This window comes from Ipomoea nil, unplaced genomic scaffold (assembly GCF_001879475.1).
Source record: "Ipomoea nil cultivar Tokyo-kokei standard unplaced genomic scaffold, Asagao_1.1 scaffold2269, whole genome shotgun sequence".
In the NCBI taxonomy this organism is placed as follows: Eukaryota; Viridiplantae; Streptophyta; class Magnoliopsida; order Solanales; family Convolvulaceae; genus Ipomoea; species Ipomoea nil.
In genome coordinates this window covers 52,907-124,995 of record NW_017618697.1, presented here as the reverse complement: position 1 = coordinate 124,995, position 72,089 = coordinate 52,907, and the positions used below count along the sequence as shown (strand labels likewise).

Below are 72,089 nucleotides of genomic sequence, written 5' to 3'. Positions count from 1 at the left end.
TTCCTTATTTGCAATGTTCCCTGATAAGGCCCCTGGCTCGAATGAGATGAATCCAGACTTCTATTAGCAGTTTTGGGACATTGTGGGGAAAGATGTAACCGAATTTGTTTTAGAGTGTTTGAATACGGAAACTTTTCCACCTGGACATAATGATTCAAATGTTGTGTTGATCCCTAAAAAACAATCCCCTGAATCGGTAGCTAACCTGCGCCCCATTGCCTTGAGGAATGTGGTATATAAAATCATTGCTAAGGTAATTGCTAATCGTGTGAAGCGTTTGTTGGGAGATATAATCTCAGAGTCGCAGAGCGCTTTTATTCCAGGGAGACTTATCACTGATAGTATCTTGGTTGCTACTGAGGTGGGTAATTTTCTAAACAAGAAGCAGATTGGCCAGGTAGGGTGGGGTGCTTTGAAGCTAGATATGGCAAAGGCTTATGACATAATGGAATGGTCTTTTTTAAAGAAGATGCTTTTGGCCCTGGGTTTTCAGGAGAGTTGGGTGAATTTAATCATGGAATGCATGTGTAACAACTGTGACCTATAATATTCTGATTAATGGAGCGTCTGGAGGTCAGATAATCCCTACGCGGGGGCTCAGGCAAGGAGATCCTTTATCCCCATACTTGTTCATTATTTGTGCGGAGGGTTTGTCTATGTTGTTGCAGCAGGCCCAAGATAGGGGCGATTGTCATGGTTTAAGGGTGGCGCGGGGGGTTCCTGCTCTTTCACATCTTCTTTTTTTTTTTTTTTTTTTTTTTTTTTTTTTTTGCAGATAATAGTCTTCTCTTTTTTAAGGCGAATGTACAAGAGGCAGAGGTGGTTAAAAGGTGTCTTACATTTTATGAGGAACTCTCTAGTTAGGCTATTAATTATCATAAGTCTAATGTTTGCTTTAGCAGGAATACCCAGCTTGTAGATAGGGGTTTGGTGGTAGGTGTATTTGGGGTGCAGCAGGCTAGAAATTTTGGAAAATATTTGGGTCTTCCTGCTTTTGTGAGGGAGGTCAGGTAGAGGATTGGCTCGTGAAATAAGAAGTTTTTATCACGTGCAGGGAAGGAAGTTTTGTTGAAATCAGTGGCTCAGGCCATGCCTACCTTTACCATGAGTGTATTTTTATTACCTGATTCTTTGTGTAAGAACTTGGAACGGGTTATAAACAGATAATGGTGGGGAAATGGGAGAAATGGTGGAGGAATTCATTAGCTGGCGTGGGATAAGTTGAGTGTACCAAAAAAGTTTGGTGGTTTGGGGTTTAAGGATTTAAGGGCTTTCAATGTGGCTATGCTGGGTAAGCAGGGTTGGAGGTTCCTCACTAATCCCCACTCTCTGGTTACCAATATTTATAAGCCAGGTATTTCCCTAGGATTGATTTTCTGAATGCTACTGTGGGTAATAACCCAAGTTTCTGCTGGAGGAGTATTATGGCTTCTCATGATTTACTCTGTCGTAAAATCAGGTGCAGGATAGGAAATGGTAATACTACTTCGGTTTTCGGTCATCCTTGGTTGTTAGGTGATTCTATTCCTATGATACAATCAGATAAACCACAACATTTAGGGGAAGTCTCGGTTTCGGGACTGATAGACCCGGAGTCCTCAACTTGGGATATACCATTGCTAAATGAGCTTTTTTTGTCAGGTGATGTTGAACGAATAATTTGTATTCCTACAAGCCCTGTCTATGAGGATTTGTGGTATTGGCATGGGGACCCGAAAGGGGTTTATTCAGTCAAGGGTGCTTACCGTAATATTATGGGACCCATGACTTCTCGCCTTAATGGCTTTTCTTCTTGGAATAAAATATGGGACTTAAAGGCACCCCCTAAGTGGAAAGTTTTCTTATGGAGAGCTGTGAGTAATGTGCTACCCACCACTACTAATTTATATAACAAGAGGGTAGAGCTCCCCTTAGCATGCCCTTTGTGTGGTCTACATTATGAAAATATTTTGCATACTCTAATATTATGTGCTTATTTTAAGTGTATGTGGAATATTTCTGGATTAATGGTGCAGTGTGTGGTGGGAGATGATTTTGGTGTATGGCTTGATGAGGAGTTGCTGTATAAAGTTGATAAAGATCATTTTACTAGTATGGTGGCCATCATGTATCACATTTGGATTCAATGCAACTCAGCTGTATGGGATTTTAAATTGAGGCTGCCAGGTAGAGTGCATGCGATGGCTTTGGCTTCGCTTGAGGCATGGCGTATGGCTGCGGCTCCAGCAGCAACTCGGCATGCACAGGAGGGGACTCGGCAGGCTCGGTCGATGTACCACTTCGACGCCGGATAGCATCCTACCACCGGAAAGGGTACGTTCGGTCTTGTGTTGCAGAATGCAGATGGTTCATTCGCGGCGGCTAAGAATGGCTTTCTTCCACCTTGCCAGGGGCCGTTTATGGCGGAATCCTTGGCATGCAATTCAAGGAGGCCATGTCCTGGCTTAGGGAGCGAGGTGTTACAGATGTTGCTCTTCGGTCAGATTGTTCAAATCTTTGCCAGATCCTTTCTTCATCTTCGGTTGAGCTTCGCTCGTACGATGGGATAGCTGTTTTAGCATGTAGAGAACTGATGAGTTCATTTACTTTTTGCTCTATTTCTTACGTTCCTCGTACATCTAATGTTTTTGCACACTTGTTAGCTTCGACAGCCTTTACACAGGCAGACTATATGGCATTATGGTGTGGGAGGATGATCCTCCTACTTTTGCTTCGGCTTTGTTTAATTAATAAACGCATCAGTTTATTTTCAAAAAAAAAATATCAAAGTTATAATACAAAATATGTTATATATATATATATATATATATATATATATATATATATATATATATATATATATATATATATATATATATATATATATATTTATTTATTTATTTATTTATTTATTTACCAAGTATTTTATACAAATATAATAAATATTAATATTTTTTTTCAATACTTTCACATGATAACCTACAATACACATTTCACAATATGAAACATGTAGGTGAAAAACTACAACTACTAAATATCAATAGGTGTTTGTAAGATAAAGCGTTCATATTACAACTAAAATCTCAGTCATATACACATCAAGACAAATCTAAAGCTTCCTACACCTTAATCTCATTGCATGATGAATTCCTCTATGCTGCCACCAGTAATCTAATTGCACATGACACACTACCAATAAAAAAAAAGATGACATGTACTGAAGATGAAAACAATGACAATGCTACCCAAAAGAAAATTAAGAAGAATTAGAGAAATTTAAACCAAAAGTAGTATTTATTTACACCAAAATTTAAAGCAGAAGTATTTAGACTAGCGTTATTACAAAGTTGTAAACATTTATTTTAGTGACAATTATAATCAATCTCTCATATATTGTCTTGAATTTATATACTTTAAATTACCGATTTAAATAAACAAATTCAACATTTATTTAGCTATGCATAAAGAATCTCCTATATAATATTGCATTGATATACTTTGAAATACTTATTTAAAAATAATCATTGGACATTATCCCATTCGCGCAAAGCGCGTAAAAAAACTAGTCATTCTAATATAAACAGAATGTTTAAAGGGAACATAATAATTAAACCATTACAATTTTAAAAATAAAAATATTACACTATATGGTTTCATTTACATTTTAAATTAAACTATATCTATTTAGAACCATAACATCAAAATAACACTTATTAAATTGTAGGTGTGCACTGCACGGGGAAAATACTAATAGTTGAAAAAGATCAAGCGATTCAAAAGGCATTAGAAAGATAATTGAAAAAGATCAGCTTCTATTCAAACCACAAAGTCTAATTTGGACATCGACAAGGTGAAAAATGACTTTGAAACTAGAACTGTTGCACAATGTAAACGGTCACGACCAACCTAATAGGCGTGAGGTCCACCGTAACCTTTGGAACCTACAAGCTATGGTTAAAAATCATAGTGGAACCCTGCACGTTTTACATTGCCACGTGTTGAGCTTTGAAAGTTGGGTTTTAGTGGTAATATTTAGTGAGTGTCGTCCTCTAGGAATGACTATAAGGGAATTGAGTAGAGAGGGGTTAAACACGAGATCATTGAGTGTTTGAAAGTTAACCAAAAGGAAATGATTATTTGCATTGAGAACAATTTAAGATAAAGCAATAGATTAAATAAAACACAATACTGAAGAGAAGGATTTAGATAAAACCACTTTGAATAAAAGCTTCTTAATGTTCTAGTTTCTTAGGCAAACAAAGATCAATAATGAAAGTGAGGGAGTTTAGCAAGTGCCAACGATGGTCACATAGTGACCTTCATCGTGACAAGCTAGGCCACTTTCAGATGGTGGGCTGTCATGCTGGTGGTCACGGTGTGACCTTTAGCGTGACACCCTTCGGGGGAACCTTTGGACGTGATCTTCGCTCTGTTACTCCGTTGATCCGTGCTATGCTTTTGACCTTCAAATTTTAGACCATTTTGCCTCAGTATCATTTCGATTTGTCCTCATTTTAAGCTCGTGCGTGCCAAAGTCCAAATTTCCTTTCTTCGATCTATAAACACATGAACAAAGCCTCATTTTAGTGCAATTACCTAGCATTCAATCAACAATTTAGTACAAATGAAGCACAATTATGAACTATTTCATGGCTTATCAAGTCTTCTAGTTCGAACATTCTTGATTTAGTTTATACAGATATTTGGGGTCTAGCTCCTATGTTGTCTAATGATGGTTATCGTTACTTTGTTATTTTCGTGTATGACTATTCTCGATACACTTGATATTTTTCCATGAAATTAAAATCTGATCTTTATGTTATCTTTGATAAGTTTCATACTATGGTTGAACGATCCTTTAATGGAAAGACTAAATCCATACAGTTTGATCTAGGAGCTAAATATAAAAAGTTACATTCTTCCTTTGTTTAATTATGCATCATTCATATACAATCATGTGCATACACCATTAGCAAAATGGTTTTGTTGAAAGAAAGCATAGACATATTGTTGAAACAAGTTTAACTCTCTTGAGTCGTGCTTCTGTTCTATTTAAGTTTTAGGATTTTGCATTCGAGACTGCTATTTGTTTAATTAACAGAGTGTCATCTACTGTGTTAAATAACTTCAGTCCTTAACTTATGCTGCATAAATCCCCTCCTTCATATTCCTTTCTTTGTGTCTTCGATTGTTTGTGTTATTCATACTTACGACCATACAACTGTCACAAAATATCTTATAGATCATCTCCTTGTGTTTTCCTAGGTTATCCTGAGTCTTTTAGGGGTATAAGTGCATGGACTTACAGACTAACAAGATTTATGTATGTATGCATGTACGGTTTGATGAGGGAGTGTTTCCTTTTGCTACTAAAAATATTTTGCAGGCACCATTAGCTCCACAGAACCAGCCGTGGGCTGAATCCATCCTTCACCCACTTCAGCCGTGGCCATCGTCCCGGTTCAAACTGCTCTACCCGAACTGGTTCATACACACCAGCCCGAGCCAGTCCAGGCAGATCAGTCTGAACCAACTCTACCGACGGCAACCACTGCCTTGTAACACCCCACTTTTCTAACTCTTAATTATAACTCTAAACAGTCGTTAACATAAACTAAGCAGCGGAAATACTAACCAAAAGATAAATAGTCGGAGCATCACCGCCACAACCACCACTCCGGGTGATTGCACAGGCTAAAGGGTAATACTAGAAATAAGATAAAAATCTGGTATCTAAATAAAATACTGGAAACATAAGGGGGAAACATGTCACCCCAAAAGTCTACAACATCCTCAAAAGAACATAGAGTTAATAAGTCTAATCATCAAAACATGATCGTCAATAAATCTAGAGTTTAGACATCTCTAACTACGAGACTAATCTAACTCGACTTCTTCACACTGCTGGGTCCACCTGAAAGGGGTTTTGCAAGCAACACATAGACAAATAGGAAAACACCCGTTAGCACGAAGCTAAGTATAACCACACTCAACCCTGCAAAGTACTATAGAGTATACTTTGAAAACATTTGCTTTCTTTATAAACAATAAACTCAGTCTCAAATCATTTTTAAAACTATCACATACTTTCTAGATGCTTGCACCCTATTATATCAGCTGGCATGCTCATATATACATAAGACTGTTCACTTAGATCATCAACATATAACTTCTCAACTAACTTATCAAACAATTCATACTTACAGATCGGATCATGCTATAAACCATATAACAGGTATACTCATGCTTTCATATTCTCATCTCATAATTCGATAAACAAGACTTCTAATACAACAAACGATTATAAATCAACATTCACATTATGTACTCTCATGCGATACTTTACTCAAATGCTATCTTGTGCAATGCTATAATCATACTCATGTACAACCTCGTGCAACAATATACTCATACTTATATGCAATCTCGTGCAACAATATACTCATACTCATATGCAATCTCATGCAACAGTATACTCATACTTATATGCAATCTCATGCAATAATATACTCATACTCATATGCAATCTCGTGCAACAATATACTCATACTTATATGCAATCTCGTGCAATAATATATATATATATATATATATATATATATATATATATATATATATATATATATATATATATATATATATATACTCATGTACACTCGTTGTAAAAATAAAGTATTTTCTGTATAGGCCTCTTTCTTTCTTTCTTGCTATTGAGTCTCTCTTGACTCGCTTTCTTTCTCTTGAGTCTCTCTTGACTCGCTTTCTTTCTCTTGAGTCTCTATTGACTCGATTTCTTTCTCTTTTCGCTCATAGACGGCTCAGGGTTTCACCGTAGCGTGAATTGCCCCATCGGGAACGGCGTAAGTCCGACCGAATATCTCCTACCATCTACGGAACCAATCTCGTGGGGTTCACACACTGTGGAATCAAGTACTGAATTTTCAGTGTGCACACCCCCTGACCAGGATTCCAAGCCTGGCGGGCAGTTTCCAACCTTGTAATGTGGAAAACACCGCGTTACATGTACTGAGACCGCAATGTCCATAACAATCATCCGAGAGGACATAGTCCAAACGGGTCCTCCAAAACCTCACCGATATAGATAATACGTAAATATATCTCTCATGCATCAATATTATGCATGCAAAAACTTTATTACTTCTCAAATGCATACAAAAAAAATGCTATACCACATGCACATGGTTTTTGAAAGTATTCTTGGGCTCACATTGGCCCCTTATGCATTTTTGAAATATGACATATGTGAGATGCCAAAATGCTCTACAACATGCTTCTAAACCATGTATGAAATAACATGAAATACTTAAGAATATAATGTCATGCTCGGTTTGCAACATAGCAAATTCTATTCATTCTATCAACAAAATGTGCTTCATTTCACATTGATCAAATATCACAATCTTGTCATTCTTTCATATTAAATCATATTATCAAATGATCATGCTTCTTTACTCAATAAAAATTATCATCAGATCACATAGTCAAATAATCTCCAAACACAGTGAACTAGCAAATATATACTCTGTGTAGCAAATCTTCAATAAAACCTTCATAACATACTCATTTTTAATCCAAATTCAACAAAATCAAAGCCAAAACGTGTGTTGAGACGATCCCGAAGAGCCGAGCCACAAGGGACCGTAACACTCAGCCCGAAATGACACGTAGCTGAGCCACAAGGGCCCGGCCACTGCACAGATTCTCCTCAGAATCAAAGTCAGGGACCTAGGGCGGGACTCCTTATGGTCTACCCCTTATACCCCGCTGCTCCACCGGGACTAGGCGGCGGCCCTCCTCTAGGGCCGTGCCCTAGTCCCGTGCCACCACGGCTCTAGCCGGCGGCCCTCCTGATGGGCCGCGGCTAGGGCCGTGAGTCTGATCTGGTGCACTCTGTGTGTGCACCAGAGGGCTTTCTCATCTGCAAACTCAGTCCAAACAAGTCCAAAACAATCTCAACAACTCACAAACAAATACTAAATCACTTCCAAGCATAAACACAACAAAATCTCATAGATTCTACTAATTTCTTCTCAACATAAAGGCTTCACAGAGCCAAATTTTAAAGAGCGAGTCCATGGGGTTATACCTCTTGTAGCTTTTTCTTCTTGTGTGGTTCCCTATCCTTTCCTTGCTCAGATGCTAACACCTTCACCACCTACTCCCTCACAAAACATAGGTATATGCTAAGCTTAATACAACCTCAGAGATGGGAGGCAAGGGTGGATGATCAAAGAGCAAATGGAAATTGATGGATGAGAATGAAAGTTAGAAACTTACTGCTTTGCTTCTTCTTTGTTTACAGAAAGCTTAGGGAGAGGAGAGGCAAAGAGATGGATCAGATGAAGGCAAGGTGAAATGGTTCTATTTATATTGGGTGCAAAACCCTAGGTAGATCACCAATGATTGGTGGAGGGCAAGATGGTCTTTTGGCTTACATCTTTAAAATATCAGACATGACCTTGTGGTTCACCTTGTATCATGGACCGCTAGAAATGCTAACTTTGAATACTTTGGGGTTGAAAATCAATTTTCTCAAAAAGTTATTTAGATGAACCCTTGTTTAAAGTCTTTTTGAATTCTCTCGGTCTCACTCAGATAAATTTCTCTATTTAAAACTTGGTACTCGAAGTACCAAAAAATTTAGGAATTTCGAATAAGATAAATTTGGTGTCGAATTAATTTAAAATGTAACTAAAATAATTTATTCAAACACCAATTGATCGCAAAAAATTTTAATGGAGCGAAAATGGCTATTTTGGAATTTCTTAAAATTGGATTTATAAAATAAAATTTCGGGTTGTTACATGCCTGGCCCGAGGCCGGCCACGTGGGCGCTCAACGAGGCCCACCGTCCGTTCCCTTGCTATGGCCATTCGGAGTCAGTCTCAGGCTCCACCTAGGGTTTAGACTGCTCAGGTTTGCCCCACTGAACCCATTTGTTACACATATGCAGTTAAATATCCTGAGTGGCGTAAGACAATGGATCAAGAAATCAATGCTCTTATTCAGAATGAGACATGGTGCATTGTTCCATCACAATCAGATTTGAATATCATTGAATGTAAGTGGGTTTTTCGAACAAAAAGGAAAGTAGATGGTTCGATTGAAAGGCGCAAAATAAGGTTAGTAGCTAAAGGATTCAATCAAGTACCTGGACAAGATTTTTTGACACATTCAGCCCAGTGGTAAAACCCACTATTGTCAGGTTACTTCTATCTTTGGCTATATCTTCTGGTTGGATTATTAGATAACTTGATGTTCACAATGCCTTTTTGAATGAGAAATTATCTGAAACTGTTTATATGAGACAACCTCCTGATTATATTGATACTCAGTTTCCTAATCATGCCTGTCTTTTAAAATGTTCTTTATATGGATTATATTAAAACAGGCTCCTAGTCTAGTATTCAAAATTTATTAATTTTTTTTAAAAACTCTATCATATTAGAATTTTTGTAAACTTTTTCCTCATAAATATAAATGGTTAAAATTCAATCCTCCAACCCCAAAATTTTCAAACTTTCTCTATAGACTTTTTTTCGCAGCTATCTGAATCAGACAAACTTTTCATCTATTCTTATCAAATTTTACTGTATGTTCTGTAACTTTCATAAATTTTTGCTATGATGTTTTTATAGGTACTATTGTTGACTATGAAGATTTAGCATTTGTATTTGAGAGTACTACTGTCATATGTAAAAACTCTATCGAATGAGTGATGAGAAACTGATGCAAAAACCTATGGTGTTGAAGAATATAATTAGTATAGAATTAATCAACTGCAATTTGATTTGGTTAATAATGGATTTACACAAAATGATATAGATGTGGATTCCCAGGACCTACCATTCTTAGAATATACTTCATTAACACATCAAAAGATAGATGTGGAAGCACCTTCAACAAAGTATTATAAGAAAAAAAAAAAGGAAATATGACTAAATATGAATAGAATAGTAATTCTGTTGAGGGCTATTTGACAATTGAGTTTAAGTGTTTAATTGTTACATTTTAAATTTCAAAGTCCTAATTTATTTTTGGTATAAATTTTAGCAATATTTGACAATTTTCCTTTTTATATTTTGTTTAAAAATGTTGTAAATTTTCAAATTTTGGTATATATATCTTTAGAAATACTTTCATTAAACTATAATAAAGTAATGATAATCTATGCTGAGTGGTTTAATTATGTCTCTGGTATACATCTATGCTGAGTGGTTTAATTCTATCTTTGGTATATTGTTGATGACATTATATGTTTCATTTTCTCTAAGTGGTCTACAAATTGTGCTGCCAATGCTATATCACAAGAAATCAAAGGAAACTACGTTTAGCTAGTTGTATAATTTCTGTTTAGATAGACAAAGTGAAAAGATAATTTTTTTTTTTTGGGATAAAATTGAAGCAAACGAAACAACAAGAAACTATCTAACACGGAGACTGGGCAAGCTTTGAGCTTCCGTGTTGAGGAGTCTAACAAGATCAGGAGGGGCGTGATCAATCATACCCTAATCGATGTTTTGGCTCAAGTTAGCAAGCCAATCTGCACATCTGTTCCCTTCCCTATTCACGTGGGAGACCCGAGATGTAGTGAACGGTTTGATAAGGTCTAGGCAGTCTTTAATCCCGAGGTGATCTTTCTTGGCAAAGAAATTAATGCATATAATTTTAACCGTATTTCCGTCTTTTACTTTTAAATTTACAGTGTATTTATTATGCAAAAAATAATATATCATCACATAATCAATACATTAAATGTACAATTTTAAAAATCGGTGTGTCATGTTAAGGGACAATATTTTCTAAAGAGGAGAGTACTAATCATTGAATGCTAAAAAACTATGAATATTAAATGTTGCAGAGGATTTTAAATTTAAATAAAAGTAGAATAGAGTTGAGGAAATCCCAAGTTGATAGGCATTGATGTTCCATACCTTGAAAGGAAAGATTTCTTCATAATTTTCACCCATCTCTTTACCATTTCCTTTAGGAATCTCTACGGTCTTTTCTTTAGACTTTTCACCCTTCTCTCCATCAATCTCTTCTTCAAAGTTTACATCCTTTGCGAATTTGTCATTGGAAAAGAGTTCAAAAACAAAACCAAGAAAAGAAAATAAGAGGGAAATGAGGAATTTTAAAATAAAAGAAATTAGAATTAGAGATATACCTCACTTGAAAAATATTCAACAATTACACCATCCAAAATTCCATTAACCATTTGCTTCCTTTTAATCCTCTGTGCAGACTCCACAAGACGAGGATAACAGTTGATTAACTAAATCAATTGAAGTGTGTGAATATATGAAATATTAATTGGAAGTTTTTTCAAGTACCAGCAATATCTTAGGACTAAGCACTCCAAAACTGGAAAACAATTTGCACTTGTATTCCAATGTTTAAGATCCAAGCCGTGGGACGAGAAGTAATCTCAATTGTTGGAATCGTTGGCGTAGGGAAATCCAATTTAGCTCAAAAAGTTTATGACGATCTAGTAGTTGCCAATAAATTTGGCATTCGGGCATGGATCACCGTGTCTCAAGAATTCAGCATAAGAAAAGTACTAATTGGCATTATAGGTTGTATTGTTTCATTGACCAGCGAAATCTCCGAAGCAGACACTCAATGTGCCTAGAAGATCGACTAGGCAATAAAGGCATTTCATCCTCATCAATGAAATTCGGACCACAGAGGTTTGGGATTGCCTTCAAAAGTATCTTCCAGATGATTCAAAGGGAAACAGAATCCTAATAACTACTCCAATATTGGATGTGGCCCGGCATGCTAGCAGGTTGTATAAATATATTTTTTAATCTACTGTCACACACCTGCAAATTTGCCCAGCTAATAGAACAGAAATAGGGGTAAAGGGGAAGAAGAAATAGATTAGGGTTCAAGAGAAGAAGGGATTTAAGGTTTTTGATTGCTCAGCAATTCTGTAAAAACAAGCATAAAAAGAGAAAACAATATTCCCGCAATAAATAAGAATAATCTATGCTAAAAAACAAGAGAATCTGCAACAACTTCCACCATTCTCGCTTGTCTTCTACGGCTGGTCCCAAAACGGTGTCGTCTGATGAGGTTCTGCAACCGCTTCTAATGACTAGCCGCAATGACGTTGTCTGGACTCCTAATTTCAACGGCTCCAACGGCTGACTACAAACGCTGTCGTTTCGATTAATGAATGGTTTGCTTATTTCCGGCTCCAAACGACAAAACTTTGGTCCCTCGACTTTTCCCTCCACACTTAGTTTATAAATCTGAGGCTTCTCCTGATCTTTTATCCTTAGTCTCTCCTTCCATTTTGCCTCCTTACCATGCAAAATCATGACATTACCCTCTCCTCCACCAGATCCTTGACCCCAAGGATCAAAATTGGGAAACTGGTTGGTGATATGGTGATAGTTTTCCCATGTGGCAGCCTCTTGAGGTAAGTTTGCCCACTGCACAAGGATTTCTACCTCAGCTGCATTGTTCTTCTTAACCAACCTTTTCTGCAAGGCTGCTATTGGTTGGGTGAGAATCATGCCCTCTAAGTTAGTAGAAGGTAACTCTGGCTGTGCCTCAATCCCATCTCCCACCCTTTTCTTCAGCAAGGACACATGGAATACAGGGTGGATTGCAGCCTCTCCTGGAAGTTTCAACTTGTATGCTACTGGTCCAATCTTTTCAATTACTTCAAAGGGTCCATAGAACCTAGCTGTTAGCTTGATGTTAGACCTCACAGCCACAGAAGACTGCTTATAAGGCTGTATTTTGAGATATGCCCAATCTCCCACCTCAAAACTTCTTTCAATTCTATGCTTGTCTGCTTGTTCTTTCATCCTGGCTTGGGCTTTTGAGAGATTTTCCCTGAGAATGGCAACCATCACAGCTCTTTCTCTGAACCAGTCCTGGCCTTCACCTTCTGAGATCACTTTAAAGGTTAGATAAGGTGGAGTATATCCATATAGGGCTTGGAAGGGAGAACATTTAAGGGATGTGTGGAAATTGGTGTTATACCAATATTCTGCTAGGTGTAGCCATTTAAGCCAAGTCTTGGGCCTATGGAAGACCATGCACCTTAGATATGTTTCCACACACCTGTTCACTCTCTCAGTTTGACCATCTGACTGAGGGTGATAGGAAGAAGTCATGCTCAACTTAACCTGCATAAGCTTGAATATCTCCTTCCAAAATTTACTCACAAATATCTTGTCTCTGTCACTGACTATATCCTGAGGTAGACCATGGAGCTTGTAGATGTTCTCCATGAATAGGTCAGCCACCATTTCAGCTGTGAATGGGTGTGAGAGGGCCAGGAAATGACCATACTTGGTGAATCTATCCACTATAACCATGATGACATCTTTCCCTTGTGACTTAGGCAATCCTTCAACAAAGTCCACAGATATGCCTTGCCAAGCTTGTTCTGAGATAGGAAAGGGTTGCAGTAGCCCAGGATATGCTGTATTTTCTTCCTTACACCTCTAACAAACATCACAGCTCTTAACTGTTTGGATTACTTCCTTCTTCATTCCCTTCCAGTAAAATAACTGCCTGAGCCTATGATAGGTGACTTGTTGTCCAGAATGACCCCCCATGGGAGAATTGTGCATCTGTTCCACTATCCTTCTTCTCAAATCTCCTGTGCCTCCAACATATAATCTGCCTTGGTGTTTGATCAGTCCCTCACTGATAGTGAACTAGGATTCTGGATCTGCCACAATCACCTATTCAGCCAAGATTTTAGTGGCCAATTCATCTTCCTCATAACTTTTCAGAATCTCCTCCTTCCATAGTGGCCTAGCAACTGAAATAGCCTTTAGGTCAGCCTGTTTCTCATTCCCTCTTCTGGACAAAGCATCTACAACACAATTCTCTGTTCCCCTCTTGTATTGAATCTCATAGCTTAATCCCAATAATTTGGTAAGCCCCTTCTGTTGCATAGCTGTGGTGATTTTCTGTTCTAACAAAAATTTGAGGCTTTGATGGTCAGTTTTAATAACAAAATGTCTTCCACACAAGTAAGGTCTCCATTTGTCTATAGCATTAATAATGGATAGATATTCTTTCTCATAAATAGATAGCCCCAGATGCTTAGGACCAAACCCCTTGCTATAGTAGGCTATTGGTTTTCCCTCTTGCATGAGGATTGCCCCCATGCCCTTATAACAGGCATCAGCCTCAACTACAAAAGCTTTATTGAAGTTAGGTAGAGCAAGGACTGGAGCTGAGCATAAAGCCACTTTGAGCTGTTTAAAAGCCTTTTCTGATTCATCACTCCAGTGGAATGCATTTTTCCTTAACATATCAGTCAGGGGCCTACTTATGGTGCCATAGGATTTTATGAATCTCCTATATACCCAGTGAGCTCTAAGAAGCCTCTCAACTCCTTGATGGTAGCAGGTTTAGGCCAAGCAGACACATCAGATAGTTTTCCTGGATCAGTTTGCAGTCCTTCCTCCGAAATGATATGCCCTAAATATTCCACCTCTTTTTTAGCAAAGGAACACTTGCTAAGCTTGACCAGTAGTTGGTTCTCCTTCATTATTTCCAGCACTTCTTTTAGATGTTTCCAGTGGCTCTCCAAGGATGGGCTATAGATCAAAATATCATCAAAGAACACCAGCACTGTCTTCCTGATCAAGGGCTTGAAGACCAGGTTCATGAGAGCCTGAAAAGTAGCTGGTGCATTAGTTAAGCCAAAGGGCATCACATTAAATTCATATAGGCCTTGATGTGCTCTAAAGGCAGTTTTGTACTCATCTCCTTTGTTCATTCTCACTTGGTGATAACCAGCCCTCAAATCCAATTTAGTGAAGACTCTTGCAGTAGCCAGTTCTGAGAATAAGTCCTCTATCAATGGAATGGGAAACTTATTCTTAGTGGTTATCCCATTAAGGGCTCTATAATCCACACAAAACCTCCATGTATTATCTTTTTTTTTTGGAACCAATAGTACTGGTGAGGCAAAGGGGGAGGAACTGTGTGATATAATTCCAGCAGTCAGCATTTCATCCACCATCTTTTCTATTGCATTTTTCTGTAGGTATGAGTATCTATAGGGTTTAGAGTGCACAGGTTTAGCCCCTGGGATTAAGGGAATCTCATGATCCAATGATCTTGAAGGGGGTAGGCTTTTAGGTTCTTCAAAGATCTCCTGATACTCTTGCAAAATGGCAGTCAGCTCAGTGTGGTGTGGTTCTGTACTCTCAGAGGGGTTAATGACATGAATCATACCCTGCAGGAGGTACCCTTGCACCCCTTCCTTCTTCCATTTCCTAATCTCTTTTTTAGAGGCCTGCTGCAACACAATCTTCTTGGTCAGGCCCTTCAACAATACCCTCTTACCTTCCTTATGAAATGAGATTCCAGGAGGTCTTGTGTGCAGTTGAATGGGAGCATAAATGTCTATCCAATCCATGCCAAGGACTATATCACATCCTCCTAACTTCAAAACTCTCAAGTCCTTCTTAAATTGCTCCTTCTGCACCTGCCATTCTAGGCCTTTACAAATTGAGTCACACACCATAGTCTCACCATTGGCCACTGTGACCTTAAGGTTTTCAGCTCTCTCAGCAGTAATTCCTCTCTGGTCCAATACCTTGGGGTCACAAAGCTGTGGGTACTCCCACTATCCACCAAAATCACCACAATCTGTTTTCCTATTAAGCCTAATAACTTAATGGTGTTTATACCCTCCCCTCCAATGACTGCATTAAGGGTTACTTCCACTTCTTCGTCCTCAGGTATCTCCCCAACTTCATTCTCTTCCTCCTGATTTCCCATACTGCCCTCCTCTATTTCTTGACTTTCAGCTCCCTCTATGATATTGAATGTAGGGCTCTTGCACTTATGCCCAGGGCTCCATGGATCAAAGCACCTGTAACATCTGTTTTGCTCTCTAAGTTGGTCCTTGAACCTATTGATCTCAGGGGTCCTGACATTGGATTGCAGGGTGTTGGAAGATGTGGTTTTGGTTGGTATTTGGTGGGGTTGGATTCTGCTTGGCTCATTCTGTTTAGGTGGGTAGGTTTTGGGGTTAGTTTGTGTTCTCTGGTTATTGAATGGGTTCTTTGGGTGTTGTAGGATGGTCTTGTGGTGTTAAGGGAGGTGTTTTTGGAAGGTTCACTCACTCTCAGCCCCTTTTCAAACTGCCTTGCAAGCCAGATTGCATCCTCTAAATTCCCAGGCCTAGAAGTCCTTACAAAGCACCTGAGTTGCTGTTTTAGCCTCACTACAAAGCTATCTAGAAAATACTGATCATTTAGGGTGGGATAGCTCTGCAGTAACAAGCCTTTGTACTCTTCAAATTTGTCAGAGAATTCCACCACACTTCCCCACTGCTTGAAGTTGGAGAATTCCTCCATTACATCCACATGGCTATCACATAACCTTTTGCATATAGCCCTGGCAAATAGGGTCCACTGGAAGCCTTCCCTTAAGCCATTAAGGTAAGTTTCATACCAGAGGGCTGCCTTTCCAGTCAGATTAACACACAATACATGCATAACCTCATCTCTGGGGATTCTAGCTAGCATAAAAAATCTCTCACACCTCACCACCCACAGCCTTGGGTTATCATAATCAAAAACAGGAAATTCATGCTTATACCTCATTGTTTGTTCCCCAGCTTGGTTGTTAGCCCAGGCCTGGCATTGAAATGGACTCTCTACACATGAGGGCCATATTGATTCTCTCCAAGTCCTTCCTCATCATCAGACACCTCATGTGGCTTAGTGAGACCATCTACTGCAGGCTCCTTCCCAGGCCTCCTGCCAAGATCAGATCCCTCCTCTCCTGGGCTGGCATGGGATGTTTGAGCCTGTCCCTGGACTGAAGAAGGCTCAGGAGCTGGAGGTGGCCTATTGAGCCTTAGGAGTTTCATGATCTCATCTTTCCAAACCTGCATATGATCCTTCAGCTCCTGGTTACTATCTCTCATTTCCTGCCTGGCCTCAGTAAGACTACTACTATTCTCCATGACAATAGCTTCTAGTTTGGATATTCTCTCCTCCATGGCTGCTGATGCTGTAGTAACCAGTTGTCACACACCTGCAAATTTGCCCAGCTAATTGAACAGAAATAGGGGTAAAGGGGAAGAAGAAATAGATTAGGGTTCAAGAGAAGAAGGGATTTAGGGTTTTTGATTGCTCAGCAATTCTGTAAAAACAAGCATAAAAAGAGAAAACAATATTCCCGCAATAAATAAGAATAATCTATGCTAAAAAACAAGAGAATCTGCAACAACTTCCACCATTCTCGCTTGTCTTCTACGGCTGGTCCCAAAACGGTGTCGTCTGATGAGGTTCTGCAATCGCTTCTAACGACTAGCCGCAACGACGTCGTCTGGACTCCTAATTTCAACGGCTCCAACGGCTGACTTCAAACGCTGTCGTTTCGATTAATGAATGGTTTGCTTATTTCCGGCTCCAAACGACAACACTTTGGTCCCTCGACTTTTCCCTCCACACTTAGCTTATAAATCTGAGGCTTCTACTGATCTTTTATCCTTAGTCTCTCCTTCCATTCTGCCTCCTTACCATGCAAGATCATGACATCTACGTATTCTAAGTTTTGCAGAAAGCTTGAATTTGTTTGTCAAAAACTTAAGGTTATTTAAGGGGGAAGGATTTCCATCCCCTGAATTTGAGTCAATTGGGGAAAATTTTTTGAGAAATGTGGTAGAATACCACTAGCAATGGTTTTGATTGCTGAAATTCTGCACGAACTCGAAATATCACCAAAGAGTTGGGAGGATTTTTCCCAAAACATTGATTCACCATTAACAAGAATGGATTGCGACTCAGTTTCAAAGATGATTGCATTGAGCTACAACAACTTGCCTAGTCACTTGCGACCTTGTATTCTGTACTTGGGAATTTTTCCAGAAGACAATGACATTAATGTGAAAAAATTGATTAAGTTATAGGTGGCTGAGGGAATAGGTGAAAGTAGGGGGCTTCCTATTCAGCGACATCGACATTTCTTCAGCGAAAGTAGGGGCTTCCTATAGTAGGTGAAACTACGTACTTTGGGAATATTTCTGGAAGACAATGACATTTCTTTAGCGACAGCCTTGACCTGCAGTCCAAAATATATATTTCTTCATTTCCCTTGTTCATTTGGATCCCCGAGTCATTCCATGGTACTTCAAATGTTCGTTTTCATTTTCTTAACCTCTGATGACTCCTGGAACACACCTTTATGCCAATGTGCATGACTTCAAAACACATCCAATCGAGATCCAATTTACATTATCTCATAATCAATGCCTCCAAATCACGTAAATGACACAAAGAGATCAAATAAACACATAATTAGCTTTCAATTAACATAAAATTATATGAATTTGATGTCAAATATGCACATAAAAGTAGTAAGAATTAGCCCTTAGCTAAGTTGTTGACCTCATTTTCTTGAAATAGTTAAAGCTTGTGGTGGAGGGGGAAGATGGGGTATGCTTCGATGGCGAGGCCCAAACAATAAAGGACCATCTCAATGAAAATTCAAACGACTTGGCTTTCATCTCAATTGTAGGGATGGCAGGTTTGGACAAAACCATATTGACTAAAAAGGTGTTTAGTGACAGTGAACTTCAATATAAATTCTTTACTTGACTTTGGGTTTACGTATCTCCAAACATGAACCAGAAGCAAATATTCTTGAACATTCTAAGTAATTACACAAAGCAAATTGATGATTTCAAGTATATGACGGATGAATAACTTGCAGACAGAATCAAGACATATTTGGAGGGTGGGCAGTACTTGATTGTGATTGATTGTGATGGATGATGTATGGGAAATGATTCACTTCAAGCTTTTGAAAATTGCTTTTCCTAACAACCAGAAATGTAGTAGAGTGTTGGTAACAACACGTGAACTAGAAGTGGCTAAACATGTTGATTCAACATGCAACCCACACGAATTAAAATTTTTGCCGTATGATGAAATTTGGGAGTTACTACAAAAGAAAGTTTTCCGCAAGGAATTGTGCCCTCCAAACCTTGAAATCTATGGGAGAAGAATAGCAAAGAAATGCAGCAGGCTACCATTAGCAGTAGTGGTCATTGCTAGTGTCTTTAATGTTGATAGTACACCTAAAGAATGGATAAAGGTGGACAATGATCCCTTCCCAGTAATAAATAAGAGAACCAAAACTATAACAAGCTGGTAAAACTGAGTTACAATAAGATGGATTTCCACAAATAAAAATGTTTCTTATACCTTGTAGTGTTTCCAATTGGGCATGAGATCTGTGCTTAGAAATTGACTCGGTTGTAGATCACAAAAGGGTTTATTCCTCCATTGGAGGACTCGAAGTTGTAGGGCACAACTGAAGCATATTTAAAGGATATTGTGAATAAGAATCAGTTGATGGCGTTGAAGAAAATAGCTAATGGAAAGATCAAAACATGCCGCCTCAGCTCCATGACACCATGTATGTGTTCTGCAAATTAGATGCTTTGAACAAGAAGTTCTTTCAGGAGATAAATGGAGCAAAACTAGACAAAATTATTAATGATGGATGTTGTCGCTTGTGTATCCATTCCTCCATCTTGAGCTTTATATCTTCAAGACTTCAGAGAACAAGGTATCTGGCGACCATATTCGCTCTTTCTTGACATCATCCTTCAAACTAGAGATTCCCAAAAAAACACTTGGCAAAAATCACAAGAGCCTATCCACTTCTCAATGTGTTTGATGTTGAGGCCTTCAAATTCGAAATACTGCCCAAAGACTTTTATCTGCTATATCATCTACGCTTCCGGGCTATCACAACTGATCTCAGTACCCTTCCAAACCTCTTCACTGATCTATGGAACATGCAAACTCATACTATACAAATATATACAATATTTATTATATTAAATATATTTAAATGACTATTTCAAAAAAAAAAAATTAAATGGCATTTACATGACTACTTACCTTTTTTTTTTTTTTTTACACTACCTACTTAGACTATCCAACTATATATCAAATATAGACATTGAATATAGGGGTAATCGCACTTTTGGTCCCTCAATTAGTGCTCATTCTGCAATGTCATCCTTAGTTCCCAATTTGAACACATTTGGTCCCTCAATTATTCGACCATTAAGCAAATTTGGTCCTTTTGTCTGTATGGCCGTTTAGCACCGTTTAAAGCATGGGTAAATGTGGAATTTCACATAACATTGTTTATAATAAGTAGGGGAAATAGCACTTTTGGTCCCTCAATTAGTGCCTAATCTGCAATGTCATCCTTAGTTCCCAATTTGAATACAATTGGTCCCTCAATTATTTGACCATTAAGAAGATTTGGTTCTTCTGTGAGACCATCAGTTTAACTTCGTTTAAATCAGGGGTATAATTGAAATTTCACATAGCCTTGAATATAATAAGCTAATTGTTTTCCCTTTCTCTGCCTGGTTGTTATTTTCATCGCCGCAAATGCTCCGCCACCATCGAGAAATGTCTCGGCATCCACCATTTACAAGTCCACTCCTTACCCATCTTACTGCCAAATTGCTCTCCCCAGCAACAACTCTTCTTCCAATGTCTACGACTATGGCCATTCTCCGTCTGCAAATCCTTATCCGTTGCGCGCAAGTTTCTGCCATTGATCCAAAAGTACCTTCGCCGCAATTCCAAGTCGTTAACCACCACCGCCGTTCGAGCTCTCAAGGATTGCGAGTTCCTCGCCGGTTTAAACATGGATTATCTCTCTAGTTCTTTCTAGACTGTCAACGGGACTTCCCGGTATCTCCTGGTGTTGGAAGCCGACGACGTGCAAACATTGCTCAGCGCCATTCTCACCAACACGTAAATGTGTATAGATAGCCTGCAAGCGACGTCGTCGGCTTGGAGCGTTAGGAATGGGATCGTGGCGCAGCTGGCGAACGACACGCGGCTGTTTAATGTTTCTCTGGTTCTATTCACTAAAGGGTGGGTGCCGAGGAAGAAGAAGGCCGCCGGCGCCGGAGCTTGGCGTCCGACCAAGAAACAGCTTGGGTTCCGGAACGGGCGTTTGCCTCTGAAGATGTCGGAACGGACGAAGGCGATTTTCGAGCGAGTTAGCCGGAGAAAGCTCCTACAAGCTCAGGAAGATGACCAGGTTCTGGTTATTGACATTGTGGTTGTGAGTCAAGATGGGAGTGGAAATTTTACCACCATTAATGACGACGTCGCCGCTGCTCCCAACAACACTCTGTCCGACGACGGCTAATTCCTCGTATACGTGATTGCCGGCGTGTACGAGGAATACGTCTCCATTTCCAAGAACAAGAAATACTTGATGATGATCGGCGACGGCATTAACCAGACCATCATCACCGGAAATCACATCTATGTTGATAGCTAGACTACTTTCAATTCTTACTCATGTGAAATTTCAATTATACCCCTGATTTAAACAGAGTTAAACTGATGATCTCACAGAAGGACCAAATCTGCTTAATGGTCAAATAATTGAGGGACCAATTGTGTGCTTGAAACTAAGGATGACATTGCATATTGGGCACTAATTGAGGGACCAAAAGTGCGATTTCCCCTACTTATTATAAACAATGCTATGTGAAATTCCACTTTTATCCCTGCTTTAAACGTTGTTAAACGACCATACAGACAGAAGGACCAAATCTGCTTAATGGTCGAATAATTGAGGGACCAAATGTGTTCAAATTGGGAACTAAGGATGACATTGCAGAATTGGCACTAATTGAGGGACCAAAAGTGCGATTACCCCCAATAATAAAATATTAAAATTGAAGGATCAATAGTGTGATGTTACCAATATTCAATATAGACTGATTTATCACATTGTAGTCATTTGCTGACTTGGTTCATCATATGAAATTTATTCAGTGCACAACGAATTTCCTTGATCACTCCAAAAAAATTAAAATGGGTTTAATAGGTCAATTTGTTAAGATACAAAGCAGTCAAAGACACATTACTAGGGAAAGATCCTTTCCTTCATTTACACGAGGTCTTGATTGTCTGATCTTCATTTTCGCCTATTGTAAAAGTTCCTCTACCAGTCTCTTTCTGTAGTAGCCATGGAAGTTCTTTTACCAGCTTTGATCATACTTTCGATATCAAATATTTGCTTGGGAAAGGAAATCGATTTAATTTCAAGAACGCAATTTCTGAAAGATGGGGATACCATCATCTCAAAAGGTGGAACCTTTGTGATGGGATTTTTTAGTCCCACCAATTCCTCAAACCGATATGTAGGAATCTGGTACAACCAAATTCCTGTTCACACAGTGGTTTGGGTTGCAAAAAGAGATGCTCCACTTGTTAACACATCTTCAGCAGTCTTGAAGATCACCCTGGGAGGCCAACTTTCACTTCTTGGAGACAACGGTCAGGCTGTTTGGTCCGCGAACACATCAAGATCAACGGTGCGAAATCCGGTTGCAGTTTCTGGATACTGGGAACCTTGTGGTGAGAGATGCAGATGATGAAAAGCTGCAGAATTTTCTCTGGCAAAGTTTTGATTATCCAACTGATCATTGGTTACCCGGAATGAAGCTTGGGTGGAATTTGCAGACTGGTCATGAGGTTTTTTTTACAGCTTGGAAGGGTGAAAATGACCCAGCTTCAGGCCAATATACAATGCACCTGGATCCTGCTGGATACCCACAACTTATTATCAAGAATGGAGCAGCTGAGATTTTTAGCACAGGTCCATGGAATGGTTTACGCTTTAGTGTAACATCAAGTGAACAGAGCAGCAGCAACCTTGGCGCACATGGACTGGTTATAAATAAAAAAGAGGTTTATGTTTGGTATAATCCCAATAATGTTTTGGGTTTAATTAGATTTGTTGTTACAAGCAATGGTATTATAAAATCATGGGTATGGGAAGATGAGATGAAGCAATGGGTGAGTTATCGTAGCCAACCATCAGATACTTGTGGCGCATACGGTTTATGTGGTGGAAATAGTGTCTGCGACATACAACAATTTCGAGGATGTGTATGTTTAGACAAATTTTTTCCTAATAATAATGCCACAGCCACAGGAAGCTTGTCACGAGGATGCCATAGGAGAAAACCCCTGAATTGCCACAATAATGGATCCTCATCATCAGATGGATTCCTCAAATATTCTAATATCAAATTGCCAGATACAAAGCAGTCTTGGTATAATGAATCTATGAGCCTTCAAGAGTGTGAACAAGTTTGCTTAAGGAATTGCTCTTGTATGGCTTATTCCACTCTCAATATAAGCAATGGAGGAAGTGGGTGTTTGATTTGGTATGGAGATTTGGTTGATATGAGAACAATACAAAACGGGCAAAGATATGTTCATCAGATTGGCTACTTCGGAAATGCCAGGTATAGTTAATATGTTTATTATCAGTTTGAAAGCCTGACATTAAAGTAGAAATAAGAGAGGTTAGAAGCAATCCAGCCAAGTTTATAGACTGTTGGCTTAGTAACTACAAGGTCTAAGTTCGACTCTTAGTGAGAGAGGCTTACTGACTTTCTTAGTTTAAGTCAATTTAAGCTGGTTTACCTTCCTGTGGTCCTTTACCGATTAAGATCACAAGACAAGGTTTACTCAATGCGTATCTTTATGTAATGGTTGCGAGTTTTTATCATCATTGAAGAAATAAGAGAAGTTTTTTTGAAACTACAGGGTTAAAAGCAGAACCACACCATTCAACCTCATTCAGGAAGAAAATAAAAATCCCTGAGCTTTGTTTGTCGCTGCTGGTTGTAATAGTTCTTGCTGGGGTGTATCTTTTCTTGTATTTCTGCGAAAGAAAAAGGGAAGAACAGAAGTTGGAGCTGGAGCAAGAATTAGAGCTACCAATATTCGATTGGTCAACAATATCAAGAGCTACAAATAACTTCTCAGAGATGAACAAATTAGGTCAAGGTGGATTTGGAGCTGTGTACAAGGTAAAAGTATATGCATCATTCTTGGATGGTCATGTTCTAATCTTATTTTATTTATTTCAATTGCCTAGGGTGCATTGGACAGGGGAGAAGAAATAGTTGTGAAGAGGCTATCAAAGAATTCTAAACAAGGACTTCAGGAATTCAAGAATGAACTCATTTGCATTGCCAAATTACAGCATCGAAATCTTGTCAAGCTTTTGGGGTGCTGTATTAGCGGGGAAGAAAAGATGTTGATCTATGAATACATGCCTAACAAAAGTTTGGACTTCTTCATATTTGGTACGTTTACCTTGTCATCTATATCCAAATTATTGGAAATTATTGAAACAAAACTAACTTAAACCTTTGGCAGATCAAAAAAAAAAAAACGGTTGCTTGATTGGCCAAAACGCTTCAACATAATTAATGGAGTTGCGCGAGGGTTATTATATCTCCATCAAGATTCCCGACTAAGAATAATCCATAGAGATCTCAAAGTTAGTAATGTTTTGCTTGATATTGATTTGAATCCAAAGATATCAGACTTTGGCTTGGCTAGGAGTATAGTAGGAAATGCAATGGGAGATAACACAAAACGAGTTGCTGGAACACAGTAAGAATTCAAATTTCATCTTAAGATCTTCTACTACACATCTATTACATATGTTTGTTTCATGTCATCCTCTCATTTGGTATCACCTATACTATGTAGTGGGTATATGTCTCCAGAATATGCCGGACATGGAATCTTTTCAGTTAAATCGGATGTGCTTAGCTTTGGCATTTCAGTACTTGAGATAGTCAGTGGTAGGAGAAATAATGAATTTATCAATGAAGATCAATACATGACTCTTCCTGAACATGTAAGTGTTCCATTTTGTCTCAATTAATTCATTCTTTCTTGTCTAGATTATATATTCCATTTTTCTTTGTATGATTTTAAATACTATATAGGCATGGAAGCTTTATAGAGAAGGAAAATCAATTGCACTGGTTGATAAGCATATAGTTGGTCCATATGATGTAGTTCAAGTTCTACGGTCAATCCATGTCGCCCTTCTATGTGTGCAACAATCTCCAGATGATAGACCAGACATGTCTTCTGTAGTTCAGATGTTGGTTAATGATTTTGCATTGCCTCAAGCTAAAGAGCCTGGCTTCTTTTTTGGCAAGGAATATCCTCCACGGACACCTGCAAAAAGTTCCCTAAATGAAGTTACTATTACGACAATGAGTCCTCGTTAAATGTATAATTTAGATTTATTTAAACTCAATTTGGAGTAAACTTAGATAGCAAAAGATATCCTTGTTATATCAATTATATTGATGCTTACAAATTTGAAATGCAGACATCAATAAGAATTAAGAAATGTGAACATTATTTTTGCATGTGTATCACACTATCATGTCATTTAACAGCCAAATTTTAAAATATCACAAAGGAATAAACTTGAATAAAATTGTTCAATACAATAACTCCTAAATACTAGGATTTCAAAAAGGACAACTCCTAGCTAAGTTGATTGGCACGTGGATGCCATAGGAGAAAACCCCTGAATTGCCACAATAATGGATCTTCATCAGATGAATTCCTCAAATATACTGATATCAAATTGCCAGATACAAAGCAGTCTTGGTATAATGAATCTATGAGCCTTCAAGAGTGCGAACAAGTTTGCTTGAGGAATTGCTCTTGTATGGCTTATTCCACTCTCAATATAAACAATGGAGGAAGTGGTTGTTTGATTTGGTACGAAGATTTGGTTGATATGAGAACAGTACAAAATGGGCAAGATTTGTATATTATTAGACTGGCTTCTTCTGAAATACCAGGTATAATTGATGTGTTTATAATCACTTTTCGCAAGCTCATAACAAAGTTGAAATAAGAAAATTCTTTTGGAACTATAGGGTTAAAACCAGAACCACATCATTCAAGCTCATTAGGGAAGAAAGTAAAAATCCTAGTGCTTTAATTTGTTTGTGGCTGTAGCGCAGTGATTTCTTCATTCATTGCCTTCTTCCAACACTCATGTTGGATGGCTTGCTCATATGTTTTTGGCTCAGTAATGTTTGTGACTGCCATGGAAAAATGCTTGTGCAAAGGTATAAGGCTGTCATAAGAGATTACCTTTGACAGAAGATGAGGAGTTGTTCTACACTTTATGGCAACGTCGCAATAGTAATCTTGCAGTTTACTGGGAATGTGGCGTTGCCTATTTAATTTGACCTCCGGGGCTGATTTGGAGTTTCAGTTTGTGGCTGCTGTGGGGTGGCTGTGCTCTCTTCATTAGTATTGTATGCACCATTATTTTGTGGCTGCTGTGAGATGGCTGTGCTTTCTTCATTAATCATGCATGCATCATTATTTTGTGGCTGCTGTGATGGGGATGTACTGGACTGTGCTTCACTGTGAATATATTGAGGACTCACAGTATGAAAATGTTCACTCTCCAAAGGTCTATCATGCTCCTGAAAACGAAATTCTTCACAATTAATAATTGGAATATTAGGCAAAGAAGGTTCAGACACAAGATACTCATTTGATTGTTGTTCCAGATTGCTCAGGGGGAATTGCTTCTCATAAAACACCACATCCCGTGAAATAAAAACAGATTTGTCATGGAGATCATACATCAAGTACCCTTTGACATTGACAGGTATCCCTACAAACACGCATTTTCTGCTGCGTGCTGCCATCTTATGGCGTGAATGAGGGAGAGTTGAAGCATAGCACAAGCACCCAAACACTCTTAGACTGCCCAAGTTAGGAGCTCTGCCGTGGAGTCTATGGTATGGACTCAACCACTCAATCACTGGTGATGGAGACGGTTGATAAGAAACACCGCATGTAAAACGCATTGCCCCCAAAACTCAAGTGGAAGGCTTGCCTGGAAACGGAGAGCTCTTGCAACATTCAATATGTGTTGGTGTTTTCGTTCAACCACTCCATTTTGCTGTGGGGTGTTTACGCAGGACTTCTGGTGCACTATCCCTTCTTCAGCAAAATAGCTTGACATATTAAATTCCATACCATTGTCACTACGAATACTTTTAACCGGCAGACCAAACTGTGTGCTTACATATTTGTGAAAATTTTTAATCAATTCCCGAGTCTGTGATTTGTTTGTCATCAGGTGGATCCAAGTGTATCTTGAATAGTCGTCGACTATGGTTAGAAAGTATCGCTCCCCTCCTAAAGATTGAACCCAAAATGGTCCCCAAATATCAACATGTAACAACTCAAAGCATGCGTTAGATGTAGTACTGCTCAAAGGAAATGGAGAGCGCTTTTGTTTAGCGAAATGACAAGCATCACACGCAATATTCTTCACATGAGAGGCAGTAATATCATTTAAGAGATGCATTTTATTGATGGGAAAATGTCCCAATCTTTTGTGCCATACTTCAACACTACAGTTCATGGCTATGGTTTTACAGGAATCAAAAGGAGTCTTTGGTGTTTGAAGCAGCAAATAGAGTCCATTCTCCTCCTTAGCAAAACTAACTATCTTCCCATGGCTCCCTTGGAGAACACACTGATTAGAATAGAACGTTAATGTGTAGGGAGAGTTCTGTAGAAGCTTACTGACAGACACAATATTGAATTTAAAAGCTGAGATATGCAAGGCATTCCTTAATCACAAATCATCACTGAGTTTCACATCTCCCACATGCTCTACTATGACAGATTTCCCATCCGGCATGTTAACAACTACCCCCTCAACAGCATGGTATTCATCAAATAGTTCAATAGAGCAAATAATATGATCAGATGCACCAGAATCCAAAATCCAATTGGATGAAGATAAGGCAATGGAATTAATGTGAGAGTTAGTGCACTTGCCTCCTGTCTGTGGCTCTGTTTTATTGAAGTTTGGCACAAGAGAGATTGCAGTTGTGGTTGAATTGCTATTTTGCCCCATTTGGATCTGAAGATGCGAGATTAGCTTCTGGAGTTGAGTAGAGGTCACAGCAGTTTCTGAGCTTGATGTGGTTGCTGAAACCTGTTGCTTGCCTAGTGACGGAGATACGAGAATCGCTTTGGCATTCTCGTTTCTGCTGAGATAGATAGGATTCTCTATATCCTCCTGAATGTTCCTCCTCTGTGGAGTCAGGCTATGGTGTGGATTAATTGCAGGTGGCGTGCGAACTGGAAATTGCTCGATCGGCGGTGTCGTTTTCTGATTCGCTTCTCCGACACCGAAAATCGCAGCGGCATAGCTCCCCCTCCGTGGCTCTAGTGGCAGAGATACGAGAATCGCTTTGGTATTCTCGTTGCTGCTGAGATAGAAAGGATTCTCTATATCCTCCTGAATATTCCTCCTCTGTGGAGTCAGGCTATGGTGTGGATTAATTGCAGGTGGCGTGCGAACTGGAATTTTCTCGATCGGCGGCGGCGTTTTCTGATTCGCTTTTCCGGCACCGAAAATCGCAGCGGCATAGCTCCCCCTCCGTGGCTCTAATACCATGATGAGGAAGCTGAACGAAGGTTAGTGATATGAGAGAGAGAGAGAGAGTTCATGGAAGCAGAATGTGTTTCATTAGATTCTACAAGATGAAGATACAACTAGCTATATAGGAAAGGTGACGGGAGGAAGGGAGCAATGGCAGTTAGAACAACATAACAATCTGCCTTGCTTAATTACAATTATGAACTTGACTATTATGCCCTCCTATTTTATTTGATGTGCCGTTGTACATACCCTCTGTTATTGTCGCTGCTGGTTGTAATAGTTCTTGCTGCGATGTATCTTTTTTTCTATTTCTACAAAAGAAAAAGGAAAGAACAAATGTTGAAGCAAGAATTAGATCTACCAATATTTGAAATTGGTCAACAATATCAAGAGCAACAAATAACTTCTTAGAGATAAACAAATTAAGTCAAGGTGGATTTGGAGTCGTATACAAGGTAAAAATATATGCATCTTTTTTCGATGGGCATGTATGTACATAATCTTATTTTATTTATTTTATTAATTGCTTATGGTGCATTGGATGGGGGAGAAGAAATAGCTGTGAAGAGGCTATCAAAGAACTCCAAACAAGGACTTGATGAGGAATTCAAGAATGAAGTTATTTGTATAGTCAAATTACAACATCGGAAGCTTCTAGGATGCTGCATTAGCGGAGAAGAAAAAATGTTGATTTATGAATACATGCCTAACAAAAGGTTGGACTTCATATTTGGTATGGTTATCTTCTCCTCTATATAACCAAATCTGTATTATAAATCTTTGGAACTAAACTAAGAAAAACCTTTTGTAGATCAAACAAAGAAAAAGTTGCTTGATTGGCCAAAACACTTCAACATAATTAATGGAGTTGCGCGGGGGTTATTATATCTCCATCAAGATTCTCGACTAAGAATAATCCATAGAGATCTCAAAGCCACAGAAACCTATCCTATTACAATATTAACTATAAGTGTAACATATAATTATAATATTGTTAACACACACCCTCAAGCACAAGGGTGGACCATGGTTCATGCAATAATGACAATCGTTATACCGTGCACCAAGGCGCACATAGCAATGTGCGCCCCGCGCCTCTCAAAACAATGTCGTTTTATTAAGTTGTGTGGGGAATTGACGCGTTTATAAAATTCTGTGCATTCTGTTATAAAATTCTGTACATTCTGTTATATAATTCTGTACATTCTATTATATAATTCTGTAAGTTCGAAACATGGAAATTTGTTTTAATGTGTATTATGTTAAGATTTTATGTATATTATGTATTATGTTAGATTATGTGTATTATCCTTTCAAAAAAGATTATGTATATTCTGTTATAAAATTCTGTACATTCTATTATACAATTCTGTGCATTCTATTATACAATTCTGTACATTCGAAACATGAGATTTTTTTTAGAAATTAACACTAGACACACGAAATGTACAAACCGACGTCATTTTTGGCCAGGGTGCACAATGTACGCGTGCACGGTATAATTTGCCTAATAATGATTGCTATTGTCCAAAACGGGCCAAGAACATAACTTTTCGCAAATTATGTTGTGGAAACGTGTTCACCATGCACATGGTGAACACATGGGTATATCTATAATTTCTATAGTGTAGATTCATAATTTTTTTTTTTTTTTTGAAAATGTAGATTCATAATTTTGTTTTTCATTTGTTGTTAATTGTATAATAGAAAATCTAGAATTTTATAACTGAAAATTCCCATGTTTGGAATGTACAGAATTATATGGCCCTATTTGGTAAATGACTATTAGTTGATTGGGTTAACTAGAGGGTATAACTAGTTGATAACATTAGCTGATTGTAGAAAATTGTTTGGTAAATTAGCTGTTAGCTGATAGTTGTTTTGTATAATTTATTTTCTCAAAAAGCTAATTGAAAAAATTGCTTTGAGTAGCTTTTTGAATTTTAGCATTTTAGAGTTCAAAAAGCTAATTAACCAAACACTTATATTGATTTTTAAACCAAGTCAAACAACTAATAGTGGTCAAATAAGCTAAAATTGACATATAGGCTAATTATTTTACCAAACAGGACTAATAGAATGCACATAATTTTATACCTGAAAACAAGAATTTTATAATTAAAATTTTTCATATTTTGAATGTACAGAATTATATAATAAAATGCATAGAATTTTATACCTAAAAATATAAAATTTACCAAAATGATGTTGTTTTGGTCGGCTCAGACAATGTGCGCTCTATGAAGAGATTAAGTGTATGTTTATTGATGTAATGCACACCCTATATATAGTACATGGAGGAGTGAAGATAGCAAGAAGTTACAACCAAATACAACTAGTCTATAGGAACACAAATAGAATAAATAACAGCTAAAGATATACTAGCCACATATTGGCTTAATTAACACGCTCTGGCGCACAGTATAATGATTGGGACATTTAAGACACGCTTTGAGGAAATTAAAAGGACCACCCGACATTTACATGCAGTCTTGTTGTCATCAGAATCAATCCACCAATTCACCAAAGTTGACAAGTCCTCCCAACTCTTTTTTTTGGTCACCTTTTTGAAGTCTGCTGCTTTGTAATAGTTCGCCTAACTTTGTAATACTCCATTGGGTTGTCACCATGGTCACAATAAGACTAGATTGATAATATTTGGAACAGTTGAGAAACGAAAATTTTAAAAATTAATAATAAAATATTAAATTGCAAAGAAGAAAACAATTGAAGGATCAATAGTGTGATGTTACCATACAAATGTATTAATGTTTAGTATTTTTAGTTTGAATCGATTAGTTATAGACAATATATGATGATTTTTTGTCACATTATGATCTTTTGCCAACTAAGTTCATAAGAGACTTATGTATCCAGTGTACAGTGTTGGATAGGAGCTGCGAGTTTCCTTGTCCACTCAAAAAAAAAAAAAATTATAATGGGTTTAATAGGTGAATTTGATAAGATGCAAAGCAGACAAGACATGTGAGTAGGGAAAGATCCCTCCCTGCATTTACACGAGGTATTGATTGTCTGATCTTCATTTTCGGCTATTGTAAAAATTCCTCTACCAGTCTCTATCTGCAGTAGCCATGGAAGTTCTTCTCCCAGTTTTGGTTTTGTCTTTCTTACTTTCAATATCAAATATTTGCTTGGGAAAGGATATCAATTTAATTTCAAGAACGCAATTTCTGAAAGATGGGGATACCATCAGCTCAAAAGGTGGAACCTTTGTGATGGGATTTTTTAGTCCCACCAATTCCTCAAACCGATATGTAGGAATCTGGTACAACCAAATTCCTGTTCACACAGTGGTTTGGGTTGCAAACAGAGATGCTCCACTTGTTAACACATCTTCAGCAGTCTTGAAGATCACCCTGGGAGGCCAACTTTCACTTCTTGGAAACAACGGTCAGGCTGTTTGGTTTGCGAACACATCAAGATCATCGGTGCAAAATCAGGTTGCAGAGTTGCTGGATTCAGGGAACCTGGTGGTGAGAGATGCAGATGATGAAAACCCCGAGAATTTTCTCTGGCAAAGTTTTGATTATCCAACTGACAATTTTTTACCCGGAACGAAGGTTGGGTGGAATTTGCAGACTGGGCATGAGGTTTTCTTAACAGCTTGGAAGAGTGAAAATGACCCAGCTTCAGGCCAATATACACTGCACCTGATTCCTACTGGATATCCACAACTTATTGTCAAGAATGGAACAACTGAGATTTTTAGCTCAGGTCCATGGAATGGTTTGCGCTTTACTGTAATAACAGTAGAACAGAACATCAACAACCTTGGCCCACAAGAAGTGGTTATAAATAAAAAGGAGGTTTATTATTGGTATAATCCCAATAATGATTATATAGATTTGTTGTTACAAGCAATGGTTTTTTAAAAGCATTGGTATGGGAAGATGAGATGAAGCAATGGGTGAGTTATCGTAGCCAACCTGCAGATATTTGTGGAACATATGGTTTATGTGGTGGAAATGGTCTCTGCGACATACAGCAATTTCATGGTTGTGTATGTTTAGACCAATTTTTGCCTAATAATGCCACAGCCACAGGAAGTTTGTCGCCAGGATGCCATAGGAGAAAACCCCTGAATTGTCACTTTAATGGGTCTTCATCCGATGGATTCCTCAAATATTCTGATATCAAATTGCCAGATACAAAGCAGTCTTGGTATAATGAATCTATGAGCCTTCAAGAGTGTGAACAAGTTTGCTTGAGGAATTGCTCTTGTATGGCTTATTCCACTCTCAATATAAGCAATGGAGGAAGTGGGTGTTTGATTTGGTATGGAGATTTGGTTGATATGAGAACAGTACATAATGGGCAAGATATATTCATCAGATTGGCTACTTCTGAAATGCCAGAAATGCCAGGTATAGTTAATGTGTTTATTATCAGTTTGATAGCCTGACAACAAAGTAGAAATAAGAGAAATTAGGAAGCAACTCAGCCAAGTTGATCAAACTGTTGACTTAGTAACTACAAGGTTCTAAGTTTGATTCTCCGTGGGAGAGGCCAATTGACCTTTTTAATTTAAGTCAATCAACTTTGAACAATTTATGGTGATTTACCTTCTTGTGGTCCTTTACCGTCTAAGGTCACAAGGAAAAATTTACTCAATGCGCACCTTCATGTAATGGTTGCGAGTTTTTCTCATCGTTAAAAAATGAATAAATAAGAGAAGTTTTTTTGAACTACAGGGTTAAAAGCAGAGCCACATCATTCAACCTCATTCAGGAGGAAAATAAAAATCCTTGCGCTTTGTTTGTCACTGCTGGTTGTAATAGTTCTTGCTGGGGTGTATATTTTCTTGTATTTCTGCAAAAGAAAAAGAAAAGAACAAAGATTGAAGCAAGAATTAGAGCTACCACTATTCGATTGGTCAACAATATCAAGAGTTACAAATAATTTTTCAGAGATGAACAAATTAGGTCAAGGAGGATTTGGAGTCGTGTACAAGGTAAAAGTAGATGCATCTTTTGTGTGTGTGTATGTGTGTGTGAATCACGAGGTAGTTCAGGTCTTTCTCCGTCCGTTTAACGGTGTAGATTCACCCGACTAATCCTCGTTCGTTCCGGGAGGCACATGAGCTAGCCGAAAGGGAATCGTCACTTGTGGGAATCGAACCCATCTATCTTGAATGGGTAAGTACATAATCTTATTTTATTTATTTGAAATGCTTAGGGTGCATTGGATGGGGGAGAAGAAATAGCTGTAAAGAGCAATGTTGCAAAACACACTAGGCGCCCCCTAGGCGCCAAGGGGGCGCCTAGCGCCTAGGCGCCGATTTTTAAATTTTTTTTTATTTTTTAATTAAAAATAAAATTTAAAATTTAAAATTTTTAAAATTTAGTAATAAAACATAAGGTTTCTATAGTTATTTCTTAGAAATTATTTACAAAAGTGGTTGTAAAAGTGTTCAAAAGATTTTTTAAACCATCTAAATACATAAAAAACTAAAATTAAGAGCTAAAGAAGCATTTTTTTGAGAAATTAGTGGACCAAACCGCCTTCGGCTGTTTGCGGTGGATAGATCTCGAAAAAATACGCGATTTGAAAAAAAAAATTGTCCAAATCGGACAACCGAGTCAAAAGTTATGCCTTCCGAAACTTTTCCGACATTTTCAAAAAAAAAAAAAAAAAAAAAACCTGCCGAACCGGCCGGCCGTGGAGGAGGCCGCGGAGGCCGTTCCTCGCGGCGGCGCAATGGCGCCTAGGCGCGATTTTTGCAACATTGGTAAAGAGACTATCAAAGAATTCCAAACAAGGACTTGAAGAATTCAAGAATGAAGTTATTTGCATTGCTAAATTGCAACATAGGAATCTTGTCAAGCTTCTGGGATGCTGCATTAGGGGAGAAGAAAAAATGTTGATCTATGAGTACATGCCTAACAAAAGTTTGGACTTTTTTATATTTGGTATGGTTATCTTCTCCACTATATAACCAAATCTATATTATAAATAATTAAATATTGGAACAAAACTAAGGAAAACCTTTTGCAGATCAAACAAAGAAAAAGTTGCTTGATTGGCCAAAATGCTTCAACATAATTAATGGAGTTGCACGAGGGTTATTATATCTCCATCAAGATTCACGACTAAGAATAATCCATAGAGATCTCAAAATTAGTAATGTTTTGCTTGATATTGATTTGAATCCAAAGATATCAGACTTCGGCTTGGCTAGGAGTATTGTAGGAAATGCAATGGGAGATAACACAAAACGAGTTGCTGGAACATAGTAAGAATTTGAATTTCATCTTAAGATCTTCTACTGCACTACATCTATTGCATATGTTTGTTTCATGTCATCCTCTCATTAGGTATCACCTATACTATGTAGTGGGTATATGTCTCCAGAATATGCCGGGCATGGAATCTTTTCCGTTAAATCGGATGTGTTTAGCTTTGGCATTTCAGTACTTGAGATAGTCAGTGGTAGGAGAAATAATGAGTTTATCAATGAAGATCAATACATAACTCTTCCTGAACATGTAAGTGTTCCATTTTATATGTTTCCATTAATTCATTCTTTCTTGTCTAGAATATATATTCCATTTTTCTTTGTATGATTTTAAATACTATATAGGCATGGAAGCTTTATAAAGAAGGAAAATCAATTGCACTGGTTGATAAGCATATAGCTGGTTCATATGATGTAGTTCAAATTCTAAGGTCAATCCATGTCGGCCTTCTATGTGTGCAACAATCTCCAGAAGATAGACCAGTCATGTCTTCTGTAGTTCAGATGCTCGTTAATGATTTTGCATTGCCTCAAGCTAAAGAGCCTGGCTTCTTCTTTGGTAAGGAATATCCTCCACGCACATATGCAAAAAGTTCCCTAAATGAAGTTACTATTACGACATTGAGTCCTCGTTGAATGTATAATTTTGATTTATTTACACTCAATCTGAAGAAAACTTAAATAGCAAAAGATATCCTTGTTATATCAATTATATTGATGCTTACAAATTTGAAATGAGACATCGATAAGAATTAAGAAATGTGTACATTATTTTTGCATGTGTATCACATTATCATGTCATTTAACAACCAAATTTTAAAACTTCACAAAGGAATAAACTTGAATAAAATTGTTCAATACAATAACTCCTAAATACTAGGATTTCAAAAAAGGACAACTCCTAGGCCCTAGCTAAGTTAAACTCTCTATAGTAATAATTTAGAGTCTAGACTGTAGGTTATTATCTCTTTGTGGTTTTTGGTTGGTTATGCTCATTCAAGTCAAATTGCGGTAAAGTCATATCAACTGCATTTTATTATTATTATTTTTTGAATGTTACTGGCCCTATTACATTGTAGTATCTGTTCATATACTTTCTCAACCTACTGAAACACAAAGAACCAATAACGCCTCCACTGAGGCTCGAACTTGTAACCTTCCAAATGGAAGTCCAACCCGGGTACCATTAGACCACATAGTCTTGGTTAACAATAATTGTCGTTTTTCCAATATTTGCGGGTTCCATCGTTTTCTTTCTTCCCCATAAAGGAAATAGGGTAATTAGATGGTATACACTTTGTATATGTATTTTAGAACTCCTTATAACGACTTATACATTTTGTTTTCATTTCCAGGTGGACGATATTATTATTATTATTACACACTTGAACTCTTTAAAATTGTAAAATTAGACCTAATTTACAGGTAATCAACTGGTCACCAAGTAAAAAATTTAAAAATATATTTTTTATATTTATTTTTGGCCGGCTAGCGACGTTCGTCGCCACCTTCCTGTCTGGAAAGAGGCCTATCTGGAAGGAGGAGCTATGGCTGTTCCCGGCTATGGTTCCGTCCAAGCACGAATCCAAGTGTCATGACCTTGAGAGCTAGAAGAAGAAATTTGAAGGGGAGGAGTCTCGGATCAGAAGAGGAAGCTGAAAAAATGCTAAGTATGGGAAGTCAGGGGACCAAAATGATGTCGTATGACGAAGGCAGTTATGCGGAGGTTATTACTAATCCAAACGGTGTCGTATGGAGCGGTTAGCAGGAGGTGGTTAGCCGGTTAGTCCAAACGACGACGTATGAAGATGAGAAGTTGAAGGAAGGTCTCAGACGACGCCGTTTCACCACATCTGAGCTGGCTTGCCTCCGGCGAGAAAATAGGAGTTTGTTAGGATATTTTCGAAGGAATTCCAGCTTTAAATTATTGTTTTAGAGAGATGTTTTTTATGTTGTTTTTGGTCTGTTTTAGAGAGATGTTTCTATCTCAAGCTTTTTGTCATCCTCTTCATCTATTTCCTTCTGTTTATTCTTTCTGTTTTTGCTGCTCAAACCTGAGGGTTGTGACATTTGGTATCAGAGCTCCTTTGCTGGGCTACAATGGTGAACAACGAAGAAAGGTTTAGAGCTTTGCAAGAGAAGCAAGCTGAGTTTGAGGCAAGGTTGGAGGCAAGTAACCTTGAGCAGAATACAAGGATTACTGCTGGACAACAGAGAATGGAGGACTCTATCTTGGAGCTAAGGGCTCACATGGTGGAATGGAAAGATGAGATTATGGAGTTGCTAAGGTTGAACAGACCTCCTCCACATTCCATGGACCAACCTTCAGTCCATGGACAACCCCCACCTACCCAGCAGAGCCCAGGGGAAGGCAGTGTAGATCCAGGAAGAAGACCAGGAAAAGAGCCTGTTGAGGAAGAAGAAATGGAGGTGGAAGAAGTCTCTGATGGTGATGATGGCTTACCAGAACCCCCTTATGGCTTCCATGGATTTCCTGGAAATGCAGCTAGACCTGGATTGGCTAGGAGAGTGCACTTTGTGGCAAGAACTGGCCAAAACAACCCAGGGGGTGAGCAATGAATGAGGTACAAACATGAATTTCCCTCTTTTGATTATGAAAATCCAAGACTGTGGGTTGTTAGGTGTGAGAGGTTTTTCATGTTAGCCAGAATCCCTAGGGATGAAACCATGCATGTTTTGTTTGTAAACTTAACTGGTAGGGTGGCTATGTGGTATGAGGCATACTTAAATGGGTTAAGGGAAGGCTTTCAATGGCCTAATTTTGCTAATGCAGTTGTTAAGAGGTTCTGTGGAAGTAACATTGATGTAATGGAGGAATTTTCTAATTTTAAGCAATGGGGTAATGTTGTGGATTTTTCTGATAAGTTTGAGGAATACAAAGGCTTGCTGTTACAGATTTATCCCTACTTGACTAAACAATATTTCTTGGATAGCTATGTGGTGAGGTTGAAGCAACAACTTAGATGTTTTGTGAGGACATCTAAGCCTAATAGTTTGGAGGATGCCATTTGGTTGGCTAGGCAATTTGAGAAGGGTTTGAAGGTGAATGATCCACAGAAAACCAGTCCGCAATCCACCCAAAAACCATCATATACTACCCAAAGAACACAACTACCCATAACAGATCCCTCAACCCTAGACAAAATGAACCAACAAAAACCCAAACCAGCCAGAATATCACCAGATCTATAGCCTCAAATAACTTCACTCCAATGCTAGATCACCTGAAATCAATAAATTCAGAGATCAACTTAAGGAGCAGAATAGGTGTTTAAGATGTTTTGAACCTTGGAATCCTGGACATAGATGCAAAAGCCCCACTTTTAATATCATTGAATGAGCTGATTTCCAAGAGAGTGCAGAGGAAATGAGTGGGGAACAAGATGGGAATGTGGAACCCTTAATGGAACCAGAAACAGAAGAGGTAGAGGTTACTATGAATGCAGTGATTGGAGGGGAAGGCCTAAACACAATTAAGCTGCTAGGTATCATCAACAAGCAGCAAGTGACCATACTGGTGGATAGTGGGAGTACACATAGCTTTGTGGACCCCAGGGTGCTTGATCAATTGAGGATTGTTCCTGATAAGGCTGAAACACTACAGGTTACAATGGCAAATGGGGAACAGATGATCTGTGATCTAATATGTAAGAGGTTGAAGTGGCGGGTACAGAAAGAAGAATTTGAGAAGGATCTGAGAGTCCTCAAATTAGGTGGATGTGATATAGTCATTGGAATGGACTGGATTGACTTTTTTGCCCCAATACAGTTGCATACTAAACCTCCTGGCATTCTTTCCACAAGGAAGGGAGAAAAGTGTTGTTAAAGGGCCTAACTAAGGACATTATTTTACAGCAAGCTACCAAGAAAGAGGTCAGAAGATGGGTGAAAGAAGGAATACAAGGGTATATGCTACAAGGGATGCTCCAAGAGATCAGAACCAAAGAACCAGCAGAATCTCATCCCCCAGAATTAAATGAGATTCTGCAAGAATATCAGCAGTTGTTTGAAGAACCAAAAACTCTACCTCCTAAAAGGCCATTTGATCATATGATTCCCTTACTACCAGGATCCAAACCAGTCAATTTAAAACCCTATAGGTATTCTTTCCTACAAAAGAACACCATTGAGAAAATGGTAAGTGAAATGCTAACAGCTGGAATTATTGCACCCAGCACATCTCCTTTTGCCTCTCCTGTTTTATTGGTACCTAAGAAAGACAATTCATGGAGGTTTTGTGTGGACTACAGAACCTTGAATGGCATAACTATAAAGAACAAATTTCCTATTCCACTCATAGAAGATCTGTTCTCAGAATTGGCCAAGGCTAAGGTGTTTTCTAAATTGGATTTAAGAGCTGGTTATCATCAAGTCAGGATGAAACAAGGGGAGGAATACAAGACAGCATTTAGAACCCATCAAGGACTGTATGAGTTTAAAGTCATGCCATTTGGGTTGACAAATGCCCCAACTACTTTTCAGGCTCTTATGAATCATGTGTTTCAACCCTTAATCAGAAAAACAGTCCTTCTCTTTTTTGATGACATCCTTGTTTATAGTCCTTCATTGGAGAGCCATTGGGAGCATCTGAGGGAAGTTCTAAAGATAATGAAGAGCAATCAGTTGTTAGCCAAGTTGAGCAAGTGTTCATTTGCCAAAAATGAAGTGGAATATTTGGGGCATATAATCTCTGGCAAAGGCTTACAGACTGATCCAGAGAAGTTAATTGCAGTGAGGGCTTGGCCAAAACCAGTGAACATCAGGGAGTTAAGAGGCTTCCTTGGTCTAACAGGGTACTACAGGAGGTTCATCAAGTCATATGACATCATAAGTAGACCCTTAACTGACATGTTAAAGAAGGATGCATTTCAATGGAGCTCAGTGTCTGAAACTGCTTTTGATCAGCTTAAACAGGCTTTATGTTCAGCACCAGTCTTGTCACTTCCAGATTTTAGTAAGCAGTTTGTGGTAGAAGCTGATGCTTGCCACAAAGGAATGGGGGCAGTCTTGATGCAAGAAGGGAAGCCAGTAGCTTACTTTAGTAAGGGGTTTGGTCCTAAACACTTGGGGCTTTCTATCTATGAAAAAGAGTATCTCTCCATCATTAATGCTATAGATAAATGGAGGCCTTATCTCTGTGGAGGGCATTTCATCATCAAAACTGATCATTAGAGTCTTCAATTTCTGTTAGAGCAAAAGATTACTACTGCAATGCAGCAAAAGGGCCTTACCAAATTGCTTGGGCTCAGTTATGAAATTCAGTATAAGAAGGGAAGAGATAACTGTGTGGCTGATGCCTTATCTAGGAAAAGAGATGTGGCACAAGCTGAGGCCATGGCCATTACCACTGTCAGACCATTATGGATTGAGGAAGTGCTCAAAAGTTATGAAGGAGATGAATTGGCTACCAAGGTGTTAACTGAGCAATTAATAGTACCAGAAGCAGGATCAAAATTCTCTGTGACTGAAGGGTTGATCAAGTACAAAGAGAGGCTTTATCTTGGGGTTTCAGGAGATTTGAGAAGCAGATTGTTAGCTCAGATGCACAACTCTCCCATTGGGGGTCATTCAGGCCAGCAAGTAACATACCACAGGTTGAAACAACTGTTCTATTGGAGAGGGATGAAGAATGAAGTTATCACAGCTGTAAAGACATGTGAGGTGTGTCAACAGTGCAAAGAGGAAAATGTAGCCTATCCTGGACTTTTACAACCCCTCAAAATTCCAGAACAGGCTTGGCAGGGTATATCAATGGACTTTGTTGAGGGTCTTCCTATGTCAAATGGAAAGGAGGTAATAATGGTGGTAGTGGACAGATTTACCAAGTATGGACACTTCATAGCTCTCTCACATCCTTACACAGCTGAAAAGGTGGCTGAAATTTTCATGGAAAACATCTATAAACTGCATGGTATTCCCCAAGATATTGTGAGTGATAGAGACAAAGTCTTCCTAAGCAAGTTTTGGCAATCCTTATTCAAACATCTGCAAGTGAAACTGAGTATGTCAACAGCCTATCACCCTCAATCTGATGGTCAAACAGAAAGAGTTAATAGATGTCTGGAAACCTATCTCAGATGTATGGTTTTTCATAAGCCAAAAGCTTGGAGTAAATGGCTTCACCTAGCAGAGCATTGGTACAACACTAACTACCATACCTCCTTACAATGTTCTCCTTTCCAGGCTTTATATGGATATCTAACCCCAGCTATAACTTTTGATGTGGTAACTGAAGAAGAAGGTCATGAGTGGTTTAAGGAGAGGGCCACTATGGTGGCCATCCTTAAGGAAAACTTACAGCAAGCTCAGGCAAGAATGAAGCAGCAAGCTGACAGAAATAGAAGTGAAAGGAGTTTTGATGTTGGGGATTGGGTGTACCTGAAGCTACAACCTTACAAACAAGTGTCAGTGGCCATTAGGTCCAATGTCAAACTGACTGCCAGGTTCTATGGACCCTATATGGTCACAGCCAAAGTGGGGAAAGTAGCCTATAAGTTGCAATTACCCCCTGGAACTGCAATCCACCCAGTGTTTCATGTGTCTCAATTGAAGAAAAAAGTAGGAGAAGGATTGAGTCCACAAACTACCCTACCTCTTACAGATCAAGATGGGATGGTCCTGACACAGCCCTTGGCAGCTCTGGGAAAGAGATTAATCAAGAAGAATAATAAGGCAGAAGTGGAAATTTTAGTGCAATGGGCCAATTTACCTAAGGAAGCAGCTACTTGGGAGAACTACCATCACATCACCAAGCAGTTTCCAAATTTTGATTCTTGGGGACAAGGATCTACTGAAGGAGGGGGCAATGTCATGACCTTGAGAGCTAGAAGAAGAAATTTGAAGGGGAGGAGTCTCGGATCAGAAGAGGAAGCTGAAAAATGCTAAGTATGGGAAGTCAGGGGACCAAAACGATGTCGTATGACGAAGGCAGTTATGCGGAGGTTATTACTAATCCAAACGGTGTCGTATGAAGCGGTTAGCAGGAGGTGGTTAGCCGGTTAGTCCAAACGACGACGTATGAAGATGAGAAGTTGAAGGAAGGTCTCAGACGACGCCGTTTCACTACATCTGAGCTGGCTTGCCTCCGGCGAGAAAATAGGAGTTTGTTAGGATATTTTCGAAGGAATTCCAGCTTTAAATTATTGTTTTAGAGAGATGTTTTTTATGTTGTTTTTGGTCTGAAATCACAGAACCCTAATACCTCTCTATCTAAAGCTTTTTCTCATCCTCTTCATCTATTTCCTTCTGTTTATTCTTTCTGTTTTTTGCTGCTCAAACCTGAGGGTTGTGACACCAAGGAGTGTTGCTGGACAGGGGTCCCCTCTCTGAACATAAAAACTGGCTCTGTCCAGTGTCCACCAACCACCTGCTCATACAACGCCGGCATCGGCGGTGAATTGAATAAGTATTCTTATGTTGCAGAAGATACTCTCTCCCGGCGCTGGCGCGGTGTTGGAGTCTATGCTGGCATTCCATAGCGCTAGCCTCTGGTGATGTTCATGGTGCTCAGAAGCACTGAACCCCAGCTGAGTTGCGGCGTCGGCTATGACGAAAAGGTGTTGTGCTTCTCCATGGCTAGCCCGCGGAGGGTGGTGGTGGAGCAGGATAGTAGGATCTTGGAACGACGGTAAAGACAGCCTTAAATCTGGGCTATGGAAGTTCATGGCATTAGCAAAAGAATTAGGATCTGGTGAAGCTCCCATGGGGAAGAAGCTCTTTATTAATGTATCAGAATCCATCGAAGGAGGCGGGCGATGGTCGTCGGACGGTAAAAAGCAAATAAAAATAAAATATATAAATTTTTTATCGATAACCTGTAAATTAGATCTAATTGTACAATTTTAAAGAGTTCAAGTATTTAATTGAACCTTTTTAAGGTTTCAAAACTTTTTTTGAATGCTACTGGCTCTATATATTACAATGTAGTATCTATTCATATACTTTCTCAACCTACTGAAACACAAAGAACCAATAACGCATCCACTGAGGCTCGAACTTACAACCTTCCAAATGGAAGTCCAGCCCGGGTACCATTAGACCACATAGTCCTGGTAATGTTTGAGAACTTAATTATTTTTTCATCAAAAGTTAAAAGGGTCTATTTTGACCCTTTTCACTTAATTAAGTGACTGAACGGCTGCCATGGCCTACGAGTGTTGGTAGAAATTTCATCTCACTTGGAAATTACAGAAGTGAAGTCAAGACACGTTATTTTGACGTAAAGGTTCTCGCGTTCACCCGCCGTCTTTCTTCGTTGTCCGATCTTCATTGTCGCCTACAGAAGAAATTTCTCTAGCACTCACTCCTGTAATTCTGATATCAAATTGCCAGATTCAAAGCATTATTGGTATAATGAATCTATGAGCCTTCAAGAGTGTGAACGAGTTTGTTTGAGGAATTGCTCTTGTATGGCATATTCCACTCTTAATATAAGCAATGGAGAAAGTGGGTGTTTGATTTGGTATGATGATTTAGATGATATGAGAACAATACCGGATGGGCAAGACATATACATAAGACTGGCTGCTACCGAAATACCATTACCAGGTATAATAAATGTGTTTATACTCCCTTTGAAAGCCTCATAATAAAGTGTAAATAAGAAAGTTGTTTTGGAACTACAGGGTTACTACCAGAACTACATCATTCAAGCTCACTGGGGAGGAAAACAAAAATCATTGTGCCTTGTTTGTCGATGCTGGTTGTAATAGTTCTTGCTGGGATGTCTCTTTACTTGTATTTTTGCAAATCAAAAAGGAAAGAGCAAATGTTGAAGCAAGAATTAGAGCTACCAGTTTTCGATTGGTCAACAATATCAAGAGCTACAAATAACTTCTCAGAAATGAATAAGTTAGGCCAAGGTGGATTTGGAACTGGTAAAATTATATGCAGCTTTAATTTCTTAGATGGGCGTGTACATAATCTTATTTTATTTATTTTAATTACCTAGGGTGCTTTGGATAGGGGAGAAGAAATAGCTGTGAAGAGGCTATCAAAGAATTCCACGCAAGGTCTTGAGGAATTCATGAATGAAGTCATTTGTATTGCCAAATTACAACATCGAAATCTTGTCAAGCTTTTGGGGTACTGCTGCATTAGCGGGAAAGAAAAGATGTTGATCTATGAATACATGCCTAACAAAAGTTTGGACTTCTTCATATTTGGTATGTTTACCTTGTCATCTATATCCAAATCATAAGAAATTATTGAAACAACACTAACTTAAATAACCTTTGGCAGATCAAACAAGAAAAATGTTACTTGACGGGCTAAAACGCTTTAATATAATCAATGGAATTGCTCAAGGGTTATTGTATCTCCATCAAGATTCTCGACTAAGAATTATCCATAGAGACCTCAAGAGTAGCAATGTTTTGCTTGATATTGACTTAAACCCAAAAATATCCGACTTTGGTCTGGCTAGAAGTTTAGCCGGAAACGCAACTGGAGATAATACAAAACGAGTTGCTGGAACGCAGTAAGAATATATCACAATTTACTCTTAAACACTTTTGCAAGCCATCTTTTGCGTATGTTTGTTCTTAATTATATTTTTAAATGCATCTACTCATTGAGTGTTTACCATACAATGTAGTGGGTATATATCTCCAGAATATGCAACACATGGGATCTTCTCAGTTAAATCAGATGTGTTTAGCTTTGGTGTTTTAGTACTAGAGATTGTTAGCGGCAAGAGAAATAACGAATTTTCAAATGAAGATCAATACGAGACACTTCTTGGACATGTAAGATTTTTAGATGATTCCATTATATTAATTTACTCATTCATGTTAGCGGAATATTCATCATTTCTCTCTACAATATTGTTAAATATATATTATACAGGCATGGAAACTTTATAAAGAAGGAGAATCACTCAAACTCATTGATGAGCATATATTTGATTCATATGATGTAGCTCAAGTTTTAAGGTCAATCCATGTTGGTCTTTTATGTATGCAACAATCTTCAGAAGATAGACTAAACATGTCTTCTGTTGTTTAAATGCTGGTTAATGACGCTGTGTTGCCTCAACCTAAAGAGCCTGGCTTCTTCGTTGGCAGAAGGCCGGGCTGTTTTTAACTCAGAGAGTTCTTCAGCCAAACATGCAACAAGTTCCCTTAATGAAGTCACAATGTCATCACTGAATCCTCGTTGATTAATGCATAACTCAGATTATTCCTTAAATTGTCTCAGAATTTAAATTTCATCTTAAGATCTTCAACTACACATTTATTCCTTAAGCTTCCATTCTTTCTTGTCTAGAATATTTCATTTTTATTTGTATGTATGATTTAAATATTATATAGGCATGGAAGCTTTACAAAGAAGGAAAATCAATTGTGTTGGTTGATGAGCATATAGCTAGTTCATATGATGTAGTTCAAGTTCTAAGGTCAATCCATGTCGGCCTTCTATGCATGTGTGCAATAATCTTCACAGATGGTATATCAGACATGTCTTCTGTAGTTCAAACGTTGGTTAATGATTTTGCATTGCCTCAAGCTAAGGAGCCTGGATTATTTTTTGGCAAGGGATATCCTTCGGGCACACATAGACGGAGCCAAAGGGGGGGCAGGGGGGTCAGCTGCCCCCCTCACCCACCCCCACCCTTACCCCTACTTCTACCCCATATATAATTTTTGTATGTATATATGTGTATATAGTACATTTTTGAGTATTAGTATATAAAAACTGTTAATTGTTCATAAGAAATGAGTTAAATTAGTTGGTAGAGGGCATGCATTTGGTTATAATAAAGGTTAGGCGTTTGAATCATATAGTTTTTTGGCTCCTTCCCTATGACTCTAACACAATCATGTTTTAATAGTTTTTTTAATATTTGATACACACATACATACATACATATATATATATATATATATATATATATATATATATATATATATATATATATATATATATATATATATATATATATATATATATATATATATATATATATATATATATATATTCAAATTATTTTATCAAATTAATTATGTTTCATATTTTGTTATGAATATTTTTATAAAGTTTCGAATTGTTTTATTTTTTGCCCATATCCAATAATATTTACACCTATATTTCTTAGGTAATTTATTTATTTATTTTTAAATATCTCTTTTATTTTAATGTTTCGCCTTTACTGAAAAAATTTGTGAATCGGTCTCTATTTCGCCCCCCCTCAACAAAATTCCTGGCTCCGTCCCTGGGGACACACATTCAAAAAGTTCTCAAAATGAAGTTATTATTATGGTGTTGAGTCCTCGTTGAATGTATAATTTATATTTAATTTAAATTCAGTAGGGAAACGAAAACTTAGATAGTACGTAAAAGATATCCTATGTTTTTTAAATGTTACTGTCTTGGTAAAGATATCCTATAATCAATTTAAATTCAGTTGGAGAACTCACAACCTTCCAAATGAAAGTTCAACTCGGGTACCATTAGACCACATAGTCTTGGTAAAGATATCTTATGTTAGATTGATGCTTATGAATTTGAAGTACAGACATCAATAAGAAATGCGAACAATTATTTTTGTATACGTGCATCATGTCATTTAATAACTGGATTTTAATATAACACATAATAATTGTTAGGATCGAAACGAGTTCACAACACTAAATTTACAACAGCAACTTGAACTGAAAATATTGAGAATAAATTCTAGTGTAAGATTTAAAATAAATCATACAGAACAAGGCAAATTGAAGAAGATTTTTTTCTGTATTGGTAAAATGATAATACAATAGGAATTATAAATATAACTCTCTATTACTCTCTACAGAATTTGCTATGCTACTGAAAATTTTCGGATGGAATGAGATGATATGATGAAGGAAGGATATTGCCTTATTTATAACAACCTATGTATCTAGATATTTTTAAGCTATAACCCATGTGCCTAGAGATTCCAAGCATTTAATGATATTCTTTCCCTGCAAGTTTTCTCCAAAACTTGTGTCCAAATCTAACCTCATGTTTTTTTCTTTAGTCAAACCTCCTCCCAAAGTTTTCTTATGGAACCTCCTCCCAAATTTCTTTAAGAAATCTCTTCCCAAATTCCATCTCCTCCCAAGTTTCCTTAGGCGACCTCCTCTCAATCTTATTCCAGGCAAAATCTCTACCCATTCCACATTTGACTTTAATAGTTACAAGTTTATCACATTGTAGTCATTTGCTGACTTGGTTCCCCAAATGAAATTTATCCTGTACACACCGTTGACTGCGAATTTCCTTGGTCACTCCAAAAAAATTATAATGGGTTTAATAGGTCAATTTGTTAAGATGCAAAGCAGTCAAGACAGATTACTAGGGAAAGATCCCTCCCTGCATTTACACGAGGTCTTGATTGTCTGATATTCATTTTAGGCTATTGTAAAAATTCCTCTACCATTCTGTATCTGATCTGCAGTAACCATGGAAGTGCTTTTACCAGCTTTGATTATACTTTCGATATCAAATATTTGCTTGGGAAAGGATATCAATTTAATTTCAAGAACGCAATTTCTGAAAGATGGGGATACCATCATCTCAAAAGGTGGAACCTTTGTGATGGGATTTTTTAGCCCCAACAATTCCTCAAACCGATATGTAGGAATCTGGTACAACCAAATTCCTGATCAAACAGTGGTATGGGTTGCAAACAGAGACACTCCGCTTGTCAACACATCTTCTTCAACAGTCTTGAAGATCACCCAGCTGGGAGGCCAACTTGCACTTCTCGGAGACAAGGGTCAGCCTGTTTGGTCTGCGAACGCATCAAGATCGGTTCAAAATCCGGTTGCAGAGTTGCTGGATACTGGGAACCTTGTGGTGAGAGATGCAGATGACGAAAACCTGCAGAATTTTCTCTGGCAAAGTTTTGATTATCCAACTGATCATTGGTTACCTGGAATGAAGCTTGGGTGGAAGTTGCAGACTGGTCGTGAGATTTTTTTAACAGCTTGGAAGGGTGAAAATTACCCAGCTAGAGGCCAGTATACACTGCACCTGGATCCTGCTGGATATCCACAAGTTAGTCTGAAGAATAGAACAACTGAGATTTTTAACTCAGGTCCATGGAATGGTTTGCGCTTTAGTGTAGGACCAGTAGAACAGAACATGACCTACTTTGGCACACATGGAGTGGTTATAAGTAAAAAGGAGGTTTATTTTTGGAGTAATCCGAGTAATGATTTGGGTTTATTTAGATTTGTTGTTACAAGCAATGGTTTTCTACAATCATGGGTATGGGAAGATCAGATCAACAAATGGATGAGTTATCGTACCCATCCTGCAGATACTTGTGGAAGATATGGTTTTTGTGGTGGAAATGGTGTCTGTGACATACAGCAATTTCATGGTTGTGTATGTTTAGACAAATTTTTGCCTACTAAAAATGCCACAGCCACAGGAAGCTTGTTACGAGGATGCCATAGGAGAAAACCCCTGAATTGCCACAAGAATGGATCTTCATCAGATGGATTCCTCAGATATTCTAATATCAAATTGCCAGATACAAAGCAGTCTTGGTATAATGAATCTATGAGCCTTCAAGAGTGTGAACAAGTTTGCTTAAGGAATTGCTCTTGTATGGCTTATTCCACTCTCAATATAAGCAATGGAGGAAGTGGGTGTTTGATTTGGTATGGAGATTTGGTTGATATGAGAACAGTACAGAATGGGCAAGATATGTTCATCAGATTGGCTACTTCTGAAATGCCAGGTATAGTTAATGTCTTTATTACTCCCTCTTGTCTCATTTTACATGTCTTACTTTCCTTTTTAATTTGTCCCAAAATAATATCAACTTTTTAAAATTGAACATAACTATCTCTCTACCTTTCCCAATTTACCCTTGACTTTTCAAATTTCTAAAAATAAGTACAATTGTACTTTATACAAATAACACCTACTTTTGAGGGACAAAATTGGAAAGTTAGTAACATTTGTTATATTGTATTAAAAACCATGCAAAAAACAAATGAGACATTCAATTAGGGACGGAGGGAGTATCAGTTTGACGGCCTGAACATAATGTAGATTTTTTTTTTTAACACTATTGACTCTATTACAATGTAGTATTTGTTCTATACTTTCTCTAAACTACTGCATCTCAAAGAGTCAATACCCCACCATCGGGGTTCAGTCATGTGACCTTCCTTCAAGGGGAGCCATAGGGGTAACATTTAAGCACAAGGTCATCATACTATTGCCTTAGTTGCTATAAGGTTTTAAGTTCGACTCTTGGTGAGAGGCCTACTGACCTTCTTAGGCCTATTGACCTAAGAAGGTGATTAGACTGGTTTACCTTTTTGTGGTGCTTTACCGTCTAAGGTTACAAGACGAGGTTTATCCAATACACACCTTCAGGTAGTGATTGTGAGTTTTTCTCATCATTAAAAAAATAAGAAATAATAGAAATCTTTTGGAACTACAGGGTTAACACCAAAACCACATCATTCAAGCTCATTGGGGAGGAAAACAAAAATCCTTGTGCCTTGTTTGTCGATGTTGGTTGTAATAGTTCTTGCTGGGGTGTCTCTTTACTTGTATTTTTACAAATCAAAAAGGAAAGAGCAAATGTTGAAGCAAGAATTAGAGCTACCAGTTTTCGATTGGTCAACAATATCAAGAGCTACAAATAACTTCTCAGAAATGAACAAGTTAGGCGAAGGTGGATTTGGAACTGTATACAAGGTAAAATTATATGCAGCATTAATTTCTTAGATGGGCATGTACATAATCTTATTTTATTTATTTTAATTACCTAGGGTGCATTGGATGGGGGAGAAGAAATAGCAGTGAAGAGGCTATCACAGAATTCCACGCAAGGTCTTGAGGAATTCATGAATGAAGTCATTTGTATTGTCAAATTACAACATCGAAATCTTGTCAACCTTTTGGGTTGCTGCAGGGAAGAAAAGATGTTGATCTATGAATACATGCCTAATAAAAGTTTGGACTTCTTCATATTTGGTATGTTTACCTTGTCATCTATATCCAAATCATAAGAAATTATTGAAACAACACTAACTTAAACCTTTGGCAGATCAAACAAGAAAAAAGTTACTTGACTGGCAAAAACGCTTTAACATAATCAATGGAATTGCTCGAGGGTTATTGTATCTCCATCAAGATTCTCGACTAAGAATTATCCATAGAGACCTCAAGAGTAGCAATGTTTTGCTTGATATTGACTTAAATCCAAAAATATCCGACTTTGGTTTGGCTAGAAGTTTAGTAGGAAACGCAACTGGAGATAATACAAAACGAGTTGCTGGAACACAGTAAGAATATATCACAATTTACTCTTAAACACTTTTGCAAGCCATCTTTTGCATATGTTTGTTCTTAATTATATTTTTAAATGCATCTACTCATTGAGTGTTTACCATACAATGTAGTGGGTATATATCTCCGGAATATGCAACACATGGGATCTTCTCAATTAAATCAGATGTGTTTAGTTTTGGTGTTTTAGTACTAGAGATTGTTAGCGGCAAGAGAAATAACGAATTTTCAAATGAAGATCAATACGAGACACTTCCTGGACATGTAAGATTTTTAGATGATTCCATTAATTTACTCATTCATGTCAGCGGAATAATCATCATTTAATTTCTCTCTACAATATTATTAAATATATATTATACAGGCTTGGAAGCTTTATAAAGAAGGAGAATCACTCAAACTCGTTGATGAGCATATATTTGATTCATATGATGTCGCTCAAGTTTTAAGGTCAATCCATATTGGTCTTTTATGTGTGCAACAATCTTCAGAAGATAGACCAAACATGTCTTATATTATTCAAATGCTGGTTAATGACGCTGTGTTGCCTCCACCTAAAGTGCCTGGCTTCTTCGTTGGCAGAAGGGCTGTTTTTAACTCTGAGAGTTCTTCAGCCAAACATGCAACAAGTTCCCTTAATGAAGTCACAATGTCATCACTGGATCCTCGTTGATTAATGCATAACTTAGATTCCTTAAATTTTCTCAGAATGCATAAACTCATATGACAAAAACGTGAGTTGTGAAAAATGTATGATATGTTCAATTGATGCTTATTATAAATTTGAAATGCATCCAGACATTGTTAAGAAATGTGAACATTATTTATGTATATGTATATCATGTCATGCAAACTATAGTATATTTTTAGGTGACAGGGGAAACATGCAATCACTTTTCGAGAGTGTGCATAAGATAAACTTCACTCCCGTGCAATGATACGAGTAACAACCCAATTTTAATGCACATAACACCATGAAATTGTTCGTTGGAGATTTATATATATAGGCTCTGTTTGGCAAACCTAGCTGATAAGCTATAAGCTAGGAGCTGAAAGCTGAAAATGAGCTGAAAGCTAAAAGTTGAAAAGCTATAAGCTCGGAGCTGAAAATTGAAGAGTTGTTAAACTAGCTGTTATGATTGCAAGTGTTTGGTAAAATTAGTTTTTTGATAAGTTGATAAAGGTAAAAAGAGTAAAAAGGACATCTTCATCAAGCTGTCTTTAAAAAAAAAATTAACATTTTTGAAATAAAACTATTAGCATAATCATGATCTAGCATCTCATAATGAAGTAGCAATATTGTTGCAATAATAATAATAATAATAATAATAATAATAATAATAATAATAATAATAATAATAATTGCGGTGAAAGTTGCGAATAAAGGAGAAGAGAAAAAAGTTTTAATTTGGAAGTGTAAATTATGTCATTTCTTTAAAATAATAAGGATAAAGATGGAAAAAAAGTTAGGAAGCTAGGAGCTTATTTTGAAATGCTACCTAAAGTAGCATTTCAAAATAAGCTCTTATTTTAAACTATGAGCTTATTTTGGGAACATTACTTAAGCTTATTAGTAGCTCAAAATAAGCTAATAAGCTATAAACTCCTAAATAAGCTCTGCTCAATGTGTAATTAGAATTTTAGACATGGATACCTAAACCTAATAATTGCCCTAATTTATAACTTATGAGGTAAAAGAAGAAATACTGACACCAATTACGACCAGAGTTTGAATTATTTCAAAATCTATGATGGGGTATTCAAAATAAATTCTACAAATTAAAGAGTTTATGTGTAAGTTCTATCTTTAGTATTTTTTTTAATTAATTTTTTTTAAAAAAATTAATAATATATTAATAAATTTATTACAAAATAAAATATTTTTTATGAAAATAAATAATAATAATAAAAAATATGGAAAATTGTAATTTATGCCCCTCACAAATATGTCAATTATCAATGTCACCCCTGAATTATTAGTGGTGTAAATGTTGCCCCTCAATTTTTAAAACGTTACATATATTGCCCCTCCCTTGAATTATTAGTGGTGTAAATGTGGTTACCCATCGTTTTCTCTATTTGAAAGCCACATTTTTTCCTCTACTTTTCTTTATTTGTTTGGTCTCCTTCCACCGACAACCATATTTCTCCTTCTTCCTATCAGGGGAGGGGCAATATATGTCACGTTTTGAAAATTGAAGGACAACATTTACACCACAAATCATTCAGGGGTGACATTAATAATTGACATATTTCTGAGGGGCATAAATTACAATTATCCCAAAAAAATATTATAATATAAATATATTAGGGCTAAGAATTTTAAATCCAACCAAACAAAACGGATAAGACCGAGATCCCAATAGGGCTAGCTTAAAATCGAATAGGTTGGTCTGATTGACATTCTTACTTGTGATCAATAGACATTATTGGTCCTCTCCCTAAGAGGCTTTTGAGTCACATTTACCCTTCCACCATCATGCCGACCCCGAGGTGTGAGGGTCTTTAGGGAGATAGATTTTATTTTTACCTTGTGTGGGCAATATAATGATCTTGGTTGTCTATAATGATCTATAATAATAATAATTATTATAAGGAATAAGGGTCAAATAGGCTATTGAACTGTACACAATAATGCAATTAGGTCACTGAACCTTAAAAAACAACAATTAGGCCACTAAACTAACAAATTTCATTCAATTAATCTAATTTACAGGTTTTGTAGGTTAGTAACAAGTCACCCAAAAAATTTAAAATATTTTTTTAAAAATTATTATTTAAAAATAATAAATTAAAACTAAATTATTATTTAAAAATAATAAATTAAAATTTTTAAAAAAAAACGTTTCTTCGCTCTGCCGGAGACGAAGAAACTCTTTGTCTCCATGGTCGGAGACGGAAAGTCTCTTCGTCTCCTGTCATGGAGACGAAGAGTCTCTTCGTCTCCGGCCATGGAGATGAAAATTCTCTTCGTCTCTGGCCGGGGACGAAGAGTTTCTTCTTCTCCGGCCATTTTTCTTCGTCTCCATGGCCGGAGACGAAGAAACTGCCGGAGACGGTTAAACTTTTTTTTTTTTTTTAATAATTTTTAATTTTAAATTATTATTTTAAAAAAATATATTTTAAAATTTGAGTAACCTGTTACTAACTTGTAAAACCAGTAAATTTATTTAATTGCATGAAAATAGTTAGTTTAGGGACTCATTGTTGTTTTTTTAGGTTCAGTGATCTAATTGTGTTATTGTATGCAGTTCGATGACCTATTTGACCCTTATTCCTTATTATAATAAGTGTGGAAAGGAATATCATAATTATAAATTTGCAATAGTTTTGTCAACCGCATGCCATGGATGCCAAAGGCAACATTTGTATTCCTTTCCACACTTATTGGCAAGAGAATATGATATTTCCACACGTTATTTTGACGGAAAGATCCCGGCATTCACCCGCAGTCTTGGTTGTCTGATCTTCATTTCGGCTACTGAAGAAATTTCTCTTGCACTCACTCTCTCAGTAGCCATGGAAGCTCTTTTGCTCCTTTTGCTTTTGTCTTTCTTATATTCAATACCAAATATTTGCTTGGGAAATGATTTAATTACTAAAACCAAATTCCTTAGAGATGGGGACACCATCGTTTCAGAGGGTGGAACCGTTGTAATGGGATTCTTTAGCCCAACCAATTCCTTAAACCATTACATAGGTATATGGTACAAACAAGATCCACTTAAGACAGTGGTTTGGGTTGCAAACAGAGATGCTCCACTTGCTGACACATCTTCGGCTGTCTTGAAGATCAACCTGGGAGGCCAACTTGCACTTCTTGGAGACAAGGGTCAGGCTGTTTGGTCTGCCAACACATCAAGATCATCGGTGCAAAATCCGGTTGCAGAGTTGCTGGATTCAGGGAACCTGGTGGTGAGAGATGCAGATGATGAAAACCCCGAGAATTTTCTCTGGCAAAGTTTTGATTATCCAACTGACAATTTTTTACCCGGAATGAAGGTTGGGTGGAATTTGCAGACTGGGCATGAGGTTTTCTTAACAGCTTGGAAGAGTGAAAATGACCCAGCTTCAGGCCAATATACACTGCACCTGGATCCTACTGGATATCCACAACTTATTGTCAAGAATGGAACAACTGTGAGTTCTAGCACTGGTCCATGGAATGGTGTGCACTTTAGTGTAACATCAGTAAAACAGAACAGCAGCATCCTTGGCCCACATGGACTGGTAATAAATAAAAAGGAGGTTTATTATTGGTATAGTCTCAATAAGGATTTGGGATTAATTAGATTTGTTGTTACATGCAATGGTGTTTTTAGGTCAACGGTATGGGAAGATCAGATCAAACAATGGATGAATTATCGTAAGCAACCGTCAGATACTTGTGGCATATATGATTTATGTCGTACAAACGGTCTCTGCAACATACAGGAATTTAGTAGTTGTGGATGTTTAGACAAGTTTTTGCCTAATAATAATAATAATGCTGCAACAGAGAGTTTGTTACGAGGATGTCATAGGAGAAAACCCCTGAATTTCCACAATAATGGATCTTCATCAGATGGATTCCTCAAATATTCTGATATCAAATTGCCAGATACGAGGCAGTCTTGGTATAATGAATCTATGAGCCTTCAAGAGTGTAAACAAGTTTGCTTAAGGAATTGCTCTTGTATGGCTTATTCCACTCTCAATATTACCAACGGAGGAAGTGGGTGTTTGATTTGGCATGGTGATTTGGTTGATATGAGAACAATACAGAATGGGCAAGACATATTCATCAGACTGGCTGCTAGCGAAATACCAGGTATATATGTATAATTAATGTGTTTATAGTCACTTTGTCATACAGCCTTATAATGAAGTTGAAATGAGATAAGCCTCTTGGAAATACAGGGTTAAAAGCAGAACCAAATCATTCAAGCTCAATGGGGAGGAAAACACGGCTCCTTGTTCTTTGTTTGTCGCTGCCGGCTGTAACCGTTCTTGCAGGTGTGTCGTTTGTCTGGTATTTTTGCAGAACTAGAAAGAGAGAACAAAAGATGGAGAATGAATTGGAGCTACCCATATTCGATTGGTCAACAATATCAAGAGCTACAAATAACTTTTCAGAGAAGAACATGCTAGGTCAGGGTGGATTTGGAGTAGTGTACAAGGTAAAAGTACATGCAGTGTGTTTTCTTGTATAGGTATGTATCGAATCTTATTTTATTTATTTTAACTGCTTAGGGTGCTCTGGATGGGGGAGGAGAAATAGCTGTAAAAAGGCTATCAAAGAATTCCATGCAAGGACTTGAGGAATTCAAGAATGAAGTTATTTGTATTGCCAAATTACAACATCGAAATCTTGTCAAGCTTTTGGGATGTTACATTAATGGTGAAGAAAATATATTGATCTATGAATACATGTCAAACAAAAGTTTGGACTTTTTTATATTTGGTACGGTTATCTTGTCATCTATATTCATTTCGTACCATAGGAAATTATTGTAACAAAACTAACTTAAACCTTTGATAGATCAGATCAAACAAGGAAAAAGTTACTTGGCTGGCTAAAACGCTTCAACATAATCAATGGAATTGCTCGTGGGGTATTGTATCTCCATCAAGATTCTCGACTAAGAATTATTCATAGGGACCTCAAGAGTAGCAATGTTTTGCTTGATATTGACTTAAACCCAAAAATATCAGACTTTGGGTTGGCTAGGAGTTTAGTAGGAAATGCAACAAGGCATAACACAAAACGACTTGCTGGAACCCAGTAAGAATTTCAATTTAACCTTAAACACTTTGCATATGTTTGTTCTTAATTTTCATGCATCTTCTCATGAGTGTTTGTCAAACAATGTAGTGGGTATATATCTCCAGAATACGCAACACATGGTATCTTCTCATCTAAGTCAGATGTGTTTAGCTTTGATGTTCTAATACTAGAAATAGTCAGTGGCAAGAAAAATAGTGAATTTTCTAATGAAGATCGATACGAGACCCTTCCTGGCCATGTAAGATTTCTATTTAGAAAATTCCATTAATTTATTCATTCATGCATACAAAATATTCATCAATATCATTTTTCTCTACAATGTTAATATATATTATACAGGCATGGAAGCTTTATAAAGAAGGAGAATCACTCACACTAGTTGATGAGTGTATATCTGATTCTTTTGATATAGATCAAGTCTTAAGGACAATCCATATCGGTCTTTTATGTGTGCAACAATCTCCAGAAGATAAACCAAACATGTCTTTTGTTGTTCAAATGCTGGTTAATGATGCTGTGTTGCCTCAACCTAAAGAACCTGGCTACTTCGTTCGCAGGAGGGCTGCTATTAACTCAGAGAGTTCTTCAGGCAAACATGCAACAACTTCTCTCAATGAAGTCACAATGTCATCACTGGATCCTCGTTGAATGTATATTTTAGATTTGCCTAAACTCATATGACAAAAACTTAAGTTGTAAAACATATCATATGTTCAATTATTGTAGCCTGAGTAATTTGTTAACTTCTTGTATCTCATAATTGTTTTCCTAAAGAATCAAGTTACTTATACATGATGATTAAAAACTTGTAGGAAAATGTATATGATAAAGTTATTGATTCTTGTTTCCCTGCGAGAATCTATATTGATTTCACAAAGCTAAGGGTCGTGATTATTAAAAGCACTTAAGACAGAGTGTATGGGAATGAAGTTAGACCAAGAATGCAAGTATGATCATTAGAATCATAAGATTGCAACGGCACTGTACTTTTGTCAACAGCATGCCAAAGTAGACTTTAATTTTGGTATTCCTTTCCAGACTTGTTGGCAAGATAACATAGTGTGTTATGCAGTGAAGTCAAGACACGTTATTTTGAGGGAAAGGTCCCTGTATTTACACGCAATCTTGGTTGTCTCATCTTCATTACTTCATTTCAGGCTGCTGTAGAAATTTCTATAGCACTACCTCATTCAGTAGCCATGGGAGCTCTTTTGCTCGTTTTGCTTTTGGCTTTCTTACTTTCAATACCAAATATTTGCTTGGGAAAGGATTTAATTACTAAAACCCAATTCCTTAGAGAGGGGGACACCACCGTTTCAGAGGGTGGAACCTTCGTAATGGGATTTTTCAACCCCACCAATTCCTTAAACCATTACATAGGTATATGGTACAAACAAGATCCAGTTAAGACAGTGGCTTGGGTTGCAAACAGAGATGCCCCACTTGCTGACAGATCTTCGGCTGTCTTGAAGATCACCCTGGGAGGCCAACTTGTACTTGTTGGAGACAAGGGTCAGCCTGTTTGGTCTGCCAACACATCAAGATCATCGGTGCAAAATCCGGGAACCTGGTGGTGAGAGATGCGGATGATGAAAACCCGGAGAATTTTCTCTGGCAAAGTTTTGATTATCCAACTGATAATTTTTTACCCGGAATGAAGGTTGGGTGGAATTTGCAGACTGGGCATGAGGATTTCTTAACAGCTTGGAAGAGTGAAAATGACCCAGCTTCAGGCCAATATACACTGCACCTGGATCCTACTGGATATCCACAATTCATTCTCAAGAATGGAACAACTGAGATTTTTAGCTCAGGTCCATGGAATGTTTTGCGCTTTAGTGTAACATCAGAACAGAGGAACACCAAGCCTGGACCACATGGACAGGTTATAAATAAAAAGGATGTTTATTATTGCTATAATATCAGTACTGAGTTTGGTTTATTTAGATTTCTTGTTAGCAGCAATGGTGTTCTAAAATCATGGACATGGGAAAATGAGATCAAACAATGGGAGAGTTTTCATAGCCAACCGGCAGATATTTGTGACACATATGGTTTATGTGGTAGAAATGGTGTCTGCAACATACAGGATTATCGTAGTTGTGGATGTTTCGAAATTTTTTTGTCTAATGATAATGCAACAGAAAGCTTGTCACGAGGATGCCATAGGAGAACTCCCCTGATGAATTGCCACAATAATGGATCCTCATCATCAGATGGATTCGTCAAATATTCTGATATCAAATTGCCAGATACAAAGCACTCTTGGTATAATGAATCTATGAGCCTTCAAGAATGTGAACAAGTTTGCTCGAGGAATTGCTCTTGTATGGCTTATTCCACTCTCAATATAAGCAATGGAGGAAGTGGGTGTTTGATTTGGTATGGTGATTTAGTTGATATGAGAACAATACCGGATGGGCAAGACATATACATCAGACTGGCTGCTACTGAAATACCAGGTATAATTAATGTGTTTATACTTTATAGTCACTTTGAGTCTTTGACAGCCTCATAATAAAGGCTTTTGGAACTACAGGGTTAAAAGCAGAACCAAATCATTCAAGCCCAACGGGGAGGAAAATAAAAGTTCTTGTGCTTTGTTTGTCGCTGCCGGTTGTAATTGTTCTTGCAGGGGTGGTGCTTTTCTGGTGTTTTTGCAAAACAAAAAACACAGAACAAAAGTTGAAGGAAGAATTAGCCCTACCAATACACTACACCAAATCAGGCATTTAGCGGCGGTTTTTTTGCGTTTAGCGGCGGTTCCAAACCGCCACTAGTGTGTTTAGCGGCGGTTATTAAACCGTGTCTAAATAGTGTGTCGCGAAGCATTTAGCGGCGGTTTCAACAACCGCGGGAATTAATGGAAAACTCATTTAGCGACGGTTTTGGGTGCATTTAGCTGCTAATATTTATTTAATATTTACAGTTTTTAATGTGCATTTAGCGGCGGTTTGGGAACCGCCGCTAATATTTTTTTAATATTTATTTTAAATGTTAGCGGCGGTTTGTAAACCGCCGCTAATGTTTATTTAATATATATTTTTTTGGTAAATGTTAGCGGCGGTTTCAAAACCGCCGCTAATGTTTATTTAATTTTTTTTTTTGTATTTTCTCATATAATAGGGATTTATATATATATATATATATATATATATATAAAATTATTTTTTTGTATTTTCTAATATAATAGGTATTGCTACTAAATTTATAATAATTGTCATTAAATTACTTTTTGTTGTAAACATCTACTTCCATATGTGCATTGCAAAAAAAAAAAAAAAAAACATTTAATTTAGAAGAAAATCAAATGTAACTTGTATTGCCAAATACTAATGTTTAACAATATTCAAGAAAGTTTACATATTAAAGGAAAATCAATTCTATATCCAAGCTCATTGGTGGCAATTTTATCATCAGAAGAGAGCTCATTCATCTCCTCTGTAGTGATGGTTTCTCATGTGACTCTTCCTTGAGACCTCTTTGCTCCCGCTCTTTCTTTACCCTTCTAATTTCCATATCCTTCTCTTCCAGCTTCTCTTGCAACATAAACACCTGCAACCATATTTAAACAAATTTGTAAATTTGTTATGTAGCAATGATTTAGAACTCAGCCACATTCTTGAAATATCAGGGAAAATGAATTAGAAGACAAATCTCCAGTGTTTCAAGTCAAGCAAGATAATGGCATGACTCAAGTTCTTTCACTAATTTGTTGATTGTAAGAGAAATGATTAGTTTATGATGTCACTGCTCTGAATAACAGTCTCATAAACTCACCAAGTGACTACTAAGCTAAAGTCATTGCAAAAAATGGGCAAATTATACTTGAATCATGGTCCACATTGCAAGGTGGACCACTGATCACATCACAGTAAAAAAATAAAATATTAAAAAAAAATTGCCTCAAGTATAAGCAGGAGGCATTACTATGTTAGGCATGAAAAGTTCCCCTATGCCAGTGCTTCTATAGTTCTACATAAAAACAGAAATAATACATAATTGAAGAGGGGGAATTACCATTTCATTTGATATTTCAACATTATTAGTCAGTCCCTCTATTTGTTTGCATAATCCTGCAACTGATAACAGAAGACAATATAGTAGTTTATTCAATATGAAGGTTTCGTGCAAAAGGAAATTGACATTTTACATCATCACTAGACTATGAATATCATTTCTCACCCTCGATGAGAATTAATAGTCTTGACTTTTCCTTGTAGTATTTTTCTTTCCTCTGAAAGCAAACAAACTACTACAACTTGCTTCTCCAGGAGAGCCCCTGCAAACGATGTTAAGACCTGTAGCATGAAAGTATGAAGAAAAGATCAGAATTTACAGTAATTGCTCATATACACCCACTGCAAAACACAATCTGGATTTCAATTTTGAGTTGTTTTATTACTTGTCATAGACAATTATTTAACTTGTAAACCTGCCATTCATATGGTGGTCCATAGTTGCATCCTTTACTATTTCGATGCTCAAATTTCAAAGCTACCTGTGCAGCACTAGAACACCAAAACATAAGATGTTTGCATTGAACACACACGAGAGAAATCCAATTTATTAGTAAGGGTGACGTCCCTCGTGTTCTTTCAATTGCATTACCACCAGAAATTCAGCGACCAACATAGACTTGTCCAAAGCCTCCTTTGCCAAGAAATGAAATAAAATACCAAAGCAGAAAACAAGAGATTCAATATTAGGCTCAGTATGGGTGACGTCCCTCGTGTTCATTTCATTGTCTTAACTTAACAAGCAGGAAAAAACCTGGAATTATTTCTATCTTACATTTCTAAGATTGTCAAAACAGGCAATTCCATGTTTCAAATAATGCCGATTGGGTATACTTAAAGAGTTATGCCAATATAACAAAGCACAGAAATTGGCATAAAACTTACCAGGAAAGAAGATGAAAAGGTGAATAAGCAGTGCCAAGAATGCTGTCCAAAAGCCATACTCACCCCTGCAAATCAATGTTCAATTTGTTTATTGAAGCTTGGAATTTAATAGCATACACTCACCATGACCATAAACCACAAAAATTAAGGAGAGATGCTTACTTGATTCATGAGACGAGAGTTAAAGGGGTTTGCAAAGAAAACAAAGGAACAAGAAAAGATTTTTGAATAGAAGTTCTCTTGGCAAGCATCAAAACCCTAAGGAAGAGAATCGAAGAATTGTGAGAATAAAACATGCAAGTCTTGACACGCATACTAAACATCATTGACCTAAAAATTAGCACCAATGTCATAGTAATCATGTGAAAATTCAGAGTAAAAGGGAAGAAAAGAAGGGAAGACCAGAGACTGTGCTATACTTTTAGTGCCAAACATTTACAAATAAGGAAGGATGCACAGTAAAAATAATAACAACGAAAACAGTGAAAGATATTACTTACACAGAGGAGACATTGCAGAGCCAATGGAGTAACAAACCACTCCACTTCTCAGTCTCTTCTTCATCCCTCCCTTGAGATCAAGGGAAACACTGAAATAGAAGCATATCAAATAGAAAAAAGAAAAAAAATTCAAGGTTGAGAGAAATTGTATTTGAGGCCTTTCTATAGAAGATAGCAACTCACAGGAGTTTCAAATGTACCTTTAAAAGTATAGTATAGTCTAGGTTTTTTAGTACTATTAGATCTCCATAATAAATATCCGGAATATGTTCAACCTCGTACACCATAAATTTTATTTAATACTAACAAATATCCAAACTACTGAGATTGTGATGTACCATCAAATAGAAGTATAGAATGTTCTATAGGAAATTAAAGTAGAATAGCATTGGCAGCATTTGGGAAAGTCATATCTAAGAATCTTGCTGCAGCCCTACCACATGAATGAATTAACAATTGCATATCAAATCATAACAAAAATGCTAAAAAAAAATCGTGTTGCACCAAATTTATGACAATACCTGATAATTCTTATTTTAAGCTTCTTCTTTTTTTAATAATTAAATGTGTTGTACAGTGTCATGTTTAGAAAAGTAAAAAGGAAACAATATACCTGAAGAATGATCTCTGGTGTCAAGTTAAAGGTAATCCTATTTGGCTGAATAAACAACAAAGATAAGTAGTGTCACAAACTCTGCATAAGAATATGAAAGGACAGACAAAACAGGTAAGAATAACATATTTTTCATTAGCCTTAGAACTAACCTTCTCCACCCAGGAGTCCTTATACTCTACAATCAATGGATTTTGCATTTTCAAAATCAGTGTCATCTATAGAGGAAAGATCTGATACTGATAAGCAGAGCAAAATGCTGAATGTAGTAGAACATTACGGAATTACAGAATTATCAGCGGTAAATGAAAAGAAAACTAAAATTTCAAATTAATTAACAAAATTCAAGCAAGGAGTACCTAAAAGTAGGGCAAAGATCCAAATTGAAAATGAGAAGAACCTTTAAAAAACACACATTTTGGCGTTCAACTAGGAAGCGACGGTCCAAGGAGGAAGAGAAATAGCAAGCCATGATGAACTTAGATAGCAGATTTGATTCGCAGAGAAAAAGGAAAAGCTGAAAGTGGAAAAGAAAAAGAAAAGGGAGAAATTACCGGAAAATCAACCCCCGTCATAAACCTGTTCCAGTACTAGTGCTCCTTCCAACCATATATAACCGGGCGGAGGATGCGAGGCGAGAGATGAGTGGAGAAGCCGAAAGTCGAAAATGAGAAGCGGAGACGGGAGAGTCGAAGACGACGGAGGGCAGCGAAAATTGCAGAGGCAGAGAGGATCGACTATGAACTAGGGTTAGAAATTTTTGATTACTAAATTTGTAGTGATTTAACATAGGAGGGAGGATATATACATCAGACAGGGAGAATTTTAAAAGTTGCCCCTTATTTTTAGTGGCGGTTTATATAACCGTCGCTAAATACTTATTTAGCGGCGGTTACAACAAACCGCCTCTAATATTATGTTGCTAAATGACTGGTTTTTTGTAGTGATATTCGACTGGTCAACAATATCAAGAGTTACAAATAACTTCTCACAAAACAACAAGTTAGGTCAGGGTGGATTTGGAACTATATACAAGGTAAAGTATATATATATATATATATATATATATATATATATATATATATATATATATATATATATATATATATGTTAGTAATATTATTAGTTTATTATTATAATTATTATTGAGCTTAGTAATTATGTAATAGTTGGCTTAGTCTTCTATGGCTAACCACTTAGATAGGAGTTCTTTACGTTTGTTATTTCCTTTAGTATTGTAACATCTTATCCTATCAGAATTGAATTGGATTTTCCCTATCTCATCTGGTATCAGCTAGGTACGTTCCTAACCAACCTATTCTTTCTCCCCAAACGCCGATCATGTCAACCAACTCTTCTGAGCGAACTGTGACGGCAACCCCTGTTACCTCTCCAGCCTCCACCCAAAACCCGCTCTCCGGAGCTCACCATTTTGTTTCCATCAAGCTCACCTCCCGAAATTTCCTCTTCTGGCGAACACAGTTAGTCCCTTTTCTCCGCGGGCAAGGCCTCCTGGGCTTTGTGGACGGCAGTACTCCATGTCCTCCGCCCACGGTTGAGACTGCCGCGACTGGCGACTCGGGCTCCGGCGTCGCGACCGCGGTCTCTACTCCAAATCCGGCACATGCCGCATGGTTGCAACAAGACCAATCTATACTGTCACTACTTATCTCCTCTCTTTTAGATGAGGTAATGTACTTGGCAGTGGGGCGTTCGTCTTCTCGGGAGGTCTGGGAATCGGTGACGGCGGCTCTTGGTTCCTCCACACGGGCGCGATGCCTAAATCTCTTAGGCCAATTCCAGACACTCCGCCAAGGAAACAGCACTCCGGCCGAGTATCTCGGTCGTGCCCAGCTCATCGTGGAAGCCCTTGCACTCGCCGGCCGGCCACTCTCCCTCGATGAACAAAATATGTACGTGTTCAGAGGCCTTCGACCGGAGTTCCGTGCGATGGCTGCTTCCCTCACGGTTACAGGTACTCCGGTGTCCATACCCCAGTTATCCGATTATTTACAGGCGCAAGAGTTTATCTTCGCCGATGATTTTGCGGTGGGCAACGACGTGGGAGGCTCTGCAACAGCCATGTACGCCGGACAGAGTCACGGCCGCCAGTCGAATACGAATGGTGGCTCCGGCGGCAATTCCAGAGGCGGACAGGGTCGCGGCAGGCAAGGCCGTGGCCGAGGTGGATCCGGTCATGGTCGCGGTGGTGCTCCGAGATGCCAAATATGCAGGGCTCAAGGGCATACTGCTGTATACTGTTTCAAAAGATACACCACCCAGCCGCCCAACCAACCGGCGCAAGCCAATCTTGTGGTAGCCGGCGATGAGGCGGCATCGGCGCAGTCAACGTGGTTTCCCGACACCGGAGCAACAGCCCACGCGACGCCGGATCAATCCATGATGACGCAGTCCGATGACTATACTGGAAGCGACGTTCTTCGAGTTGGTAATGGCGCAGGTTTGACAATCTCACAAGTTGGTCATGCACTTATTCCTGTTAATTCTGGTTCAAAGTCTCTTTCTCTGTCCAATATTTTGCACATCCCTAATTTATCTGTTCATCTATTATCAGTGCATCGGTTCACTAATGAAAAAGATGTATATTTTGAATTTCACAAAAATTATTTTGTTGTGAAGGACTCCGTAACCAGGGCGACACTGCTTAAGGGTCCCGCCACGGGTGGCCTATATCAACTTCCGGTGGCTCGGTCACATTTTGCTTTCATTTCCTCCCGGGCCACTCCCGTGGTGTGGCATCGCAGGTTGGGTCATCCACACGAACAAGTTCAAAATCGAGTCTTACAAAATTGCCCAGTCACAACAAATAAATCCAAATCTATGGGGTCGTGCACGGCGTGTCAGCTTGGGAAATCCTCGCGTTTTGCTTTAGAACGAGTAGTTTCATCTAGCAATAATGTCTTAGATTTATTGTACACAGATATATGGGGCCCATCACCTGAAATATCTTCTAGTGGTTTTCGCTATTTTATATTGTTTGTAGATGACTACTCGAGATTCTGCTGGTTTTATCCCTTACGGGTAAAATCAGACGTTTATAAAATTTTTGACTCTTTTCGCGTGATGGTAGAACGCCAATTTTCGCGTTCTATCAAATCCATCCAATCGGATTTAGGGGGTGAATATAGAGCCCTACATAATACTTTTCAAAAACTTGGCATTATTCACCAGCAATCATGTGCCTACACCCACGAACAGAACGGTAGGGTTGAGCACCGGAATCGACACATTGTTGAAACCGGATTGACCCTACTTGCAGAAGGTTCAGTACCCCTTCAATATTGGGACTATGCCTTCGAAACAGCCACTTGTTTAATCAACTATCTACCCTCGTCAGCACTACAGTTTGAAAGCCCGTATCACCGATTACATAAAACCCTACCACCTTACAATTTCCTACGTGTCTTTGGGTGCCGATGTTATCCTTATCTAAGGCCATATAACAGGCACAAGATAGAGTATCGGTCTGCACCCTGTGTCTTCTTAGGTTACCCCCCGTCTTTTAGGGGATATAGGTGCATGGATCTAACAAGTGGGAAAGTTTTTATCTGTCGTCATGTCCGATTTGACGAATCGGTGTTTCCTTTTGCTGACTCACATTCACAGGTTGCTACGGAGCCACATGAGTCCACCATGCCGTGGGCAGCCGGGGCTATTGTCCCATATGACCCGCCAGCTGCAACACCGCCTGAGTCCACCATCGTGGTCCACGGCACGGCACCGTCAGATTCGGAGCCAGTACCGCTAGCCATAGCACGCCCACCTCGGAGGCGTAAACGGCAGGTCCCACAAGACAGGCAACATGTCATGAGACTACGTCACATGACACGTGGCACAAGTGAGCCCTTACAGGCATTAAATATCAGTACTGACCCAACATGTTATTCACAGGCTGTGGGGTATCCACAGTGGCGTGATGCGATGGACCAAGAGTTCAATGCTCTTCTTCATAACAGTACTTGGAAACTTGTACCACCGCACCCGGGTATGAACATCATTGGATGTAAATGGGTGTTTCGTACAAAACGCATAGCTGATGGCACCGTAGAGCGCTACAAGGCGCGTCTCGTGGCAAAAGGATTTAATCAAGTGGCCAGGGAAGACTTTTTTGATACATTTAGTCCCGTAGTCAAACCGACTACGGTACGCATGTTGTTCTCGATTGCCATGTCGAGAGGATGGACTCTACGCCAGTTAGATGTCCACAATGCCTTCCTCAACGATCACTTTACAGAAACTGTTTATATGAAGCAACCGCCTGGCTACCAGGATCCAACACATCCAGAATATGTGTGTCACCTTCAGCGCTCCCTGTATGGCCTAAAGCAGGCCCCACGGGCTTGGTTCAAAAGGCTCCATGACTTTTTAGTTTCTGCAGGTTTCTCCCCATCGAAAACGGATGTCTCCCTCTGATTGCTGTAATTTGGGGCAAACAAATAATACCCGGAGTATTCGGGTTGTCAAACCACAGAGAGGTGGGGTACTAATCACTAGCTACTAGGTTACTCATATGAAACTAGTCCGAACAAAACTTGAAGGTTGATTGATTGCATAAAATAACAAGCAGAATAAAATAAGTAGCAAGGTTTTGTAGACAATAGAGCAAAATAGGATTCTTGGGATCACAAATGTTTAATCACCTAGTGCCAATTAACGTTTGTAATATTTGGTTTGGAATTAAGATTTGTATGGGAATGCAAAGTAGAATCGAATTACTCCCGTAATCTCTATTCCTAGTGAATTTCCACTCCCATGGCTTAAACACCCAATAAGATCAAAGATCAGCATTCAATTATTCCTAATTACTACCATCTCCCGATGAGCAATAATCTAGAATAAACTTCCCCTAATATGTTCCCCTTTCCCAAGGACCAACCATTAGGTGCAATCGTGTGTGCCCTAATTTATGCCTCAACTCCCATTGGTGACACAAACATGACTGTGAAGCTAGTAATTTAGGCCTTTAACTACCAACAACAACAGATTAAAACAAGATTGCAACACAAATCATAAAACCAAACATAAATATATTAAGAAATTAACGAACTAGGCACATAGGTTCATAAACAAATTCACCCAAAAATCCTTAAAGAATTTAGCCGAGCATGGCTAAATTATACATAGCAAATATGAATAAAGGATTACAAATCATGAAAAGAGTACAAGAATTAACCAAGCGATTCTCCCAAATCTCCTTGGCTTCCTCCTTGCTTCCAAAGACAACTTGAGCCTCTTGATTTCTCTCTTTCTTGTCTACAAAGAACTCTAAAAATCTCTCGGTTCCCGTCTCTCTGTCTGTTTAGGGTTGAGGAAGGAGGGATTTTATAGTGGGTACAAAGTTGAGATGAAATAGGAATCTTGTACCAAATTGGACTCAAATTCTAATTCCTATATTTAAATAAAGAAATTGTCGTCTTTAATGATATTTAGAATTTGGAAGATTCCTTCAATTGCTAACTTTTAATATGGAGATATGAGCCTTGAAATCCGCGCAATTGATATTAGGAAAAGAGATCTCGCGCTTGTATTGAATTTTGCCCAGCTGCGCCACTTTAAGCGTCTGTTTTTATCCCAGAAACAGACGCACATTCGACGCGTCGAGAATTTTCTCGACGCGTCGAGGCTTCCTGTGCGCGAATTAATTAGCTATTGGAAAATTTCGACGTGTCGAGCCCTTGGCTCGACGCGTCGAGTCCACTGGGCCCCGAACTCATCCAAAATTGCTCCAAACTCATCCTTGAACTCCCCTTGGTCATATCTTTGACCTAAAATGGTTCAAAAACACTAACAAACACCGTAAAATATTCAAAACAAGTGCGAACCATAATTAAATGATAATAGCAAGGAAAACATGTATTAAAAAAGCAAAATTAAAGAGCTTAATTACTGTGATGATTCAAAATAACCATAAAAACAAGCACAGATGTGATAACATCACCCCCTCACACTTAAGCTTTTGTTTGTCCTCAAGCAAAACTAAGGAATAAAATCACAAGTCAAAACGTACAAATTACTCATGCTCTCTCTTGCACAACCTTTCAAACCACCAACCCACTTGCTACAAAACAACAAGCTTCAAGAATCAAATTAGTTTGGCACATAAGAGACCCATTTCCAAGCCAATAACCAAGCACCAAGAATTTAAAGCATGTGAGGATCAAATGTGCACAAATACTCAGTTGAGATTATGCAAGATACGGTTCATGAATGAGATCCCTTAGGCTTGCCTTTCATACTCCCCTAGATCAAATCTAAGAATGCATGCTAAGATCAAATAGGACTTTATTTAGCTTGTAATGGGGCTACGGGTGATGGCTAACAAAGAAGTGGTATGGAAAAATTAATCAAAAAGAGAGAATGTCACAATTTATCTAAACTTTTCAAAATTTGGAAGAGATGAGATAATCATAATTCCAAGGAGCAAATTTCTTTTAAGAACTTAGCAACTCTTTGGTAAAGTGGGGATCCAAACTCAAAAACTTTCAATCTCTTTTTTTTTTTCTTTTTTTTTTTCTTTTCTTTGTCTTTGGACTTCTTTTGGATATAGCAAGATAATTTTAATCCAAACTTTCATGACCTCCACACTTGAACATTTGTAACACTAGCTGCTTCTTTTTTTGTAGCACAACTCCATAAAAACTCTTCTTACAGAAAAGATAAAGATAAAAGTTTCATTCTCTCAAGGGTGGATGGGAAATATTTGGCCAAGGGCTAAGGGTTATAATAATGGGGTAAATCAAAGAAAAACAATCACAAAGAGGGGATAAGTGCTTAGCACTTATTTGAACAAACAAAAAGGCACAATGGGGAAACGAAGGATAAAAATATATATATAGGGACAGGTTTAAAGGCTATGGCTAAACAATAATGGCCTAAATCACTTCAAAACATGCAAAACTTAGACATCACTTAGGGAGTAATGAGGCAAGTTCTAGCAAAAACACCCATGACCGGAATCTCACATAAGCCTTCACTAGCAATGCAAAACACAAGATCAAGGATTAATCCAATCATTAAGTGGTTAACAAAGCTATTGGCAAGGGAATAGATCAAATATGTGTTACACCTCAAATCATCCATCACAAATTGAGATGCAGCAAGCACCACTAAGACAAACCACAAACCAACAAGAGAGAGTAATTGTAACTACATGCTAAGACAAGTAACTTATTCACCAAAAATAGCATATGAGTCATCCAAGCAAAAGCAAAATTTTTTAAAATTTTAGAAATATCCCCAAATTAATGATTCCTCCCCCCACACTTAAAACTTTGCATCGTCCCTGGTGCAAGAGAAAAGAGAAAAACTATAAAACAAAAATAATCACGAACTAGAAAGCAATAAAACTAAATAAAACGAATCTAGAAAGCAATAAAATTAACCTAGAAAGCAATAAATATGAAAGAAATAAAAGATAACATGGGGTGCCTCCCATGAAGCACTAAGTTTAACGTCGCTAGCTCGACCTAACCTGGTTATGGAGTGCTCATCCTGGTTGATCCGCGAGTTTGATCTCATCACCCCATAGACTCTTCAAATGCAAATACTCATCATGGGTCACCTTGAGAGTTGGGTCGATGTGCAAAATTGACTTGCACTCAATGATTTTTGGCTCATCAAGAACATTAAATTCCACCTTTTCCTCCCCAAAGTCAAAAATCATGGACCCTTTCCTTGCATCAATCATTGCTCCAATAGTGGCTAGGAAGGGTCTCCCCAAAATGAGTGGAACGTCTAAGTTCCTTTGGACATCTATCACAATAAAATCACAAGGCACAAAATACTTGTCCACACGAACTGGGACATCTTCAAGGATTCCAATAGGCTTTACGATGGATCTATCTGCCATTTCTAGGGTGAATTGGATTGGTTTTGGCTCTCCCAACCCTAACCCTTGACAAAGAGTAAGAGGCATAACACTCACACTGGCTCCTAAATCACAAAGGGATCCCTTTAACGGTCGGCCTCCAATCACACAAGGAATTGTGAACTTCCCCGGATCTCTATGCTTAGGTATATTCCTCCCAATTCCCGGGGTCAACGCTTGATACTCTTGTGCCACAGCTACCATCTCTCGTTCCCCATATTTCTTTTTCTTAGCTAGAATCTCTTTCAAAAATTTTCCATAAGAGGGAACTTGTGAAAGCAAATCAAGTAAGGGAACTGAAACTTTCAAACTCTCAACAATCTCCAAAAACTTTTTCCACCTACTTTCTTTTGTTGTTTCAAGATTTTGAGGAAAAGGCAATGGGGGTACATACCTTCTCACAGGTTTCTCTACTTCCTTTTGAACTTGTGGATTATTTTGCACAGCAATTGGCTCATCTTCTATACCATCAAGTATCTCTTCAATCTTCTCCTCAGCTGTCTTTTTAGGAATTGATGCTTTGATTGGAAGAGGTGGCTCTTCAAGTACTTTGCCACTCCTTGTAACAATTGCATTTACATGCTCCCTTGGATTTTCAGGCATAGCTGGCAACTTCCCTGTGACTTTAGTACTTGATATAGAAGGTTGATTTGCTAATTGCCTTTCAACCATATTTTGGCGAGCTTCCATTTTATCCATCCTTTCTGTAATCTCTAACTGACCTTTAATCAATTTTTCCAACAAAACTTCCGTATTCGATTGTGGTGGGGCCTTTGAAACGGGAAATTTAGATTGAACTTGAGTACCTTGATAACCCAGAGGACCTCTATTAACAAAGTGTTGAGGGTTGGCAGCTCCCACTGGGTTGCTCCATGAAAAGCCGGGATGGTTCCTTGAATTATTAGGATGGTAGGTCCCTTGAGGTTGGTAAGACTGTTGATGAGGCCTATTATATCCCAACATATTAACTTGCTCCATAGAGGTTTGGGAGTTTAACTCGTAGATACAATCCCCTGAATTGTGATTTTGGCTGGTGATTTGGGCAAGTTTTTGAACCATGGAGACCACATTATCCAACTTTGTTGACAAATCGGCTAATTGCCCCGCATCATGAATTCCTCCTACAAGCTTTTGTGGAGACCTCTCCGTGTACCAAGTGGATCCATTCATAGCAATTTTCTCCAATAGTTCCTCGGCTTGTGTTGGCTCTAGAATCGTGAACGAACCACCCGAAGAAGCATCCACCAAAATCCTAGAATTATCAAGCAGTCCTTCATAGAAAGACATCATCAAATCCCAACTTTGAAATCCATGGTGTGGACATTGCCTCTTCAATTCCTTAAATCCCAAGACTCAGTGAGGGACTCAGTTGCCAGTTGCTTAAAGTTTTGAATTGCCCTTCTCATCCTTTGAGTTTTGGAGATAGGATAAAACTTCTTCAAAAATTCTCCATGTAATTTGTCCCAAGTGTCAAAATGGTTATCTGGATGTGAGGATAACCAATCTTCAGCCCTGTCCTTCAGTGTAAAGGGAAAAAGCCTAAGTCTGACAGCATCTTGAGTGACTCCATTTATCTTGAAAGTGCCACAAAGTCGTAGGAACTTGGTGGCGTGAGCGTTGGGATCTTCCGTGGGCATCCCTCCAAATCGATCTGCCGCAGCCATGCCGAGTATGGCCGGATTGATCGCAAAGTTATTGGCCTCCACATTTGGAATATTGATGCTACCATGCTCCTCAACATCCGGAGCAAGGTAGTCAGACATTGATCTCCCTTCAGCTTGGTTTTCTTGTACCCGTGCCATCCTAGTTTGTTTCCTGAGAAACTTGGCTCTTTTCTCAATCTCAAGATTCAAAGGTAATAATCCTTCTTTCCCAAAAGATCGTGTATGCATAAAAAGCCAAGTTCTTAGATTCAAAGCAAAATCACACTCAAGAACAAGAAACTTGTTATGGATTAGCAAATAAAATAAATAAATAAATAAATAAATAAATAAATAAAAAATGGACTAGACTCCTAAAGTAAGACTTTCACTAATGTCAGAACGTAACACCACCTCCCCGGCAACGGCGCCAATTTGATGCGTAGTATATTTGCAAACAAATAATACCCGGAGTATTCGGGTTGTCGAACCACAGGGAGATGGGGTACTAATCACTAATTACTCGCTTACTTATAAGAGCTAGTCTGATCGAAACTTGATGGTTCATTGGTTGCATAAAATAACGAGCAAGAAATAAAACAAATATTAAGGTTTCGTAAGCAATAGAGCAAAATGGGATTCTTGGGATCACAATGTTTAATCACCTAGTGCCAATTAACGTTTGTAATATTTGGTTTGGAATTAAGATCTGTGTGGGAATGCAAAGTGGAATCGAATTACTCCCGTAATCTCTATTCCTAGTGAATTTCCACTCCCGTGGCTTAAACACCCGATAAGATCGAAGATCAGCATTCAATTATTCCTAATTACTACCATCTCCCGATGAGCAACAATATAGAATTAACTTCCCCTAATAAATTCCCCTTTCCCAAGGTCTAAC

At 38.0% G+C, this 72,089-nt stretch overlaps 5 protein-coding genes and 2 pseudogenes across 5 annotated transcripts; 5 read left to right on the top strand and 2 right to left on the bottom strand.

Annotated features, from left to right (window-relative positions):
• Positions 1–14,323: 14,323 nt before the first annotated feature.
• On the bottom strand, positions 14,324–16,598 carry LOC109150304. The gene is made up of 3 exons (XM_019298194.1): positions 16,116–16,598; positions 15,709–15,996; positions 14,324–15,613 (listed from the first exon to the last, which is right to left on the bottom strand). Exons 1-3 carry the CDS (start codon positions 16,596–16,598, stop codon positions 14,324–14,326), a joined length of 2,061 nt encoding a protein of 686 aa, XP_019153739.1.
• A 2,170-nt stretch (positions 16,599–18,768) lies between these two features.
• Positions 18,769–21,378, top strand: LOC109150303 (annotated as a pseudogene).
• Positions 21,379–22,013: 635 nt separating this feature from the next.
• Positions 22,014–35,247, top strand: LOC109150302 (annotated as a pseudogene).
• A 6,717-nt stretch (positions 35,248–41,964) lies between these two features.
• Positions 41,965–42,333, bottom strand: LOC109150301. Its single transcript, XM_019298193.1, has one exon. The coding sequence runs from the start codon at positions 42,331–42,333 to the stop codon at positions 41,965–41,967; it is 369 nt and encodes a 122-aa protein (XP_019153738.1).
• A 7,098-nt stretch (positions 42,334–49,431) lies between these two features.
• On the top strand, positions 49,432–50,549 carry LOC109150300 (G-type lectin S-receptor-like serine/threonine-protein kinase At4g27290). Its single transcript, XM_019298192.1, has 4 exons — positions 49,432–49,561; positions 49,635–49,872; positions 49,990–50,140; positions 50,241–50,549. Exons 1-4 carry the CDS (start codon positions 49,432–49,434, stop codon positions 50,547–50,549), a joined length of 828 nt encoding a protein of 275 aa, XP_019153737.1.
• A 2,777-nt stretch (positions 50,550–53,326) lies between these two features.
• LOC109150313 (G-type lectin S-receptor-like serine/threonine-protein kinase At4g27290) lies at positions 53,327–70,471 on the top strand. The gene is made up of 8 exons (XM_019298210.1): positions 53,327–54,686; positions 54,776–55,035; positions 55,109–55,319; positions 55,403–55,640; positions 55,731–55,881; positions 55,983–56,293; positions 57,938–57,940; positions 70,462–70,471. The coding sequence occupies exons 1-6, from the start codon at positions 53,396–53,398 to the stop codon at positions 56,289–56,291; spliced, it is 2,460 nt and encodes an 819-aa protein (XP_019153755.1). The 5' UTR covers positions 53,327–53,395; the 3' UTR covers positions 56,292–56,293; positions 57,938–57,940; positions 70,462–70,471.
• Positions 56,843–58,379, top strand: LOC109150299 (G-type lectin S-receptor-like serine/threonine-protein kinase At4g27290). The gene is made up of 3 exons (XM_019298190.1): positions 56,843–57,193; positions 57,304–58,105; positions 58,279–58,379. The coding sequence occupies exons 1-3, from the start codon at positions 56,843–56,845 to the stop codon at positions 58,377–58,379; spliced, it is 1,254 nt and encodes a 417-aa protein (XP_019153735.1).
• Positions 70,472–72,089: the final 1,618 nt, after the last annotated feature.

Excerpts from the sequence above, each read along its gene's own strand:
- LOC109150300 (XM_019298192.1), top strand. The coding sequence starts at position 49,432 with ATGAATGAAGTCATTTGTATTGTCAAATTACAACATCGAAATCTTGTC. Across the intron at positions 49,562-49,634 it reads TTTGGACTTCTTCATATTTG|ATCAAACAAGAAAAAAGTTA; the intron begins GTATGTTTACCT and ends AACCTTTGGCAG. Across the intron at positions 50,141-50,240 it reads ACGAGACACTTCCTGGACAT|GCTTGGAAGCTTTATAAAGA; the intron begins GTAAGATTTTTA and ends TATATTATACAG.
- LOC109150304 (XM_019298194.1), bottom strand. The coding sequence starts at position 16,598 with ATGAGGTATAAGCATGAATTTCCTGTTTTTGATTATGATAACCCAAGG. Across the intron at positions 15,997-16,115 it reads AGTTTGAAAAGGGGCTGAGA|AATGAGCCAAGCAGAATCCA; the intron begins GTGAGTGAACCT and ends CCACCTAAACAG. Across the intron at positions 15,614-15,708 it reads CTGAGGACGAAGAAGTGGAA|TGGGAGTACCCACAGCTTTG; the intron begins GTAACCCTTAAT and ends TTTGGTGGATAG.
- LOC109150313 (XM_019298210.1), top strand. The coding sequence starts at position 53,396 with ATGGAAGCTCTTTTGCTCCTTTTGCTTTTGTCTTTCTTATATTCAATA. Across the intron at positions 54,687-54,775 it reads GGCTGCTAGCGAAATACCAG|GGTTAAAAGCAGAACCAAAT; the intron begins GTATATATGTAT and ends TTGGAAATACAG. Across the intron at positions 55,036-55,108 it reads GATTTGGAGTAGTGTACAAG|GGTGCTCTGGATGGGGGAGG; the intron begins GTAAAAGTACAT and ends TTAACTGCTTAG.
- LOC109150301 (XM_019298193.1), bottom strand. The coding sequence starts at position 42,333 with ATGGATTCTGATACATTAATAAAGAGCTTCTTCCCCATGGGAGCTTCA.
- LOC109150299 (XM_019298190.1), top strand. The coding sequence starts at position 56,843 with ATGGGAGCTCTTTTGCTCGTTTTGCTTTTGGCTTTCTTACTTTCAATA. Across the intron at positions 57,194-57,303 it reads CCAACACATCAAGATCATCG|GTTGGGTGGAATTTGCAGAC; the intron begins GTGCAAAATCCG and ends CCCGGAATGAAG. Across the intron at positions 58,106-58,278 it reads GGCTGCTACTGAAATACCAG|GGGTGGTGCTTTTCTGGTGT; the intron begins GTATAATTAATG and ends TTGTTCTTGCAG.